Source organism: Notechis scutatus, chromosome 3 (assembly GCF_049901735.1).
Source record: "Notechis scutatus isolate UNSWTSFEM ecotype Mainland chromosome 3, rNotScu1.2, whole genome shotgun sequence".
NCBI classification, from domain to species: domain Eukaryota; kingdom Metazoa; phylum Chordata; class Lepidosauria; order Squamata; family Elapidae; genus Notechis; species Notechis scutatus.
In genome coordinates, this window is record NC_142011.1 from 6,187,096 (window position 1) to 6,238,578 (window position 51,483).

Sequence of the window (51,483 nt, forward strand, 5' to 3'; positions counted from 1 at the left end):
TTTTATGAGGCCACAAAGAGTCCTTCAGCAAAACTGGCGGGAGATCTTCTTCCCATCTAGTATCACAAGAAAAGAGAGAGAGCGAGAGAGAGAGAGAGAGAGAGAGACTACATCTGGGGTAGGTTTTAGGTGGACCTCATGGCTCTCTCAGCAAAGTCCTCAGAGGAGAAATTGCTCACAAAGGGAGGTTGCCCTGGCTAATTATTACCTCTCCCTGACCAAGAGGGCTTTCAAAGGAAATGTCCTCTGCCCTTTGAATGGTACCATCCTCCTTTTGTATAGCACCAGCTGGGTGACCTCAAGATGTTCTAACACAGTTCAGGAGTCACATCCATTTTGGGGCCAAATCCTGAGAAGAAGTTGCTCACTCCCAGTCTTGTGTCCAGACCAGCTTGGTGGCCATTCCTCCTCCTCTCCTGCCAATGTCCTTTCATTTATCTCCACACATTTCAGATGACCTCAACTCAAGAGTTCCGCCATGTGTTTCAAAATGGGGGCCTGCCTGAAGATCAAGGACAGCTATTCCTTCACGAAATGGCCAGTTGAATATTCCTGGGATGAGGACAACAAAAGTAGGAGCAGTGAGAAGAATAACAGCAGTCACAGGAGCACTCTGCCAGGTGTGGCCACAGCTGCCCAGGATGGAGAGGCCAAGAAGGTCAAAATTAGCATCCTCCACCAAATGAAACGGGCGTCTGGCACCTGGATCAGGTACACCTTGGCTCACACCGTCGGCCGCTGGCTGCTTTACCCTGGTTCCGTCTGTCTCTTGAACAAAGTCCCGCTGAAGATGCTGGTGAATGGGAGGACTCGCCTGATGGAGGACTTTCAGGGGAAGCGGGCCAAGCTGGTGGCTTGCGATGGGAACAAGATTGATACCATGTTTGTGGACCGGCGTGGAAGTAGCTCTGGGAAGCTGGGAATGCAGTTGGTGATCACCTGCGAAGGGAACGGCAGCTTTTACGAAGTGGGTTGCTTCATCACTCCGTTGAAGGCGGGGTACTCCGTCCTGGGATGGAACCATCCCGGTTTTGCCAGGAGCTCGGGGAAGCCGTACCCTCAGAATGACATCAATGCCATGGACGTGGTCATCCGGTACGCCATGCACCGTCTGAAATTTAGCCTGGAGGACATTGCTGTCTATGGTTACTCCTTGGGGAGTTACACCGCGACGTGGGCTGCCATGGCTTACCCAGAGTTGGGAGCTCTGGTTCTCGATGCCTCTTTTGATAGCTTGCTCCCTTTGGTCGCCAAGCTGGTAACTGAGCAGGTGAGGAAGCTGGTCCTTCAGACGATCAAGGAGAACTTTAACCTCAATGTGGCAGATATGTTGCACCACTATCGAGGGCCGGTGCTCCTCATCAGAAGGACTTTTGATGAAATCACAACCACCCAGTTCCATCTGGAGAACCACCTTCCCATGATCCAGACCAACCGTGCCAATGAGCTACTCCTGCAGATCTTAAGGTGCCGTTATCCTAACATCATCACTGGGGTGGAAGATGTGGTCAACCAATTTCTCACTGCTGACTGCCGTCGCGTGGAACACTTCATCTACCACCATTTCTACCGGGTGGACGACAACTGGTGTCTCGATCAACTGAAGACCTATCAGTCCATCGTTGGAAGTAAGGCTGAATTCCCGTGGAAAGTCGGGAGTGACTTAACGTCTGCAAGGAAGAAGCACATGGCTTTGTTCCTGGCCAAGAAGCATCTGAAGAACGTGGAGATCACACATGGGAGAACATTACCAGCGGAAGAATTTGAGCTGCCCTGGAAACTCTAACTAGTCTGGCAGATGGTGGGTTTGATAGCAGAGTAAGAGAGAGAAATAAAAGCTAGGATACATCATTGTCTGTGGTTGCCCTGAGATGTTTGTCTAAGGATGAAGAATGTATGACTCCAAGGTGGATAGGAAGCCAACTTTCTGCTTCTCAAAGAGCTGGAGGAATGGACTGGCTGGGTCCACCCACCCAGGAGATTTAACCATGGCAGGTAAAGATCTATTGACTTCATGTGCACCAAACCTAGTTAACTCTAAACTTAGTTGGTTGGGATGATGGTGGTTTTTGCTTTATGGTTCATTATCTCCTCAAGGCTGTGTCCTAAGTCCACTGTTGTTCACCCTGTAAACCCATGTGCTAGGTTTACCACCAATCAGGTCATGAAGTATGTGGACAGTACAACAGCAGTGGGCCTTATTCAAGATGACAAGTGACTCTGGCATTGACTTTGCTTGTCAGAGGGTCACAAAAAGGGATTACGTGACCCCCCCAGAACACTGCAACCATCATAAATATGAGTGGGTTGCCAAGTATTCAAATTTGATCACGTGACCATGGGGATGCTATAAGGGTCATAAGTGTGAATAATAGTCACAAGTTTTCATGCCCCTGTTGGAGTCTGACTCTGAGGGAGAGGAAGACCAGCTGACAGGGAGTGGAAGGTGTGGCTCCGGAGGTTGTGGAGGAGGCTGGGCAGTCAGAGGTAGACCCAGGCCCATCCCCTCTCTATCCTAGGGCATGCAGGGAGGAGAGGATAAGGGAGAGATGTGAATGGTGTGGTGTACGGGGGAGGAAAGGGCCTTGATCCCCTTCATGGGCTGCAGCTGTGAAAACTGGTTAAAAGGACAGACATGCGTATGGGCCAGTGCTGGAAACAAAGCATGAAAATATCTCTAGTCTGTCGTTCCTCTCTGAGTTTGGCGTCCTTCCTGGTGTGCGTTCCAATATCTGTGGATGTCTTCAAGCCCTTTATCTTGCCTGGTTCCCTTAATTGCTTCAATGTGGTTTGTGTTGTTTTTTTCCATTTATAATTTATAGGCATTGTTAGTTTAAATGGCATTTCCTCCTTTTTCGTAACTGCTTGTGGGTGAGTTTTTTGTCTCCAGTCAAGGTTATTTGGAGCTTGGAAGCAAAGTGAAGGAATAAAAGGGGCTTTATTTGTTTATTGTGACTGTGTTTATTTTGTATCACACAAGCCATTTTTTTTTCAGTGCTGCTGTAACTTCAAATAGTCACTGAATGAATTGCTGTAGCTGGTGTGGTGGAAGGTGATCTGGAGCCCTAGGAGGGAGGGGCTGCATTCCGGAGGACCAAGAGATAGTTAGGTTCAGATAGTTTGTTTGGAGGAAGAGGGTCGAGTCAGCTTATCCATAGCAACTCCCTATGCCACCACGGTACACCAGAAGCCGTGGTGGCGCAGTGGTTAGAATGCAGCATTGCAGGCTAACTCACTGCCCACTGCCAGCAGTTTGATTCTCACCAGCTCAAGGTTGATTCAGCCTTCCATCCTTCTGAGGTCGGTAAAATGACGACCCAGATTGTTGAGGGATTGTTGATTTACTCTGTAAATCGCGTAGAGAGGGCTGTAAACAGAGGGGGTATTCAGCCGGTTCCAACCAGTTCTGGTGTACCAGTTGCAAAAATTTTGAGTAGTTCAGAGAACTGGCAAATACCACCTCTGGCTGGCCCCACCCACCTGCCCCGCCCTTTCCTGTCCTATATTCCCTTCTTTTTTAGCTCAGTTGATTTGCGTGACAGAGTGGATTGCCGCACCTCAGCTAGGTGTCAGGACTCTGGCAGTTACTCCAATTAAATCATGAGCCTCGAGCCACACTCCCAAAACTAAAAAGGTAACATTCTACGTCCGGCACTAACCTGGGCATAGCCAACTCTGAGATACATAATTCACTGTCACTCTTGATCCTGCTTCCCCCCACCCACCCAAGAGTCATCAATCATGGTCTTCCAATTAGATTTTTTCGAGGCAGAAGCTTCAGTCATCTAATCGGTCTTTGAAGAAAATATGAATGGAATGTACTTTCGATTCCACACTGCCACCTGCTCTTTGAAACTCCCCCCGCCTTCTTTCTGTTGTCAACTATAAAGCATGTATACAAAATGTTTTATGAGTTGACATTAGGCTAAAAAAACAGCTCACCTCACTAGCGCTGACACAGAGACCGATTTTTGAGTGCTGCACACGCTCCCTCTCACAGAACCAATAGGAAACAAAGGGGACTCCCACCACTGGCTGTAAAGCACTGTGAAGTTGTATGTAAGTCTAAGAGCTATTGCTAATTCTGGGAGGATATTTTTTTTTTGTTATGCAATGATAGGTAGCCCTTGATTTACAACAATTCACTTAGTGGCCATTGAAAGGTACAATGGCACTGACAAAAAAGTGACGGACAACTATTTTTCACACTTCCGATCACTAAGGCATCCCCATGGTCACTGGATCAAAATCAAGCAACTGGTTATATTTATGCCAGTTACAGTGTCCCAAAGTAATGGGATCCCCTTTTGTGACCAGATTCTGGGGAAGCCAGATTAATTTAACAACCATGTTAGTATGTTAACAATAGCAGCAATATTCACTTAACAACTGTGGCAAGAAAGTTCATAAAATTGGACAAAACTCACTTAATGGTCTCTTTGGCAACAGAAATGTTGGGCTCCATTGTGGGCGTATATCAAAGATTACCTGCAGTGTGCTTTAGTTTGGCAAGATTCTGTCTATAAATGAGGAACAATAAAGGAAATTGCTCGGAAAAAAATTCTCTATGTCTTTTATTTTGGTACTCGGGGCCTGACAGCTGGCAACCTACATATTTCCAAAAAGCAACCCATTTTTTCCCCAAGACCTCCTTCCGTTCCACTTAGCTCTTCTTTAGTTTTCCAAACATACAATATCTTTTTTAGCAAGACTTCTGAACCGATTTTTATTGCCAAGGAATTGGGATCGGGGTAAAGCCTGCAGGTCGATCCCCTATGAGTAGGGAACTGGCAGCTCCCCACCAGCCCCTCCAGCCTCATTACTTCAACCCTAGAGATCAATGAGAAGGGTACACCAGGTTGCCATTGGTTTTGCCCAGTGCCAACTCTCCAGGCAGAATAACAGAGTTGGAAGGGACCTTGGAGGTCTTCTAGTCCAACCCCTTGCTCAAGCAGGAAACCCTACACCATTTCAGGCAAATGGTTATCCAGTCTCTTCTTAAAAACGTCCAGCATTGGAGCATTTACAAGTTTTGGAGGCAAGTTGTTCCACTGGTTAATTGTTCTCACTGTCAGAAAATTCCTCCTTAGTTCTAGGTTGCTTCTCTCCTTGATGAGTTTCCAGCCATTGGTTGTTTTGCCTTTTGGTGCTTTGGATAACAGGCTGACTCCATCTCTTCTTTGTGGCAACCCCACAAATATTGGAAGATACTATCATGTCACCCCCAGTCATTCTCTTCATTAAACTAGACATACCTAATTCCAGCAATCGTTCTTTATATGTTTTAGCCTCCAGTCCCCTAATCCTCTTGGTTGCTCTTCTCTGCACTCTTTCCAGAGTCTCAACTTCATTTTTACTTCGTGGCGACCAAAATTGGATGCAGGATTCCAAGTGTGGCCTTACCAGGGCCTTAAAAAGTGGTATTAACTCTTCACGTGGATTCTACCCCTCTGTTCATGCAGCCTAGGACTGTGCTGGCTGTTTTGGCAGCTGCATCACACGGCTGTCTCCTATTTAAGTGATTGTCCACTAGGACCCCGAGATCACTTTGACAGTTGCTACAATTGAGACAGGCGCGAGTCTATTCTATACCCGAAGGACATTCTCCTCCGCCAATCCTCCATCACGGTCCTCTGGACCTCCTGCCCCACAGGGTGGGGCGGGGGGGGGGCCTTCAGCCCTGCTCAGGCAGTGGCCCCTGCCTGATTTGGGAGCTGTCTCAGCTCACAAAGGGGGCTGATGTCACCCATTGTTACGCCGTTCTTGTGGGAGGGGATGCTGAGCCACCAGGAGGCCTGCGTGGACATGGGTTCATCATGGCCACAGAGGTGTCCTTCTAAAGCCAGCGCCATGCAGCTATGAAGGAAGTGGTGCAGCCACGAAGGCCCTACTTCTGAGACATCAGAAATATCCAGGTGGGGGGGGTCCTTGCCTTGCCCTCTCCGTTTTTTTTTTTAAAAAATTACTTTATGCAGCGCCTAGAGAATAAGCATCGTCTCCCTATGTGTCTCTTCTGTTTTCCCAAAGCTCTAGCCCGGGTTTTTAAGGCCTATTTTACGGCCAGTTATCACTTCGATTTTGCTAACTGGCCAGTGGAATTTCGATGGGACGACGCAGGAGGCAGCAGCAGCAGCCTTCCGGCGACTCGTGGCGACCATGGCAAATCCCGTAAGCACCCTCTCCTCAAGGCTGTGCCAGGAGCTTGCCCCCCCGAGCTGGCATTTGAGGCTGGTCCTTGTGGACATCAGAGCAGCCAATGGAACCTGATCAGCCGCCTGAAACAGTTGCCCAGTCGAGTTGCCAGCTACATCATGGCTCACTCCTTAGGACGGTGGCTGTTGTACCCGGGGTCGGTCTTCCTTTTGAACCAAGCCCTGCTCCCCATCCTGGCCAAGGGCCAGACTCGCCTCTTGCAAGAGTATAACGGGAGACGGGCGAAGCTGGTAGCCCGGGACGGGAATAAGATCGACACCATGTTTGTGGATAGAAGAACCAGGCTGAACGTCCCCGGAACTGAACGGGGGAACCGCCTGGTGATCTGCTGCGAGGGGAACGTCAGTTTTTATCAGTGGGGCTGCCTGTTCACCCCCTTGAAGACAGGCTACTCGGTGCTGGGGTGGAACCATCCTGGCTTCGCCGGAAGCACTGGGCAGCCGTACCCGAAGAACGACGCCAACGCGGTGGACGTGGTGATGAGGTATGCCATGCTCCGCCTGGGCTTCCGGGTGGAGGACATTGTGATGTACGGGTGGTCCTTAGGGGGTTACTCGGCCACCTGCGCTGCCGTGTCCTACCCAACGTTGGGCGCGTTGGTCCTGGATGCCACCTTCGATGACCTGCTCCCCTTGGCTCTGAACGTCATGCCCAAGAGTTGGAATAAGCTGGTGGTGCGGACGGTGAAGGAACACTTCAACCTCAACGTAGGGGAACAGCTGTGCAAGTATGGCGGCCCCGTCTTGCTCATTCGCAGGACTAAGGACGAGGTCATCAGCACATGCCCGGTGGGTCTGGAGGACCAGATAGCCAATCTCCGGTGCAACAGGGCCAACGAGCTCCTGACCCAGTTGCTGCAGCACCGTTACCCCTGTGTCATGTCCCAGGAAGGACTGGAAGCTGTCCACGACTGGCTCCGAGCCTTCAACGCCAAGCAGGAAGCTGCCCTTTACCAGCGCTACCAAGTGAACGACGCCTGGTGCCTGAAGGAGCTTCAGAGCTACAAGTCCATCGTGGGGATGAAGGACCGCTTCCCTTGGCAGGTCGGGAAGTACAGCCAGCGGCGAGAGAAGCAACAGTTGGCCGTCTTCTTAGCCAGGAAGCACCTGAAGAACGTGGAAGCCAGCCACTGGTCTCTTCTGAAGCCCGACGACTTCCAAATGCCATGGCGATTGTAGCAGGAAGAGGCGGGAGACGGGCACGGAAGGGAGAAAAGAGGAAGAGACAGACAGACAAAGAGAAGGTCTTGGAGAATCTGATCTCTTGTGTGTCTCTGTGGTCTTTGGGTGATGTGCCCTTTTTCCTAAGTAGGGGTCCTTCAGTGCTGCTGGATCTCCCCCATCCTCTATGGCAGGATGAAAGCTATGAGTGGGATTCCAATTTTTTTTACTACTGGTTCTGTGGGCGTGGCTTGGTGGGCGTGGCAGGGGAAGGATACTGTAAAAATCTCCATTCCATCCCAACTCCTGGGGAAGATTACTGCAAATTCCCCAGTCCCTCCCCACCCCACTAACCTGCTTTCCAGTGCTGTTCTCCTGTGCAGGGCAACCAAAGAAGACCCAGCCAATCAGCTGGAACTCAATGGGAGGCAGAGAATAGATGGGGGTGGGGCCAGTCAGAGGTGGGATCTGCCAGTTAACAGAAACTCAAAATTCTCGCTACCAGTTCTCCAGAACGGGGTCAGAACCGGCTGAATACCACGTCTGCTATTGTGGCTGAGGGCTAATCCTACCTTTATTCAGTTCTTACTGCAGGGAATTTCAAAATGTCCTGTCTTGAATGGATTTCTGCCTGCAGTATTTACTTTGCCTATGAATAGAGCTGTCTAGATACTTGGCTTCTTTCACCATAAGCTCTTTATCTCTTAAGTGCTAACATCTGCTGAGATCTATTAAGAAAAGGTGGGAGCTGCTTTCTTCCTCTAAAAAAACACATTTCTCCATTTTTCATCCAGGGAAATATAATATTTTGCCTTTTTAATATTTCTCAAAATATTTCATTCTTCTAAGAGAGGGGTGGGTGCTAACTTTCTACAGTTGGGAACTACCCAATCATTGTGTGTGGGCTGAGCAGCCATGTGATTTTTAAAAAATGAATAAATAAGTCATTCCCCTCACAAATGTCATTAAAATGTAGCCTGGATATCAAATCTCACTAAATACAGGTTTATTTGGTTAAAGCTTTAACTTCCCAGGCCACTGTGAAATATCTGCACTCTGGAAGCTTTAATAATGTTGCATTTACAATACAGATGCCCCTTTTTATACTTCCAAGAACGGCGGAGGACATTTCTGGAATAGTTAATTGAGGTATCTGTTTTTGTGAAAGTCAAATAACTTTTAATGTAGACATTTGCATATTGCAGAAGTTACAAGCAGCACACGTGTTGTTACATTGCTAATTTTCCACCACCAGAGCTTGGTCTGTTAACGAGAAATTCCGGGATTTAGTTATTTATTTCCATTAATAAGGCTTGCAGGCTGGAAAAAAAAAACTTAAAATTTAAGTGTGCTCTTCTAGAACTGACAACATGGAACGTGATTCTTAGTGCTGTGTGTTCCTACCGCCACTAGAGGCCGCTAACCCAAAGGTACTTTTCAAAGGGCAACTGGACTTTGTTTTGTCTTTGAAAAAGACGGGGGAGGGGGTGAAACTCGCATTGGGTCAAAGAGGAGCTGTCTGACCGACGTCTCACAATACTTCCGATTCCCAAACACAACAGTAATTTTTTTTTTGTATATGTTTTATTTGCAGTTTTATTTTGGACAGTGTAATGACAGTGCTAACCATGATACAATTACATTTACATAGTTTTTTAATCTTCTAACCTTAATATGCTCATTATAATATATATTTTATCTGTCAATATATATAATACTATTTTCCCAATTTCTACTTATTTCTCTCTCCCCTCCCCTTATGGTTCTTCCATATTCACCTCTTTATCTTTAAAGCATACTATTCTCTCTTTATGGTTCTTTATCGCTGTCTCCAAAGATATATTAAAACATCAATTACATTTCTTCATACAATGTATTTATTGATCCCTGTTAGGTCACCAATATTTTAATAGAATAGAATAGAGAATTCTTTATTGGCCAAGTGTGATTGGACACACAAGGAATTTGTCTTTGATGCAAATGCTCTCTTTATACATAAAATAAAAGCTACATTTGTCAAGAGTCAAGAATCATCAGGTACAACACTTAATGATAGTCATAGGGTACAATAAGCAATCAAATCATACTAGGAAACAGTCAATATAAATCGTAAGCTTGGAAGTGACAAAGTTACAGTCATACAGTCACAAGTGGGAGGGGATGGGTGATGAGAAGATTAACAGTAATAGTAGTGCGGACTTTGTAAATAGTTGAACAGTGTTGAGGGAATTATTTGTTTAGAAGAGTGATGGCGTTTGGGAAAAAAACTCTCCTCGTGTCTAGTTGTTCTGCTGTGCAGTGCTCTATAGCGTCGTTTTGAGGGAAGGAGTTAAATATTTTGTCCGGAATGTGAGGGGTCTGTAAATATTTTCACAGCCCTTTTTTTGACTAATGCAGTATAAAAGTTCCTCCATGGAAGGCAGATTGGTAGTAATTGTTTTTTTCTGCAGTCCTAATTACCCCCTGAAGTCTGTGTCTTGTCTTGTTGAGTTGCAGAACGAAACCAGATATTAATAATATCTTAAAATTAAAATTAATAATATTTTAAGTATTACTCAAATTCCACCATATTTCTCAGTTTTCTATAAACACCAATAAAACCAATTATTAATAAAAATTTAATCAGTCCCAGGCGTTGGAATAAAATATCCTTCTGGCTTCACTTCCAAGTGGGGAAAAAGACACTGGAAACACGGAGGCTGTTTGGAAAGACTGGATCTTAATGGGGACAGGATCACATGGAGCTCCCGAGGACTACCGGCACCGCCTTCCCGTCCCCTGCTTCCCACTTCCCAAGAGTCCATGGGGAACCCGAAGTTTGAAACGGCGCCCTGCTCTCCTCCTCGCTCGCGCTCCTTAATCTCTTAGGGCGGGGCGTGGGCCGACGCTTCTTGATGACGTCCGGCAGGCCGGAAGGGAGCGTCGGCGGCGTGTGACGTAGCACCGTCAAGCGAGAAGCTGCCTCGGTGGTTGTTTTGCCCTCCGCCGTAGCCGCGCAACGGTTCCCGGGCCTGGGCGAGATGGAGAGCGCCAGCCAGGGTAGGGGTCGCCGGGAGGAGCCGCGGGGCCTTGCCTGGGGGGCTGCGGGGCTTCAGGCTTTCTCGGGGGGCGGGGGGCGCCTCTAGCCTGACTGGCCGTCCCTGCAAGCAGAAATCCAGCATCTTGGGGTGGGTCTCTAGGGCGGGGGGGGGGCTTGTTCCGAGGGGGGCGGTTAAGTGGTCCAGCGTCTCAGAGGGGAAGGTCACGTGACACCCCCCCAAAGGGGAAGAACGGTGGGAATTGGGGTTGGGGGGCCTGTGGGGGAGAATGAGGACCCTGCAGGAAGTGGGGAAGGGGTCTTTATTATATCATTTTATTATTTTATTTTAATTTTCGTTATTTTTTTATTATTTTGCTCTTTTATTTACTTTTACTTTATTTTTTATTTACTTTTTTATTATTTTACTTTTACTTTGTTTTTTAATTTACTTTTTATTCTTTTACTTTTATTTTAGTATTTAGTATTTATTTGCTTTTCATTCTTTTACGTTTAATCTTATTAATTATTTGCTTTTTATTATTTTATGTTTAATTTTATTCTTTTATTTTATTTACTTTTTATTCTTTTACTTTATTTATTTTATTATTTATTATTTATTCCCTGTTTAGTCTTTTACTTTTGTTTTATTCTTTTATTTTATTTACTTTTACTTTTTTATTTTATTTTATTGTTTAGTTTACTTTATTCTTTCGCTTTTATTGATTTATTGTACTGTTTTATTCTTTATTCTTTTACTTATTCTTTACTTTTTATTCTTTTACTTTTATTTTATTTTATTGTTTAGTTTACTTTATTCTTTCGCTTTTATTGATTTATTGTACAATTTTATTCTTTATTCTTTTACTTTTATTTTCTTTTATTTTATTATTTATTTTATTTTTTAAAATTCTTTTACTTTTATCAATTTATTTTATTCTTTTACTCTGACTTTTTTATTCTTTTATGTTTATTTTGCTTTCTGTAGCCTTTGGGGACAGCCCTTCTCACAGTCCTTTGTGGGAAGATTGTGGGAAGTGAATCCCAGAACTGGGCCCCCAGCTGTTGCAAGAAGAAGTGGGGGGCAGGGCTTGTTTGACCCCTACCCTCCTTCAAAGCCCAGGCATGGAGCACTGGAGAAGCTTCGGGATGGAAACCTAGACCTGGAGGAGGCTTTTGGATTAGGAGCAGCTGGTAGGGCAGGTTTGGCTGGGCCAGGATGGCCTTGGATGCGGGAGGGAGTCTGAACTCAAGGTTTACTAAGGGTTAGGAAGGCCTGCCTGGAAGGAGGGGAAGCTGAGTTTGGTTTGGGGCTGCGGGAGGTTGCAATCCTGGGAGAAGAGTCAATTTCTGCAGCTTTAATCTCTCGGAGGGTCTGTTTTCCCCCCAGTTATTTGCCAGATTAGCTTTGATGGTTTAGAGCTGTCTTTTTTTTCAAACTTGGCAAGTTGAAGATGGTTTGACTTCCAACTCCCAGAATTGCCCAAGCTGCAGAAGTCTGGGAGTTGAAGTCCACCCATCTTAAAGTTGAGAAACACTGTTTTAAGGCACATTCAGCATGGAGATTAAATGACCCCAAAGTGGGTAAAAGTGTTTATTTTACCTATCCGTTACCCAATAGGGATATTCACACTGCTTTAAATCAGAGCTTCTGAACCTTTTTTTAAAAAAAGGAAAGGGTCCAAGCCAAAAACTATGCTACATCCTCTTTCAATTTGTCAATGAAAGTGAAGTGACGCCTGATTCAGACCTCAGTCCTTTTGACAAATCCTATCTGGCTTCACCCAAATTTTGAAGGAACAGTGAGGTACACCTTGCAACCCAGTTCAACTATGCAGTCAGTATCAATATCTCTTCCTCCATATACGCCAAAGGGGGAAACGTCTCCTGTTTTTTTTTTGCTGAATTGCTTCCTTGCTTTATTTCTTTAAAAGTTATTTTTTACTCAAAGAGAACAAGGACAGGGAAGGCAATGTGCTCCTTCTCTTACTAAAAAAAAAAGGAAAAATAATGGATAATTTAGAGCAGTGGTTTTTTTTTTTTCAACCAGTTTAAAATGGATGGACTTCAAATCCCAGAATCTCCCAGCCAGCATCTTCAGACAAGCAAAAAATAATTGGGTGGGGGGACGGGGACAGATTTGTTTAATAGCTGCAGTGATTCCCTTAAAGACAAAGCAAAAAAAGGTTGTAAAATGAGGCACTTAAGAATTGCCTTGCTTAGCAGCACCAATTTTGGGCTCATTTTTGGTCATATGTTGAGGACTATATGTGTGATCCCCTTGAAGTATTCTAGGCCCCCTAGTTAAAGCACACAGTGCGAAATTGCCAGACAATAGGCCTCCGTTTCACATAAGTTTTTGAGTTGTTTTCTAAAGGCCTCCTAAGGTTGACACTTGTCCCCTGTTCCAGCTGCAGCTGTGCTTTTTAGAAGGTGTGTGGGTGTCTCTGTGTTCTTGTGTATCTTGAATGTGCAGCTGTTCTCTGCCCGCCTCTCTATGAAGAGTCTCTATATTAGGGAGATAGTAACCGTCTTGAGAGTCCAGAAGTTTAGAAAAATCTTTTTATTTGCTCTTGATAGTCAGTCAGGCCAGTATTTCTCAACTTTGGCACGTTTAAGGTACATGGGCTTCAACTCCCACAATTCCCCAGCCGGTCATCAATACGAACCAATTGCCAAGCGTCTGAATTTTGATCATGTGACCCAGGGGATTCAGTGGCCGTAAGGGTGGCAAACGGGCATAGGTCACATTTTTCAGCGCTGTTGTAACTTTAAACGGTCACTAAAGAACTGTTGTAAGTGGAGGACTCTGTATATCCTGTTGTACCTTCTTTCATGTCCATGTGTAAGCCTGAATTATGATGCATGGAAAGGCAAACACCTATCAGGCAGGTATAGCCTGGTGTCACTTACTATTCTCTCCAATAGGAAAAATATATATATAAATTTTATTTATTGGGCAGCCAATAAGCTTTACAAAAACATATATATTTGTGCCCCAGGGTTGAACTATCAGGTCTTTGCTGTTCCCTGAGTTGGTTGTTTCCTTGCAAACAAGTTTCACAGCTCAGTTAGGTACCCGGTTCCTGCAGCAAACAATTCTTCAACTAAGGACCTGCAGTACTAGCTCAGATAAGCAATCAAAGAATAGTTTAATTAAGGAAGCACCAAGAACCCTCCCACCAAAACAGGCAGGGCAAACATCTTGTATAGAAACAATAGCGAAACCCCACACCCTTCTAGCACTGATGATGATACCTAGTTTGGTAATGAAACGCCTGCAAGAAAACAAGCTCAGAGAGCACCGCGGACCCCACTCACTACATCTTCCTGACTGGTATACAACCTGGCACTGTGTGTTTTGTTTTGGATTGCTTTTAAACATACACGTGGGTCCAGGCTGTGCTGCGTAGCCCACAGAATAAATCACGACCACAGTCTCGGCTAAAGGAAATCTCTCATCCCCCATGTTGAATAACAGAGTCAGAAGGGACTTTGGAGGTCTTCTAGTCCAACCCCTCCTCCCCCCGGCTAAAGTAGGAAACCCTATACAATTTCAGACAAATGGGTTGTCCAATCTCTTCTTAAAAACCTCCAGTGTTGGAGCACCCACAATTACTGGTGGCAAGCAGTTCCATTGGTCCTCACTGTCAGGAAATTTCAATTCCGGGTTGCTTCTCTCCTTGATTCGTTTCCATCCATTGTTTCTTGCCCTGTGTCCTCTGGGGCTTCCATTCATTGCTTCTGGGGCTTTGGAGAATAGCTTGACAACCTCACCCCACCCAATTCTTTGTAGCAGCCCCATATATATTGGAAGACCGCTATCATGTCACCCCTGGTCCTTCTGTTCCTTAAACTAGACCTGCCCAATTCCTGCAACCGTTCATTGTATGCTTTAGCCTCCGGTCCCCTAATCCTCTTTGTTGCTCTTCTCTGCCCTCTTTCCAGAGTCTCGACCTCTTTTTTTATATTGTGATCAAAACCAGAAGCAGTACTGCGAGTGAGAGGAAATACCCCATCTTTACTGTTGAAGCGGGTTTATGGTGTGTGTGACTTGTGGGTAGCTGCTTGCGAGTCTCTCGAAGGACAGGGGCCCCTGCCGCTAACCTCCTCTCTCTCTCTCCCCTGTATGGGCATCCTCTGCTCGACTAACCCGCTTGCTTTTTCTCTGCCTGTCCGCTCCCTCCCTCCCTTTGCTTCTTGTCCATGACAGACATCAACCTTAACTCTCCCAACAAAGGTCTCCTGTCCGACTCCATGACCGACGTGCCCGTGGACAATCCCAGTGCCGCCGCCATGGCTGCTCCATCAAGGACCTTGCCCTACAACGGTCTCACCGAAGCCGAGGAAGAAGAACTCCGGGCAGAGCTGGCCAAGGTAAAAGAGGGCCTCCCAACCGCTCTTTGGGTGCTTGCGCAATCTCGGGCAATCTTGTTCGATGTGGTTGAGCCAGTTTGGTCTAGTGGTTAAGGTACCTGGCTAGAAACCAGGAAAGAGGGAGTTCTAATCCCGCCTTAGACTTGAAAGCCAGCGAAATGGGCCAATCACCATGATAAGGTCTACTCCTGGATTAGGTATGAAAGCCGGCTGGGTGACTTTGGGCCAATCACCAGGAGACTCTGAGTTCTAGTCCCGCCTTAGGCATGAAATCTGGGCCAATCATTCCCTTTCAACCCAACCCACCTCACAGGGTTGTTGTGAGGAAAACAGGAGAAAGAAAGAGTATTAATGTACGTTTGCCAACCTTTATTATTTGTAAAAGCAATAAAGATGGGATAAAAATATAAGCATTACACTAAACATTTAGGCTTATCTTTTCCACTTTCCTGTGCCCCTAAACAATTTATTTTGTATTTAAGCACTTACATGAGCCGCTTCATAATTAGATAAGATGAGAGTATTTGCACCAAGACAAATTTCTTGTGTGTCCAACAACACTTGGCCAATAAAGAATTCTATCTAAGATAGACCGGTATATCTCAACCTTGCCAGCTTTTGGATATGTGGACTTCAACTCCCAGAATTCTCCAGGCAGAAGGTAAACACTGGGACATAGAGGGATCCGGAGCTCTAATACTGTAAGGCCCAGCTGTCAATCATCTTCCCTGCTTCATTTGTTATACAAGAGGATAGGAAACTGCTATCCTGCAAAACACCCAACATGCAGCATCATTTTTATTTGCAAGATTTGCTTAGGTTAGCTAAAGATTTCCCAAGAGCAGCATGGTGGCTTGGAAGTGAAGACACTCGCCTCCCACTCAGAAGGTTGAGAGTTCAATTCTAGGCAGCCACAGACATTTCTTTGTCAGGGTGCAAAAAGAAAATATTTGCTGTGAACTCCACGTAGGCGTCAGGAAGGGCAGTCAGCAAACACTCAACTCCACTTAATTGTCCTGACCCCACCCTGAAGCAAGGGATTACAGGTTGTAAAAAGAAAAAAAAAATAAAAGATTTCCCAAGTAGGAAATACGGAGAGGGAATTGAGGGAATTTTATTCAATAGGTGTTTTGTGAGTGGCTGCGTCCTTCATGGCAGGTATACAGGTAAGGGATTTTCCCTGGTAGCCCGTTGTGAATGATCTTAGATGTTCAAAACACACCTTACAATGTTTATGGCAGTGTTCTCAACCTTGCTAACTTGAAGACAGGTGGACTTCAACTCCCAGAATTCCCCAGCCAGCATGGCTGGTTGGGGAATTCTGGGAGTTGAAGTCCACCCAATTTTTAAAATCGACACGGTTGAGAAACCCTGCCTAACACATTCGTTGCATTCATATGCAATGTGCCTAACTTCCTGAACAGGTATGCACTATGCCTCAGGTAACTAATTAACCCAAAGAGCTGAATTTGCATTTCAGGTAAACTCTCTTAAAATGACTGAAAATGCTGAACAAGCCCAGGGAGTCCCGCAGCTGAAAGTAGCTGATGCTTTGGTGTTCTTAATGTGCCTATAAAGTCGCCGTATTAAGGTGACGCGTCTCTTGAAGAAAATATGGTATTTAGTCCTTATCATCTATGCCGGACTTTGGTCAGCGTAAACCAGACAGAAAACAAGACTAGATGAGCATATCCTACTGTTATTGTACATTGCATTCATTTAGGGACTGTTCTAGTTTAAAACAACGTTAAAAAATGTGACTTAGGACTGTTTTTCACACGACCCTTCCACGATTCCCCTTGGTCATGTGATCAAAATTCGGGCACTTGGCAACTGGCAAGTATATATATGACTGTTGCCCTGTCCCGGGGTCATGTGATCACCATTTCTGACCTTCCCAGCCAAATTCTGACAGAGTCCTTGAGGAAGCCGCATTAACTTAACTGATTGATTCACTGAACAGCTAACATGAACCACTGCAATGACTTGCTTAACAACCAAGGCCAAAAAAGGTCACGAAATAGGGCAAAACTTAACGACTGCCTTGCTTAGCAATGGAAATTTGAGGCTCCATTGTCATAAGTCGAGGACTACCTGTACCTGTGTGTCTGAAGGTACAGACTTCCCGCTGCCTCTTTTAATAGCTTGATCCATTAGGGTTGGTCCTGCATAAGTTTCTTCCTCTGACCGTTAAGTGACTATGGGCTCCTTCCTCTCTTATTGATTCCTGAGACAGCATCTCTTCCCTTTAGAGTAGAGTAGAATAGAATTAGAATAGAATTAGAATTAGAATAGAATAATACGATAGGATAGAATAAGAATAGAATTAGAATAGAATGAGAATTAGAATAGAATTAGAATAATAGAATAGAATAGAATTAGAGTAGATAGAATAGAATAGAATAGAATAGAATAGAATGAGAATGAGAATAGAATAGAATAGAATAGAATAGAATGAATAGAGTAGAATAGGGATAGAATAGATAGAATTAGAGTAGAATAGAATAATAGAAAGAGAATAGAATAGAATGAGAATAGAATAGAATAGAATGAGAGTAGAATAGGGATAGAATAGAATTAGAGTAGAATAGAATTAGACTAGAATAGAATAGAATGAGAATAGAATAGAATAGAATAGAATAGAATAGAATGAGAGTAGAATAGGGATAGAATAGAATGAGAGTAGAATAGAATTAGACTAGAACAGAATAGAATGAGAATAGAATAGAATGAGAATAGAATAGAATAGAATGAGAGTAGAATAGGGATAGAATAGAATTAGAGTAGAATAGAATTAGAGTAGAATAGAATAGAATGAGAATAGAATAGAATGAGAATAGAATAGAATAGAATGAGAGTAGAATAGGGATAGAATAGAATGAGAGTAGAATAGAATTAGGACTAGACTAGAATAAAATGAGAATACAATAGAATGAGAATTAGAATAGAATAGGAATAGAATTAGAATAGAATGAGAATAGAATAGAATAGAATGAGGATAGAATAGAACAGAATGAGAATAGAATAGGAATAGAATAGAATAGACCTTGTAGGTCATCTAGTCCAACCCCCTGCCCAAGCAGGAGACCCTATACCATTTCTGAGAAATGGCAGTCCAGTCTCTTCTAGAAAGCTTCCAGTGATGAAGCTCCCACAACTTACGAAGGCAACTTGGAGTCACGGCTAGCATCAAGGCAACCTGGGACCTCTGAGGGGGGGGAGAAGGAATGGAATTGTCAGAGAGAGAGAGAGAGAGAGGCAGAGGCAGAGGCAGAGCCTGGGCCATTTGTCAGCCCTCAGATGGAGAGTCAACAGCCCCCAGGTCCGGAGGTGGGTGATGAGGAAGAGCAGGAACAGCTGGGTCCAGTGCCTGAGGTGTGGATGCACAGAATGCAGAGGAGAGGAGAGCTGTGAAATCTATGGGCTGGTCCTTGGGATGGAAGAGCCACTACCGCTAAGCGAAGCCCCAGCCTAGCTCTGGGGATAATGTTGATGGTTCTCACTGTCAGAAAATTTCTCCTTATTTCTGGGTTTGAATCTCTCCTTATTACTTTCCATCCATTATTCCTTGTCTGGCCTTTGGGTGCTTTGGAGAATGGCTGGACCCCTTCCTCCTCTCTTTGGCAGCCCCTCAAGTATTGGAAGACCGCTCTCCTGTCTCCCCTGGTCCTTCTCTTCCGTAGACCAGCCATGACTCCCGTTCCTGTAACCATTGCATTTGTCTTCTACGTGTTCTTGCCTAACTTGGACTTTTTTCGCCCCAAATGTGCAGGTGGAAGATGAGATTGGCACCTTGCGCCAGGTGTTGGCGGCCAAGGAGAGGCACTGCGGAGAGCTGAAAAGGAAGCTGGGCTTGACTCCCTTGGATGACCTGAAGCAAAACCTCTCCAAGAGTTGGCACGATGTCCAAGTCTCTAACGCGTAGGTGTTCCCTCCTTTGTGACCTTGTATGTTGCTGCACGCAGTTGGGAGATAAAAGCACTGAAGACGTAATCTTTTGCAGCTCAGCAAAAAAAATTAGAAGGCATGGGTAGTCCTCGACTTACGACTAGCTGCTTAGCAGTTGTCCAAAGTTGCAACCATCCTACTTTGAGATGACAAGAAGTTCTGGAGTTCTGGACTATAATTGAGCCCAAAATTTATATTGCCAAACGAAACATTTGTTAAGGTAGCTTCGCCCCATTTTACGAATGTTCCTGCCATGGTGGTTAAGTGAATCGTTGAATTTGCTATATTATTCATGTGGTTGTTAAGTGAATCTGGCTTCCCTATTGGTGGGATAACCCAGGGTGGGATACAAAATAAACACAGTCACAAAAACAGGTGAAGCCCCTTTTATTCCTTCACTTTGCTTCAAAGCTCCAAATAGCCTTGACTGGAGACAGAAAACTCCCCCACAAGCAGTTACAAAAAGGAGGAAATGCCATTTAAACTAAAAATGCCTATAAATTATAAAGAGTAAAAACAACACAAACCACACTGAAGCAATTAAGGGAACCAAGCAAGATAAAGCGTCAGACGTCCACAGATATCAGAACATACAATGGGAAGGGCGCTAAACTCAGAGGAGAACAACAGACTAGAGATATTTCCATGCTTTGTTTCCAGCACTGGCCCATACGCATGTCCGTCTTTTTAACCAGTTCTCACAGCTGCAGCCCATGAAGGGGATCAGGGCCCTTTCCTCCCCTCTAGACCACGCCATTCACATTTCTCCCTTAGCCACTCCTCCCTGCGTGCCCTAGGATGAAGAGGGGATGGGCCTGGGTCTTCCTCTGACTGCCCAGCCGGGCTCTGCCCTTCCCTAGTCTCCTCCACACCCTCCGGAGCCACACTTGCACTCCCTGTCGGCAGTTCCTCCTCTCCCTCGGAGTCAGTCTCCAAACGGGGGCATGACAATTGGCTTGTCAGAAGGTCGCAAAAGGACACATGACCCCAGGACACGGCGACCGTCATAAATATGAACAAGTGTCCAAATTTTGATCGTTGTGACCATGGGGATGCTGCAACAGTCATAAGTGTGAAAAAGGGGTCACTTTTTTTTCAATGCTGTTGTAACTTTGACTGGTCGCTAAATGAACGGTTGTAAGTCAAGGACTACTTGTACTTAACAATTCAGTTACAGCAGTTGGAAACACACACACACACACACACCCCACATTCACATGACCAAACTTCAGCCACTCGGCAACCAGGCCACATTTGCGGCCGTTCGCAGCATCCCGTGGTCGCATGATCTCATGACGGTTTCACCGAAAAGTGGCATTTATTTCCCATTTCAGGGAAACGACATCCATAGCAAGTTGTTGGTTCACATAACAACCTCAGCATTTACCTAACTATCACCCCAAAAAAGATTTTATTATTGAGTTGGTCATGTGCTCATTGTACGATCATGACGGGCAGGCTGTGGTTAACGGTCATAAGTTGAGGACTGCCTGTACTTTCCTTCCTTTTGCCTCATGTTGTATCTGTGAAGCCCTCTGCCTCTGCGGTCCTCGGGCAACGGACTTGCATTCCGAGGTGCCCCTGGGTAGGGCTTCCGCTGCTCATTGGGGCAGGCAGGGCCTTGCGCAGCGTGGCTCCCTCCAGGGGCCTTAGAACCACTTGTGGCATCCTGGGAGTTGTAGTCCTAGTGGGTCCCAACTGTGGAAGGCCTGTGTATCTGGGAGAGGATAGTTTCTCTCAGTCACAGGCATCAGTGTTCTAACGGTGACAAAGTTTCAGTAGAAAACCTGGTGATTTTGAGCATTTATTTATTCATTTCTTAAACTTCATTGATTTATTAAATTTCACATATATATTTATTAAATTTCATTTCTTTATTGAGTTTCATTTTTTTTATTGAATTTCATTTATTTTACTTATTTATTGGATTTTATTTATTCAATTTTATATTTTGTTTAAATTTCATTTATATTCAATTTCATTTATTCAATTTCATCTATTGAATTTTTCTTTTTTCAATTTCATCTGTTCAATTTCGTTCAATTTCATCTATTGGATTTCATTTATTAATTTTTATCTATTTATTTAATTTATTAAATTTCATTTATTAAATTTCATTTATTTGTTTATTAAATTTCATTTATTTAATAATTTCATTTATTGAGTCATTAAATTTAATGTATTTATTCATTAAACTTTTATGCTGTCCACCTCTCCCTCACAAAGGACTCTGGGCAGCTCTCAGTGCCATAAATAACAGAACAAGACCACGAGATGATTAAAACATCAGACATTAAAAGGGAAAAGTTAAAAGGAATATGGAAAGAGTTGAAAATGGGGTGGAGGTGAGACCTACGTATTTATCGGTATTGGCCTCATTGAAGCGTGCCACCCAGGGAGCAAACAAAACGGGTTCATTTTTGTATTTTTCATTCGATCCCTAATAAATTGCGGTTTGACTCTGCACAGGTGACAACATGATGTGCAGCTTGCAGTGCTGCATAGCATTTTTCCTCTCAGGAACATAATCCAGATCTATCTTCCCTTCCAGTCATTTTTCTCCTTTTCCTGACAATCAGGAAGATTAATTGTCTCAGAGGTGATTTTCCAAAAGGCAATTGGACTTTCTTAGGGAGAAAGAGATGAGCAGCGAAACGTCTTCAAGATTAAAAACCAAGGAGGTCCAATTGCCTTTTGGGAAAGTACTTTTGGGACAACCATGACATGGATGACCGAGAATCTCCACAAACATCCATCCCTGGAGTTTTTTTACGAAGAGTTTGGACATCCATCTGTCTGCAGTGGTATCAGGCTATCTGCCTGATCTGGGGGGTTTGGACTAGAAGACCTCCAAGGTCCCTTCCAACTCTGCTATTCTGTTGTTCTGTTGGAGACTTCATGGATAATACATCCACCTGGTCTTCTTGACCACCAAGATCGACATCATCTTCATCCAAGATGGCATTTCTCAACCATAGCAATTTTAAGAAGTGTGGACTTCAACTCCCAGAATTCCCCAGCCCAACACCTCTCTATGGTTCATTAAAGGCCCCCCCTTTTTTCCAGGATCCTGGATGAGCTGAGAGATCATGATGATGATGATGATGATGATGATTATTATTATTATTTTCGGGACACCCTATGGCAGGCAGCTTCAAAGCAGCGTTTCTCAATCTCAGCCACTTGCTGGCTGGCTAGGGAATTCTGGGAGTTGAAGTCCACACATCTTAGAATTGCCAAGGTTGAGAAACACTCACCTAGGATCCTTTCCGCTTCTGTTCTTCTGATTTTTTTTTCCTCTTGGGATTGTTTTTCTCCCTCTCCCCAAGTTCCTAGTCCCCATTTTTTTCAAGAATAAGTGTGATTGACCCCCGGGTTTTCCTCCCCCCCAGCTATATGAAAACCTCTGAGAAACTCGGAGAGTGGAATGAAAAGGTCACGCAGTCGGATTTGTGAGTTCCTTCTACCTTGCACACACTGCCTTCTTCTTCCTGGCTCTGTCGCCTTCCTGGCCCTGCGCCCTGTTATTTGGTGGGCAGAGGCTGCTTGCACGCTTGGGATATGGCAGATTCCCGCCGGGGCCTTTCGCTTCTTAACTTTCAAGACTTATTCTTCACTGGGAAGTGCGTTTCTTGGCCGTGTTGGACACTAAATATCTTGCGGGCTTCCCTGAAGGCCCAGGCCCACCCCCTCTTCATCCTAGGGCACGCAGGGAGGAGCGGATAAGGGAGAAACATGAGTGGCGTGGTCTATGGGGAGGAAAGGGCCCTGATCCCCTTCATGGGCTGCAGCTGGGAGGACTGTTTAAAAGGACAAACTGTGTATGGCAAAGTGGCTGGAAGCAAAGCGTGCATTCTTGTCGAAGCTAATTTGGGTTTTGGCTTCCTCCCAACTGTGGTTGCTGCGTTATCTGGTGGAAGTCTGCAATTTATCATCCTGGCCTACTGTATTAATTATTTCAGTGTGGTTTGTGTTGGTTTTTTTATTTTAATTATTTTTACTTTGGGTTGGACTGCATTTACTCCCTCCGTAGACTGTTTTTTTAAAGAGTTTGATATCCAGCTGAGAATAATTGGACATTGGGGCCAAGTTGGAGGCCTTAAAGGGAATTTATTCTATTTTTGTGACTTTGTTATTTTTGTTTCACGCCCTGGGTCATCACAACCGCGTTACTAATCAGCTGTAGTGATTCGCTTAACAACCGAGGCAAGAAAGGTCGTAAAATGGGGCCAATTTCACTTCTCAAATGTTTCACTTGACAATATAAATTTGGGGCTCAATTGGTTGTAAGTCGAGGACGACCTGTGTTTTTTAAAAAATAATGTCTCCTTTAAGACTTAAATATTTGGCTTAAATCTTTGACACTATTCCATGGTGAAATTCTTCTAAGCTGGTTATATTCAGTCTGGCCGCCTTCCAGGCTCTTTTCCCAGAATCCTTAGCTACACCTAGAGAGAGCTCCAGGTAGGTGAAGGTGGGTTTAAGTTTGCTTTTAAAGATTTTTTTTTTAATTGAAGTAGACCAGCGGTCTTCAAACTCAATGGCTTCAAGACTTGTGGACTTCAACTCCCAGAATTCCTCCTCCAGTCATGTTAGCTCAGGAATTCTGGGAGTTGAAGTCCACAAGTCTTAAACTTGCCAAGATTGAAGACCCTTGCTCTATTCTATCTATCTATCTATCTATCTATCTATCTATCTATCTATCTATCTATCTATCTATCTCTCTTTATCTATTCCAGGGGTCTTCAAACTTGACAGCTTTAAGACTTGTGGACTTCAACTCCCAGAATTCCTCCTCCAGTCATGTTAGCTCAGAAATTCTGGGAGTTGAAGTCTACAAGTCTGAAACTTGCCAAGTTTGAAGACCCCTTGCTCTATTCTTTCTTTCTGGGGGGATCATGTGACACACACACACCCCCGGGGACACTGCGACCATCATAAATACAAGTCAGTTTGCCAAGCGGCTGAATTTTGATCCCGTGACCACCAGGATGCTGCAACGGTCGTAAATGTTAAAAACAGTCCTAAGTCACCTTTATCACGTGCCTTTGTAACTTCGAACGAATAGTTGTTAAGTCGAGGACTCCCTTTAATTGAAGAAATTAGGAGTCGTTGACTTTGGGTGTCACCTTTGCAATTTCCTACGGTGCCATTTTCATTTCCACCCTTAGCCTGGTATGGTCGGTAGGTACGTTTTTATAGTTCTGCTATTGTGGTATGCTGCTCGCAGGCAGAGATCCAACAGGGAATGTTTATGAAACGTTGTGCTTTGGGTGTGAATCTGTCCCTTCCTGAGCATGAAGCAGGATGCTTTAAGCGTGAAGTCCCAAAGGAGCTTTTTTTCAGGAGGCAATTGGACTACGTTTTTTTCTTTTGAAGACGTTTCGCTTCTCATCCAAGAAGCTTCTTCAGCTCTGACTGGAAGGTTGGGAATGGAAGGATTGATACTCCTTGCAGACAGCTGGTCATTTGCATCCTTTTAGAGGGTCGTTGAGGCCACTTGGAGGTTTGTCTTTGTCCTCAGAGTCACCTGAGTGGTGCAAATGGGTGGGGAGCTGCCGAAAGGACTGTATTGTAGAGAGGAGATAAATGATGTTGTATCCCACCCCCTCTGTTGACAGAGGGCTGTTCAGTTTTGGCATAGATGGCCTCTTTGACCCCCTCTTTCAAACCAGCGGTCCCCTCTGACCAAAATGTGGACTTCGGCCTGTCCAGGTGGCCTCAACGACTCTCTAAAAAAGGATGCAAATAACCAGCTGTCTGCAAAGGAGTATCAATCCTCCCCTTCCCCAACATCCAGCCAGAGCCGAAGAAGCATCTTGGATGAGAAGAGAAACGTCTTCAGAAGAAAAAAGCAAGAAAGTCCAGTAGGGAAAAAAAACAAAAAACCATTTTTGGGACAGCCATGATCTGGACGATGGAGAATCTCCACAGACATTTAAGCACAAAGCATTTCTCAAACTGCTTAGAGCAGCAGCCTGTTGGCAAAGCCGGTTTCATACGCGTGCATAAAATTCCACCCTCAAAATGGAGGATTTGTACAGAGGCCACCGGTAAAATCTTGGTATTGCAGGTAAACCTCCCATTCCCTTAAAGCTGGTCCTTGTCCAACCTTTAAACCCAACGCCACCATGGGTTGGACTAGAAGACCTCCAAGGTCCCTTCCAACCTCGTCATTGTGTTATTCCATCCATCAAACAACCCATCAATGCACACCCTCCCGTTTGAGCCTCTGCAGCCGCAGGGCAGTGAATGCTGGGAAATACGCCAGGGGGGAAAAGAGACCACCTGGTTACAGGGAGATATGCTCTTTGACTTAGAAGGGATGGGGGGAGGTCTGAGTGATGTTGGCTAGACGGGGTTGGACTAGACTAGAAGATCTCTGAGGTCTTGAAACCTGGCGAAACTTTTGTGGACTTCAACTCCCAGAATTCCTCAGCCAGCTAGGCTGGCTGAGGAATTCTGGGAGTTGAAGTCCACAAGTCTTAAAAGTTGCCCAGTTTTGAGAGCCCCGTTCTAGGAGAGAAGGGGGGGGGAAAAAGGCGTATTATTTCCTCCTAATAGACGGCCCTGAGTAAATTGTATGAACAAATGAAAGAGGTATTTCTCTAATCTGTTGCATTTGTAGATATGTTTCGGCCAGCAATACTCTGGAGGACTGGAATGACAAATTAACACAGTCAGAAGCGTGAGTCTTGTAACCTTCTGCATCAAACGTGCACGCCTTCTGCGCAAGAGCACCACTAACCCTTCCTTCCTTGCACTAATCCCTCTTCTGCTCGGTCCCTTGGCTGTAAACGCTTCCCAGGTGCTGGGGGTGAGATAAGGCAAAATCGGGACAAAGGGTCAAGAAACGGCACCCTGAACTTTTCTTAAAGAGTTTCGGGGTGTTTTTTTGCTGATGCTTTTCCCCGGGGGAGGTTGATCGTAAGGTGGGTTCACTTATCCTACTAGCAATCACTACTAGCACTGATGATGTTGCCTAGTTGGGTCATGAAAAGTTTGCAAGGAAACAACCAAGGTCAGAGAGCATCATGGAACCTACAATCCTCCTCCTCCATCTCCTCCTCCTCCTCCTCCTCCTCCTCCTCCTCTCTGCAAACCCCCTTCCCTTCTAGCACTGATGTTGTTACCTAGTTGGGTCATGAAACGTCTTCAAGGAAACAACCAAGCTCAGAGAGCATCATGGAACTTACAATCCTCCTCCATCTCCTTCATCTCTTCCTCCTCCTCCTCCTCCTCCTCCTCCTCCTCCTCCTCTCTGCAAACCCTCTTCCCTTCTAGCCCTGACTATGTTACCTAGTTGGGTCATGAAACGTCTTCAAGGAAACAACCAAGCTCAGAGAGCATCATGGAACCTACAATCCTCCTCCATCTCCTTCATCTCTTCCTCCTCCTCCTTCTCCTCCTCCTCCTCCTCCTCTCTGCAAACCCTCTTCCCTTCTAACACTGATGTTGTTACCTAGTTGGGTCATGAAACGTCTTCAAGGAAACAACCAAGCTCAGAGAGCATCATGGAACCTACAATCCTCCTCCATCTCCTTCATCTCTTCCTCCTCCTCCTTCTCCTCCTCCTCCTCCTCTCTGCAAACCCTCTTCCCTTCTAGCACTGATGTTGTTACCTAGTTGGGTCATGAAACGTCTTCAAGGAAACAACCAAGCTCAGAGAGCATCATGGAACCTACAATCCTCCTCCTCCTCCTCCTCCTCCTCCTCCCCTCCTCCTCCTCCTCCTCCTCCTCCTCCTCCTCCTCCTCCTCCTCCTCCTCCTCCTCCTCCTCCTCCTCCTCCTCCTCCTCTCTCTGCAAACCCCTTCCCTTCTAGCACTGATGTTGTTACTTAGTTGGGTCATGAAATGTCTTCAAGGAAACAACCAAGCTCAGAGAGCATCATGGAACCTACAATCCTCCTCCATCTCCTTCATCTCTTCCTCCTCCTCCTCCTCCTCCTCCTCTCTGCAAACTCTCTTCCCTTCTAGCCCTGACTATGTTACCTAGTTGGGTCATGAAACGTCTTCAAGGAAACAACCAAGCTCAGAGAGCATCATGGAACCTACAATCCTCCTCCATCTCCTTCATCTCTTCCTCCTCCTCCTCCTCCTCCTCTCTGCAAACCCCCTTCCCTTCTAGCCCTGACTATGTTACCTAGTTGGGTCATGAAACGTCTGCAAGCAAACAACCAAGCTCAGAGAGCACCTAGAACCCCTCATTTCAACCCGAGCTACAAATATTCTCCTATACAGGTAGTCCTCAACTGACAACAATTCATTTAGTGACTGTTCAAAGTTACAACGGTGTTAAGGGGGGGACTTGTGACCATTTTTCACACTTACGACCATTGCAGCATCCTCATGATCATGTGATCAAAATTCAGACGCTTGGCAACCGACTCATATTTATGACGGTTGCAGTGTCACGAGGTCAGGTGATCCCCTTTTGTGACCTTCCGACAAGCTAACGGGGAAGCCAGATTCGCTTAACAACCACGTGACTCACGAAACAGCTGCAGTGATTCACTTAACAACTGTGGCAAGACAGGTCATAAAATGGGGCAAAACTCAAATGTCTCACTTAGCAGCAGAAATGTTGGGCTCAGTTGTGGTCGTAAGTTGAGGACTACCTGTAGTGGCAGTGAAGAAAGACCAGAATCTATGGGTCTTGCGTCTTTGAGCAAGGGGTGTGTCGGCCACCTCCCAAGAACGCCATGGGGTTTCTTCTGCTGAGGAAACCTTCCCAGCTGTTTTGGATCAACATTAGAGCTATCTCCAACCTTCCTTTGTTTGCTGGGAAATCTTGTGGAGAAAATGGCAGCCCTAAACTTGCAAAGATCGATCGATCAATCAGAATAAAGCTGGAAGGGATCTTGGAGGTCATCCATTCCAGCCCCCTGCTCAAGCAAGAGACCCTATCCCAGCGGTGGCTAACCTTTTTGGGCTCCTGTGCCAAAAATTGTGCGCACGCTTGCACGCTCGTACTCGCGTGCCAGCACCGAGAAGACAATGCGCGCCCCTTCCATACTCCCTACGCATGCACACGTAATCCCCACCCACCCACCCCCGCCATTTCCTTACCTGCACTGCATCTCACAGCTGATTTTGGGCCAGTTTGAGGCCTTTCTTGGCTTCCCAAAACCTTGAAGAAGGCTTCTGCAGGCTTTGCAGGCCGAAAACGAGGCCCGTTTCGTCACTTCCGGTACTTTCGGGAAAACAGGAAGTGATGAAATGGGGCTAGTTTTTGGCCTGAAAAGCCTGCAGAAGCCTTAAGCCTTTGGGAGGCCGAAAAAGGCCTCAAACCGGCCGAAAATCAGCTGTGAGGCACGCGCATGAGCTGTGAGGTAAGTTTGCCTGCAGCTCACGTGCCGGCACAAATTGCTCTGCGTGCCATAGGTTTCATCATCACGGCCCTATCCTATACCATTTCAGACAAATGGTTGTCCAGCATCATCTTAAAGATCTGTAGTGATAAAAGCACTCACCACTTCTGACGGCAACCCCTTCCACTGAAGGAGTCCTAGAGCAGAGGTCTCCAACCTTGGCAACTTTTAAGATTTGTGGACTTCAACTCCCAGATTTCTTCAGCCAGCCATGTCGGCTGAGGAATTCTGGGAGTTGAAGTCCATACGTCTTAAAATTGCCAAAGTTGGACACCCCTGTCCTAGAGTAAACCAATGAGTGGAGCCATTGAGTGTCAGGCCACCGTTGAATGTCAGGCCAGAATCTGCCTTGGTTGTGCGTGAACAGTGGGAGCATCAGGTTTAGGGAAGAAGTTCAACCATCTTGGTCTTCCTTGATTTCTCACTGACTTTTAACCCCACTAACCGTGGTCTCTTTCTGGAGTGCCTCCACAGGATTGGGAGGATTGTGGGTCTCCTTCCTGAGTGGGTGGCCGCTTGGTGATGGTGGTGGCGGGAAAGGAGAGATTTGGGGCTGATTTATGGTCCCATTTAGACTTTTAATATAATATAAAAAAAATTTTTTTAATAAAAAGGGATGCGGTGGCTCAGTGGCTGAGACGCTGAGCTTGTCGATCAGAAAGGTCGGCAGTTTGGCGGTTCGAATCCCCAGCACTGCGTAACGGAGTGAGCTCCTGTTACTTGTCCCAGCTTCTGCCAATCTAGCAGTTCAAAAGCACGTAAAAAAATGCAAGTAGGAAAATAGGGACCCCTTTGGTGGGAAGGGAACAGCGTTCCATGCGTCTTCAAAGGCGTTTAGTCATGCTGACCACATGACCACGGAGACGTCTTCGGACAGCGCTGGCTCTTTGGCGTTGTAACGGAGATGAGCACTGGCGCCCCCTAGAGCTGGAAACGACTAGCACATAGGTGCGAGGGGAACCTTTACCTTTTAGACTTTTAAGGTTCTATATAACTCCAGATGAATAACTTGTTTTCTCTCATTAATTCATCAAGGTAAGATCCACCCCCCCGTCACCTCTGCCTGTCCAGTCAGCTTGAATAGGTCCTGTCCCTCCAGGTCTAGTCTGAATACAGGTAGAGTTCGGCTTACGACCACAATCAAGCCCAAAATTTCTGTTGCTAAGTGAGAAATTCAGCAAATTTTGCCCCATTTTATGACCTTTCTTGCCACCGTTGTTAAGTGAATCACTGCAGTTGTTACGTTAGTAGCACGGTCGTTAAGTGAATCTGGCCTTCCCATTGACTTTGCTGGTCACTAAAGGGGATCACATGAGACCCTGCGACCGTCATAAATAGGAGCCAGTTGCCAAGGGCCTGAATTTAGATCACTGGACTGTGATGATCGTGTCATAAAATGTTCATCGGTCCCTTTTTTTCAGTGCTGTTGTAACTTTGAGTGGTCACGAAACGAACTGTCGTAAGTCGAGGCCTACCTGTAATGCGGGGGAAGCCGCCATTAAAAATCACTATTCCCTTAGTCTGGAATTCCTTCCTTGTGGGGGATTTGCTATGCATTTCTCTCTCTTGGGTTTTAGAAATATGGTAAACTTCTACAGCTAGGCCTTGACTTACAGCCATTCGTTTTGTGGCCGTTCAACCATTACAGCGGCACTGAAAAAAAGCAACTGGCAGCTGCTTTTCACACTTACGACCGTCGCAGCGTCCCTGTGGTCACGTGATCAAAATTCAGGCGCTTGGCAACTGACTCATATTTGTGGCGGTTGCCATGTCCCTGGGGATTCCCACGAACCCCTTTTGCGACCTTCCGACAAGCAAAGTCCATGGGGGATGCCACATTCACTTCACAGCCGTGTGACAAACTTAACGACTGCAGCGATCCACTTAACAACCATGGCCAGAAAGGTCGTAAAATGGGGCAAAAACTCACTTAAAAGTGTCTTGCCTACTAACAAAAATTTTGGCCTAACCAAAAAAAAAAAATGGCTTGCCCTCGGAAGTTGTGGGAGCGCTACCGCTTGAGACTTTCAAGAAGAGACTGGACTGCCATTTGTCAGAAATGGTGTAGGGGGTTGGACTAGATGACCTACAGGGTCCCTTCCAACTCTGATTACCTGTTATCTGCTAAAGGGGGCTTTGCAGGGTGCCTTGTTTTCTGGGTTTTTATCTTAAATCTTTTTGAATTACTCATATGTAGCCTGTTTTTCTGAAAATAAGACCTATCACAAAAATAAGCCCTAGCATGTTTTTTTTTACATATGTGCCTAATATAAGCCCTACCCCCCAAATAAGCTCTACTTAAGAGCCTGCACGGCTGGACAGCTACCCATTCTCTCAGGTTCCTCGCGGTGCCAGCGGGGTGGTGGTGGAGCTGCCCAATGCGCCCCACACCGGCTTACCTCAGGGCCCCCTCAGACAGGCCATCCACGCCCCGACACCTGTCTCGCAGTGGCAGCACCATGCTGGTCCCACTCCTTCTGCTTTCTCGCAGCCACAACGGAGCAGATGTCAGGGTGCCAAGTAATGAACCCATAGCAAACAAGAAGTCCGAGGCAGGTAGATTCCTCAAAGGATGGTTTTATTGGACCTATCATATTGGCACCGTTCTGGTGGAAACTGACTCTGCCCTTTTCACCTAATTAGAAGTAAAACGTTTTTCTCCTTCCCTAAACCAGGGGTGTCCAACCTTGGCAACTTTAAGACTTGTGGACTTCAACTCCCAGAATTCCTCAGCCAGCAAAGCTGGCTGAGGAATTCTGGGAGTTGAAGTCCACAAGTCTTAAAGTTGCCAAGGTTGGACACCCCTGCCCTAAACAATCATATGGTCCAATCACAGTGCCAACTGGTTGCCTGGTAACGTCGCTCCTCCTCTCTCGGACCTGGTGTGAGAATGTCCTTGGTTCCCAGGAGAAAGTATTTTGTTTTGGCTACACAACCCCAGCTACCTCTACTCCCAACTTCCCAACCCTCCTCTCCATTTTGGCAACCATGGGTTCGGCCCGGTTCTATAGAACTGGTATCTCTGAAGAGCAGCGGACACGAAACTGGTTTGGTGTCGTCTGCTCTGTTTAGCCCACCCATTTGCCTGGGTTCATACCTGTCCTTTATTTCCTGATTTTTCAACCTCAGTTGCTTTGCGCGGCTGAGCTGAGGTTGAAAAGCAGGAAAGAAGAAGAGTTTGAAACGCTATGCCACCCGCGCGCAGTGCTTATCAGCTGTCCGGGCAGCACAGCTGAGGTTTTTTTGGAAATGGTCTACACACGCGCGCGCAAAATGCACTCTCACCAGGGGTGGGATTCTACCTGCCAGAGAACTGGCAAATCGCGCCACTGGCTGGCCCCACCCCGCCCCACCCACCCACTCACTCACCTGGCTTGCCTGCCATCAAACTTGCCTTCTAAGTTGCTATTTTCCCTTTGTTTCCCCTCGACCCTCAGCTGTTCCGCTGTGCAGGAGATTTAGATTAGCTAGAAAGTAGGAAATCGATGCATTTCTTGCTTTCTAGCTAATCTAAAAGCAGAGCTGAACCTTCCTTAGGACCGAAGCTTCTATTTTTCAATGCAGACTCAGGGAGCCGATGACAGATAGATAGATCTCTAACTCTAAGTGAATCTGTGATTCTGTGAGCAACTCAATCTGCCTGCCTGCTTTGCCTGATTTGAGGTAAAAGTTGCTCTTTTTTTAATAGAAAATTCAATATTTACATGCATGATGTGTTGTGAGTTAATTTTGTGAGTTTGCTTACAAGCAAATTTTATGTGATAGACTCAGGTAGCTGATGGCAGAAAGATGGATCTCTGAATCTGTGATTCTGTGAGCAACTCAATCTGCCTGCCTAATTTGCCTGATTTGGGGTAAAAGTTGCTCTTTTTTTTATAAAAAATTAAATATTTACATAAATATTTATAATATTTACATACAAGCCATGCCCAGCCAGTCACATGACCTCCAAGCTACACCCACAAATTAGGCCATACCCACAGAACCAGTTGTTAAGAAATTTGAATCCCACCCCTGGTGGCAACCCTGGACCCTCAAAATGGCCTCCGTCAGGCCAGCTCCAGAGTTGACAGCAGGAGGCTGAGCGGTGTGTTGGTGCCGCAGCTGCGAGGGGAGGCAGGTGTCAGGGCGTGGATGGCCTGGTTGCAGGGGCCCTGAGGTAAGCAGAGCGGGAAGTGTGGGGCAGCTCCATTCCCCCCCCACCTTCGCCTCATGGCAGCAGCACCAGCGCATCAGTCCGCCTCCTGCTCCATTGCGGCTGCAAGCAAGCAGAAGTGGGCCAGCGGCCATGCAAGACCCTGCTGGACGGGGCTGCTGATGCTAAACTGTCACGGTGGAGGACAATTTATATTCTGCGAATCGGAAATACATTCTGTCTTCGGGTTGCTGAAGTCATTTCTGTAAATCTGTGTTCCTCAATCTTGGCCTCTCCAAGGTGGGTGGACTTCAAGTCCCAGAATTCCCTAGCCAGCTGCCTGGGGGATTCTGGGAGTTGAAGTCCACCCATCCTCAAGTGGCCAAAGTTGAGGAACCCTGCTACAAATAAATGGTGGACCAGAGCTGGATTGCTGCTTTCAGACAGGAGAAAAGAACTAATATAATAACTTCGCTTCTTCATGATTCCCTGCAGGAAAGGGACGGTGTGATTTCTGTTTGCAGACTGCTTTCCCAAGGGTCCCTTGGTGATTTATTTATAATCATTTAATTGTCAGAATTACAGCTTGCCTTTTTTCCAGATGCTCCCAATGATTTATTTATTTGTGTGTGTGTGTGTGTGTGTGTGTGCACACACACAAACCCAGTTCCTGCAACCGTTCTCCATATGTTTTAGTCTCCAGGCCTTTAATCATCCTAGTTGCTCTTCTCTGCACTTTTTTTAAAGTCTCAACATCTTTTTTGTAGTTTCAACATTTTTTTGTTTACTCATGAAAACTAATACATATATATGTGTGTGTATATGTGTATATGTGTGTATATACATACACATACATATACATATATATTAGTTTTAATGAGTAAACATTTATCTATCTATCTATCTATCTATCTATCTATCTATCTATATCATCTATCATCGTCTGTCTGTCTGTCTATCTATCTATCTATCTATCTATCTATCATCTATCTATCTATCTATCTATCTATCTATCTATCTATCTATCTATCTATCTATCTATGTCATCTGTATTAGGAAGGCATATACAGTATATAATTCCTTGTATTTTTTTGTCTCCATAACAAGATGGTAGTTGGGCTGAGAGAATAGGATTGGCCAAAAGGCAAAACCCCTCACCATTAGTTTTCATAAGGGAACAAAAAACATGTTGAAACTACAAAAAAGATGTTGTGACTTTGGAATAAGTGCAGAGAAGAGCAACTAGGGTGATTAAAGGCCTGGAGACTAAAACATAGGGAGAATAGTTGTAGGAATTGGATAGGTCTAGTCTAATGAAAAGAAAGACCAGGGAGGACATGATAGCATCTTCCAATATTTGAGGGTCTGTCACAAAGAGGGGCGGGGGGTGGGTGGGTTTCAACCTATGCTCCAAAGCATCCAAAGGCAGGACAAGAAGCAACAGATGGAAACTATTCAAGGATAGAAGCAATCTGGAATCGAGAGGAAACTACCTAACAGGGAGGACCAGTGGAACTGCTTGCCTCCAGAAGTTGTGGGCGCTCCAACTCTGGAGTTTTTTTAAAAAAGAAAAGATGGAACAACCACCTATCCGAAATGATGTAGGACAGTGATGGCTAACCTTTTCAGCTTGGTGTGTCGAAAATCGGGAAAAAGTGTAGCCTTCCTCGGGTCGTGTGTCACTTCAAAAAATATCAATAATTTGGTTTATGACGGACTGGGCTGGGGTGATCACACAGGGCTGTGAAACTCGTCTCCCTGGTCTCAGGGCTGCAGGTGCAGGATGTGGGGATCGGAAGGCCACCTTACAGGGCTGTGAACCTCATGGATCTCCTTTCCTCCTGTAGCTTCCTGAGGTAATGAAACTGACAAACCTCAGTTTATGGCGGTTAAAACTGGTTCTCTGCTGCAAAGATCTCGCGGAGCGGTGACACCACGCCCACGCAACAAGCAAGGAGCACGGATTGGAGCAGAGCACAGGCAGCCTCTAAATGTGCAGGTTTTCCCCACACCAACAGGCGTGTCAGTCAAAGTGCCTCGGCGTGTCATAGGTTAGCCATCACTGATGTAGGATAACCTTGAGCCAGGGGTTGGACTAGATGACCTCCCAAGTCTCTTCCAGCTCTATTCTGTTCTGATTGAGATTGGAACCCAGGCCTGTCTATTTCTACAACCCCGTTTCTTCATCCGGGCATTTTCATTTTTGCTTCCTCAGCTGGATTTCCTGCATAACTCATAATTATGGGCTCCATTATGGCTGTAAGTTGAGGACTACTCGCAGTAGCCTTTTCAGATTGATCAACTGCACTGCAGTTGCAATTCATGGTTATTTTGGAGAACCCCAAGTCGCCGTTTCAGTCTTTCTCTGCAAAATACCAAGCGGTCTATGGAGATTTCACGGTATCCGGCTTTCGGGGCAGCTGAGTTTTGTGCTGACAAAGGACTGTGGATGTGAGCGACTTCCTCCGTTTATTTTTGAAATCTTGTGATCCAGAGGGGAAAAGAGTAGAGCCAAGAAGATTACAACCTTGGTTAGCTCCCAATTGTTGGAGAAATCTCAAAAATGGGCAGTTCAGGCCTTAAAAAGAAAACAGGCTACTTGCCCTGTTTAAAATGGCAATTTTTGATGGCCTTTCCCTTCCTGACCATGATTCTGCTCGTTTCTCTTTTGGATTAATGCCTGATATAGACTTTTTTTTTAAGTTAAACATTTAATGCTGTTCATGCATTAAACCAGGGGTGTCCAACCTTGGCAACTTTAAGACTTGTGGACTTCAACTCCCAGAATTCCTCAGCCAGCAAAGCTGGCTGAGGAATTCTGGGAGTTGAAGTCCACAAGTCTTAAAGTTGCCAAGGTTGGACACCCTTGCATTAAACGCTCAATACTCAAAAGAGTTTTGGAATTTCTTGAACATCTGCTTTGGTTTATTGTTGATGCTGCAAAGGAAAATGATCAAGTCACAATAGCAGTGTTCCAATATTTTTTTTTGGGGGGGGGAGCTGTGACAGAGAAGAGCGGGTCAAGCTATTCTCCAAAGCACCTGAAGGCAGGACAAGAAGCAACAGATGGATGGAAACTAATCCAGGAGGGAAGCAACCTAGAACTAAGGAAATTTTCTTGACAGTTGAGAGCAATCCACCAGTGGAACAGAAATTTGCCTTCAGAAGTTGTGGGAGCTTCATCCCTGGAGGCTTTCAAGAAGAGATTGGACTGCCACCTGTCAGAAACGCTGTAGGGTCTCCTGCTTGGGCGGGGGGTTGGACTAGATGACCTCCAAGGTCCCTTCCAACTCTGTTAATCTGTTAAATCTGTTCAATACATTTCCTGAGAACAATTAATCAATAGAACAGCTTGCCTAGAGGAGTTGTGGGTGTTCCATCACTGGAGGTTTTAAAGAAGCAATTGGACAACCATTTTGTCTGAAATTTATTATTTATCGTATTAGGGTCTCCTGCTTGAGCAGGGGGTTCGACTAGAAGACCTCTAAGGTCCCTTCCAACTCTTGTTATTCTTTTATTCTGAGCGATAGAAGGGACAAAGGCCACAAGATCTCCTCCACGGGGAGTCAAAGAGAGACCACCTAGAAGTGGTTTGGATTTTTGGTAGTTAATTTGAAAGGCGTGTGGACGATAAGCTATTCCTTTCCTGAGCAGATAGGCAGATACCAATCCTGTTAATATGTGCTTTTTGCCCCCTTCGTTCTGATGTCCTTGGACAATGCAAAAAAAAAAAGAAGAAATATTTGAAATAACAGCAGATAAAGTAGAATAAAAAGTGTTAATCCTCCTTAATTATGAGGAACCAGACAGAGAACATACAACAGTGCTGAAGTCCAGGTAGTACTTGACTTACGAGCATTCGTTTAGGGACTGTTTGATGTTAACAGCGGCGCTGAAAAAAGTGACTTGCAGCCGTTCTTCGCACTTATGACCATCACAGCATTCCCCACAGTCACGTTATCAAAATTCAGGCGCTTAGTAACAGGCCTATATTTTCAACAGTTGCAGCCTTCCAGTGTTGTGTGATCGCTGTTAGCGACCCCCAGCTGCTTCTAACAGGTTGGGGGGCTGATTTGCTTAATGATATATGGTTCGCTTAACAACCGCAGTGATTTGCTTAACCGTGGTGTGTTTTTTTTAATAAAAGTCATAAAATTGGCTGTGACTCAACTTTTAACAAGCCTCCTTGCTTCACAAGGGAAATTCTGATCTCTTGGTCGTAAGGTGGGGACTGCCTGTATCTTGAGCCTCTCTCAAAAATCCTGCCCCAACCAGGCGCGTCTTCAGAAGTGACGCATCCTTGCTTAAACCCGTTTGCTAGCCTGTTTCCACCCTCTGCCGCAGTTGTAAAGCTTTGCAAACCCTCCAGTGTGCACACGGAATACGTACACACACACCTGCCTTTCCCACCTCCTGTTGTTTTAAGCTCCAGCTGTGTCTTCCTTTGCTCCTTAGAGACCATTCTCAATTAACGACGGCCTCCCTTCCCTGTCCTTGTTTTTCTCTAGCTATAAGAAGACCCAGGAAACGCTGTATCAAGCCAGCCAGAAGACCTCAGCTGCTCTGTCCAATGTGGGTTCTGCAATCAGCCGGAAGCTTGGAGATATGAGGTAAGGGCTTGAGTCTTTTTTTTTCTTCTTCTTTCTTTTTGACCGAATTCTTCCAAGGAATTATTGTCCGGCACAAAAGACCTGGCCCACGAATGAAAAGGTCCAACTAAACTGACTTATTGCTAAAATGCCCATGCGCAAGAATCTTTTTTACTCATGACCAGCACCTACTTGGAGTTCAATAAGGGCCAATGGCATTCAAGGGAGTCACTTGTGGTCACTTGTGGCTACGTAGAGATTCTAGGCTCATGTCTGTTCTGACACTGCCACTCCTTCCCAGACAGATCGCGATGATAGTGTCATGCTCCTGTTGGAATCTGATTCCGAGGGGGAGGCCGAGCAGCTGGCAGGGAGTGGGAGTGTGGCTCTAGTGGCTGTGGAGGAAACTGGGGAAAGGCACAGTCCGGCTGGGCAGAGCAGGAAAGAGGTAGAACAAGGGAGAGGGAGTTCAAAGGAAGACCCAGGCCCACCCCTTCTTCATCCTAGGGCACACAGGGAGGAATGGAGAAGGGAGCAATGTGAGTTGCGTGGCTTACGGGGGAGAAAAGGGCCCTGATTCCCTTCATTAGCTGCAGCTGGTAAAACAGTGTTTAAAAAGGGAAGTTGCACACAGCAAAGTTGCTGGAAGCAGACTGCGAGTTATCTTTGTTTGTCAAGGCTTCCCAACTGTGTGTGCTTTGTTGGTCTTTGAAGTCTGCAATTCCTTCTCCTGCCCTGTCCAGTTAATTGCCGCAGCGTGGTTTGTGTGGATTTTTATTTACAGTTTGTACGTACTTTGTTTTCGGACTGAATTTCCTCCACTTAAAGGCTGTTCTTGGGAGAGTTTTTTTCTCCAGCCGAAGGTAACCTGGACATTGGGGCCAAAGTTGGAGGTATTAAAGGGACTTTCCTTACTTATGTGACTGTGTTGCCTTTGTGCCACGCCCCTTTGGGTCGTCACAGATAAGAGTCCGGTGCAGTGGTGCTATTCCACTGCTTCGGCCCGGTTCTGGCGCCAAAGATCAGCGGAGACCAAACCAATTCCCTCTCTGAAGGAGCTGCTGTTGGGCCTGCCTGCCTGCCATACTCACCTTTATTCACTGCTTTTGCTGCGCGGCAGCTGCTGAAGCAACAGGGAGAGTGCAGGATTGCAGGAGGTGCACCAGGAAAGCCTCTGTCCCTGCCCACCAAGCCACGCCCACTGAACCCGGTGGTAACCTACTTTGCAACCCAACCACTGGTCAGGGGGGGGAAGACCAGGTCCAAATGTGAAGGTCCAATTGAGCTGGTTTACTGCTAATCAGCCAGCGCACAAAGAATCTTTTCAACTCATGGTTAGCCCCTGCTGGGGGGTTAGATAAGGGTCCCTGGGGTGGGGTTGGACATTTTATGATTGTTAATGTGTTCAGAACTTCCCTTCCTTGTCTAGTTACACCTTCCCCGTTGCGAGCACTTCAGACTTTGGAGTTTTCTAACATGATTCTGATGATGTAGAACAGAGGTCTCCAAACTTGGCAACTTTAAGACTTGTGGACTTCAACTCCCAAAATTCTCCAGCCGGCTATGTTATCCACAAGTCTTAAAGTTGCCAAGTTTGGGGAGCCCCGATGTAGGATGTTCTACTTGGATGGAGCTGCTAGCTTGGGAAGGGATTCAACTCCCACGTCGGAATTACTGTCCTTAAACGCTGCAAGCGATCCAGAAGTTCCGGGGAAATCACTTCTGGAAAGATATTGGACAGTTAGGATGCAGAAATGCATCTCTTTTATATGCTTTGGGCTTGAAAAAACCTGCAGAGTTGAGGTTTCCTTTGAGTGGAGAGAAGGAAGGTAGCCAAATTCTAGCATTGGGATTTCCCACATATATATATGAAATTTAGGTGCGTTTCCCTTCTTTCCCACCTTGGGGGTTTTCTTATTAATGAGATTCGCCCGTTTGATTTAGTGGTTAAGGCACCAGGAGATAAACTAGGACATGGTGAATTCTAGTCCTGCCTTAGGCATGAAAGCTGACTGGGTGACTTTGGGCCAATCACTAGGAGACTGTGAGTTCTAGTCCCACTTTAGACATGAAAGCTGACTGTGTGACTTTGGGCCAAGCACCGGGAGACAGTGAGTTCTAGTCCTGCCTTAGTCATAAAAGTCGGCTGGGTGACTTTGGGCCAATCACCAGGAGACTGTGAGTTCTAGTTCTACTTTAGATATGAAAACTGACTGTGTGACTTTGGGCCAATCACTAGGAGACAGTGAGTTCTAATTCCACTTTAGGCATAAAAGTCGTCTGGGTGACTTTGGGCCAATCACTAGGAGACTGTGAGTTCTAGTCCTACTTTAGATATGAAACATGTGTGAAAGCACTGAGACAGTGAGTTCTAATTCCACTTTAGGCATGTGGCTGGGTGACTTTAATCACAGGGCCAAGTTCTAGTTCTACTTTAGATATGAAAACACTTGTGAGTTCCAATCAGTCCTGCCTTTAGGCATAAAAGTCGCCTGGGTGACTTTGGGCCAATCACTAGGAGACAGTGAGTTCTAGTCCCGCCTTGGGCACGACGGTTGGCTGAGTGACCTTGGGCCAGTCCCTCTCTCTCAGCCCAGCCCATCTCGCAGGCTTTCTTGCTATGGGGAAAATAGGGGGAGGAAGGAGCATTGTGTCTGTTTACCACTTTGAGTGGTTTATAAAAAAATAATAATGGCGGGCTATAACCAGATAAAATAAAATTAACGCATAGGTAGAGCAGCTGTCTTATGTGTTGTGACGGTATTGTGATCCACCGAAGAAGAACGTTTCACTCACCACGACAACCCTGGTTTTTCAGGAACTCTCCTTTCCCCATCTGGCTGGGATTATCTGGGTGGTAAGCGCATGCGATATACTCTGATCACATAAATATAAAACTTAAATGCCATTTTGAGGTCTGCGTGCACTTCTACAATTCCGTGTGTCGATAGGGCACTTTTCCCAAATGCACACTTTTGCTCAAACACGGTTAAAGAATTAGGCGCTGGCCTTTAACCTCTCCACATTTCTTCTGCAAACCGATATTGTTTGTTCTCGGAAAGTGGTTTGGGAAGCGTGAGGACTGTAAGTGTTGACATCCACAGTGCTAATAGCAGTGTGTCATTCATGCAAAGGGTGGAACACTTAAATTAATTTTATTTATATATATATATATATATATATATATATATATATATATATATATATATATATACACACACACACACACACACACACACACACACACACACACACATTGGTTTGATTACATTACTAAACCCACAAAGGCCAAACTGGATTCTGTGCATCACACAATTATTATGAATTGTGAAACAGAACAGAATTAAAACCCTGATAATAATTAAGCTGTTGGGGAGATGAGGAGCAATTAAAATACTCTGTGCCACTTTATACAGTGTCCACGAGTTGGTGGTCTTGGCTGACTTTTGAGTGGACTCTGTCCACCCTTAATCTTAGCAGAGGAAGGCCTTAGAACTGGGTCTTTCATCCTTGCAAGAATTCTGGGAGTTGGAAGTCCACACCTCTTAAAGTTGTCATGGTTGAGAAACACTGCTTTAAAACGTAAGAACAGACCTTGATTTGACCACAGTCCCTCCTTATTTACTGTATTGGTTTCTCCTTATGGCCAACCAGATCTCAGTAGGGTGTTGACAAGCAGCAGATGGAGACCGTCCCCTCTCCTGCCATTCCTCCCCTGTAAATGGTTTTTGAAGACCTGTTAGGCTCCCCAGGAGCTCATGTTGAGCCTCAACAGAAAAGAATATCTGTAGCTCAGAATAGAACTGTTGAGGGCCTTGGTGCTCTCTGAGCTTGGTTGTTTTCTTGCAGACATTTCACAACCCAACTAGGTAACATCATCAGTGCTAAAAACTAGTGAGGTTTGTTCCCTGTTTTATATACAGCAGCTTGCTCTGGCACTGTTGGCGGGGTGGCGTTTTCTCCTTAGTGCTTCTCGATTATGGTACTGTTTTCTGTTTGATTGTTTGTCTGGGGTGAATCCCTGCTTATCTGAGCATTGGTTGGTAGAGAGGATGTGTAAAACTAATAGCAAACCCCACGCTCGCTAGCATTGATGATGTTACATCATTGGGTCACGAAATGTCTGTAAAAAACAACAACTGTTAAGCCTGGATTCCCCAACGGGTGTTAAGGAAAACAAACTAAACAGAACGTGCGAAGTCAGATAGGAAGACAGGTAAATGTGTGAGATAAGTTTTCTAGTTAACACGCAGTAAAAATACAGATACGCTTGTGCTATCAAAAATATAGTTTATTCCATTTAAGAATTATAGCATAGTCAAAATAAACGGTCCATTAGTCATATATCAATTTCAGTCAAGTCTTGTCGGGGATACTCTATTTGCAAAGTCCGTGTTGAATAGCCAATGTCAGTTCACTTACAATAAATCAGTCCAATCTTTATCTTCTCCCCGTTCCAGCAAGAACGCAGTCATCAATCCATCCAGTAATTAGGGATCAGTAAGCCAGAGAGAGCTAGCTGCATTTGCCTCGCTTCTTATATAGTGCTTTTACAACCACACCCTTAATTACATTCTTGTAGTTAAAGTTACACACACTTTAACTAACAAAACATGATACCATATTTATTATTTTTACCCAAACCAGTTAGGGTAAACAATGTTATCCCTAACAACAACAACCCACCAACTCAGCACCAAGTCCTCTTCCTCCTCCCCTCCTCTCCGCAAACCCCACTCCCTCCTAGCACGGATAACGTTTCCTAGTTGGGTGATAAAATGTCTGCAAGAAAACCACCAAGCTCAGTGTCAGGTGAGGCTCCATTCAAAATCCAAGAAAGAAAACCTTAGACTCCGTTGTTATAGAGAAAAGGACTTTTACTGAAAATTGAACTGGTATCATCAGAGGAATAGAAGATCTGAGGCAATAGGCACAAAAATCACATATATAGAAAGTTATCCCATGTTTTCATGCCCAATAGTTCAAACTGGCCGTCCAATCTGAGGTAGGTATAACGTCATTTGAGGCCTTTTCGGGTGGTGTTTCAGACATCTGGTATGCCAAGACAGTTGACCTCGGCCTATACAGATTAAGAGGCTACATCTGCAGGGTAAGCAAGTAAGCGTAGTCAGGAAAACATCCCAGCTTCTATATTTCACCAACTTAAGCCTCCAGCACTCTTCCCTCCACGAAGCCCAATAATTCTTCCCTCCCCCCAGTTTCCATGGCAGCCGGAAAGACAAGCAGAAGGAGGATACTCGGAGGCTGACATTCAGAGAGCATCAAGAAGACCCCGCAGCCCTCTTCTTCCTCCCCTCCCCTCCGCAAAACCCACTCCCTTCTAGTGCTGATAATATTTCCTAGTTGGGTGATAAAACGCCTGCAAGAAAACCACCAAGCTCAGAGAGCACCAAGGATCCCACAGCGTTGAGTCTTCCAAATTGATAATATTTAACCGGCCATGAGTAACGGTCAAGATTAAAGCTAGGAGAACGAAGAAAACACAACTGTTTTGTCAAAGGAAACACCTTCTCTTCTTCTTAATCTTCGCAACTTAAGATGCGCGGAGTTGAATTCCCAGATTTTCCCAGCTTAGCCTGCGTGGTCTTTGATGCCCAGAATGCTCCATACCACATGCTAGCTAGGGGATTCTGGGAGCTGAAGTCCTCATTTACATTACCATGGTTGAGAAAGATAGCCATGGGATGATGCTATTGGATCTCTTCAATGGGGGGCAAATTTAGGCTTCTCTTGCAGCCCCAGATCCTCCCACCAAAACGCCTCCAGATTTCGTGGTGCAGAAAAGACTCCAAATGATTAAACCGGTCCCGTTTTTTCGAGTTTATCTTATGTGATCAGAGGCTAAGTGTTGTGGTGATCCTTTTCTTTGAAGGGCAGGAGTCGTCCCTGCTCAGCTTGCCTTTATTGTGTGGTCTTTCCCCCACCAAATTGTGTGTGCTCCTTTACTTTCCTGGCGTGCCTGCGGTGTGATCCTGAGGTTTGGCTACTTAAAACGGGTGAACAGTTCTGGAGGTCACTCCGAATTGGGGAAACCAGGAAAAGCCTGGCAAATCTAAACGGCTTTGGTGTGTAAGTCACCTGGTAGAAAAGGCCTTTAAGAGCTCAATATCATTTCTAAACCAGGTTATTCCAGTTCAGTCCAATTTAGATGTGTTGGATTATTCCCGTCTCCCCCTCTCAGCTTGTCCAATGTGGCTCTCCTGACTGGGGATGATGGGAGAAACCAGCTGGTCTACATCCAAAACATCAAAAGTGCAGCTAAATTGATTGGGTTCGATTCCAATGGGAGTTAGTTGTAGAATGAACTTCCTTTGGATTCAGGCAAGAATCCGTTTGGTCCCTTGGTTAAGGCAGCAGGCCAGAAACCAGGAGAGTGTGAGTTCTAGTCCTGCTTCGGTATGGAAGCCAAAATGGGTGACTTTGGGCCAGTCACCAGGAGAGTGTGAGTTCTAGTTCTGCCTTAGGTATGAAAGCCGGCTGGGTGACTTTGGGCCAGTCACCAGGAGACGGTGAGTTCTAGTCCTGCCTTAGGCATGAAAGCCGGCTGGGTGACTTTGGGCCAATCACTCTCATCTCACAGGGCGTTCGTTCTCGTAGGGAGGAAGAAGGAGTACTAAATACATTCACTGCCTTGAGATGTTTCTAGAAAGAATAATAATAATAAAGGTGGAAAATAAACAAACAAATGAATAAAATAAATAAAATAAATAACCCCACTGCTAATTGCTCTTCTCATTCCTCCAGTGACGAACAAGAGGAACAGTTTAAAAAAAACAAAACTATTTTATTAAGTTTGCACTAAAACTACCTGAAATGATGGTGGCCTTGGTTAAAGTTTCCCAGGTTTCTTTGCTAATGTCTCTCTTGGAAAACTGGTTTTCCCAGTTGCTGCTTCCTTGCCACATGGCCGTATCCTCTAGGCTTCTCGTACCAGAAGATGCCGTCTCACATTGTTACCTTGAGCAGCGTGTCGGTGATGCCTGGAGCAAAAGGCCAGGGCGTTCCTTCATTGTACATTCAGGCATAATTTTAGTCTTGGAGGGGAGGAATCTTCTATAATTCACAATTAAACGAGCCCAAAGGTGCTGTTCAAAACACAACCAGACTTGGGAAGCATTTCGCTTCTCATCCAAGGAGCTTCTTGAAGAAGCTTCTTGGATGAGAAGCGAAATGTCTTCAAGCAAAAAGAAAGTCCAGTTGCCTTTTGGGGAAAAAAACACCATGGCCTGGAAATCTCTATAGACAAAAGGTAGACAGCTACAGCTTGACAAGTGGAATTGGCTGCGAATCGAAAAGAAACAGCCATTAGTCTTTGGAAGTTCTCAATCGTCTTACGTTATGGTTGTGCCAGAGCTTTCTTTCAAAGAGCAACTTGAGTTTCTTTGGTTTTTTTTTTCCTTGAAAGCATTTTGCTTCTCATCCAGGAAGCTTCCTCAGTTTCTGACTGAATGGTGGAGGATGGAAGGATTTATATTCCTTGCAGTCCTCTGGTCGTTAGCACTCCTTCTGAGAGTGATTGTTGAGGCCGCTGGGAGTTTATCTGTGCCCTCGGTCACCTGAATCCAGAACGGAAGAAGCTTCTCGCATGAGAAGCGAAATGTCTTCTAGCAAAACAAGGAACTCCAGTTGCCTTTTGAAAAAGCCCCCTTGGGACAGCCATGACCCTGGATGATTGAGCATCTCCACAGACAATTGAACGAGCCCTTTCTGATCCGCAGCCCGGCGTGAAGACGGCCTACAGGCCACCTAGCAGAAGTTGGTGGACCTGTTGGTGTAGTTGGGTGGGCAGCCAAAGTTCTCCAGCATCCTTGTCTGAACTCATCAGAGCTGTTTGAGATTTGCCAGGGACGTTCAGAGGGGTCAGTGACTTCATTGACGGAAGCAAACTTTACTTTCCCTTTGTGGCATGGACACTAACTACGACAGATATTCTCCTTCCCCATTTAAATTCCTCTCTTGGTGGGTTGTTTGAGGCCCGAGTATCGGGTATAGAAGAGGTGGGTCTTGCAATGTGCCCCTAACTTTTCTCTCTTTCCTTGTTCTTCATTTCTGCTTCCATTGGACTCTGCCAGGGCCCATCCGTTCTCCCATTCTTTTAGGTAAGGCTTGGTCATCTGTACGGGGACTCCGGTTCAGCCAGGTCTTTATTCTGGAATGCAGGTCCTCCTCCACTTACGACCACAATTAAGCTGAAAATCTCTGTTGCTCAGCAAGACTGTAGAGCCGTGATGGCGAACCTGTGGCACGCAGAGCCATTTGTGCTAGCATGTGAGCTGCAGGCAAACTTACCTCACTGCTCACGCGCGTGCCTCGCAGCTGATTTTCGGTGGGTTTGAGGCCTTTTTCGGGCTCCCAAAGGCTTGAGGAAGGCTTCTGCAGGCTTCTGCAGGCCGAAAACTAGCCCCATTTCATCACTTCCTGTTTTTCCGAAAATACAGAAAGTGACGAAACGGGGCTAGTTTTCGGCCTGCAGGAGCCTGCAGCAGCCTTCCTCAAGCCTTTGGGAGGCTGAAAAAGGCCTCAAACCCACCGAAAATCAGCTGTTAGGCGCAGTGCAGCTAAGGGGGCGGCGGGGGAGGGTGGGTGGTTACGCGCACATGCGTCGGTGGGCGCGCATTGACTTCTGGGTGCTGGCACATGAGTGTGAGCATGCAAGCGTGCGCACAGGAGCCCAAAAGGGTTAGCCACCACTGCTGTAGAGCAGTGGTCCCCAACCTTTTATGCCGCGCCCGGTACCAGCATCAGCTGGCGCCGCCATCTTGTTTTGATGAAAAAGTGCTTCCGGTGAGCTTTCTACCCGGAAAAGCTCACCGGAAGCACTTTTTCATCAAAACAAGATGGCGGCGCCCAGCAAACCAGCGGCCCGGTAGGACTTGTTCCACGGACCGGTACCGGTCCGTGGACCGGTGGTTGGGGACCCCTGCTGTAGAGTTTTGCCCCTATTTTATGACCTTTCCTTGCCACAGTTGCGAAGGGAATCCCTGCAATGGTTAAATTTAGTAACAGGGTTGTTAAATGAACCCAGCTTTCCCCGTTGACTTTGCTGGTCAGAAGGTCACAAAAGGGACACAGTCATAAATATGAACCAGGTGCCGAGTATCTGGATTTTGATCATGTGACCACGGGGAGGCTGCAGCGGTCGTAAGTGTGAAGAAACTGCCCTAAGTTGCTTTTTTCCGTGCCGTTGTAACTTTGAACGGTCACTAAATGAATGGTTGTAAGTGGAGGACTTGCCTACAGTTCTCCTGATCCTCTGCTGAGACGGTCCCAGAGTGTGTTGCAACTCACAACTTGCACCCTGTGAGGGTGGCAATGCGCAGGGTGTGTCGCTATCCGTGGTTTAATGCTTCTAATGTTTCCTTCCTTTCCCCTTAATGCCTCCGAGTAGCAGTTACTCCATCCGTCATTCGATAAGTATGCCAGCAATGAGGTAACGTAGCAAACGCTCCATTTGTCTTCCCAAAACCGTGTTGGCGAGGGGCATTTGGGTGGGTACGATTGGTTGGAGGCCTTTTAAGTGCTCAGAGCTGCACGGAGCATTAATAGTCATTTGTGTAGCCTACCACTTCATCTTCCAGAAGGTCCTCAAGGGATCTGCTGAAGAAATATTAATGTATTTATTATACCTGTAGTTCTGTACCTTGGCAAGTTTAAGATATGTGGACTTCAACTCCCAGAATCCCCCCAGTTGGGGAATTCTGGGAGTTGAAGTCCGCAATATTTTACACTTGCCAAACTTGAAAAATACGGTTTTGGCACCTCTTCCTTGTTGATTCCACGTTCAGTTTGGTGAAATAGCAATCGTTTAAACACCTAAAGTCATTGAAAATGAGTGGGCGGCCATACAAATTTTCTAAATAAATAAATAATAAATCGTGGGAAAGCATGTTTGTCAACAGGAAAATAAACTTCTGGAGTCCCAGGTCTTGAGCATTTAGTGGTGACCAAGTTTTGTTCGTCCTATTGAAACTGGAGGGTTTTGACTCTGTTGTATCTTATAATTTATGATGGTGGTATTTTATGATTGTGGTCATGATTTATCACTTGTTGCTTGTATGTACACTAAGAGCTTATGCACCGGAGACAAATTCCTTGTGTGTCCAACCACATTTGGCCAATAAAGAATTCTATTCTATTCTATTCTATTCTATTCTATTCTATTCTATTCTATTCTATTCTATTCTATTCTATTCCATTCCATTCCTTTTCTTTTCTTTTCTTTTCTTTTCTGTTCTGTTCTGTTCTGTTCTGTTCTGTTCTATTTCTGTTCTTTTCCTGTTCTTTTTCTGTTCTGTTCTGTTCTATTCCTATTCCTATTCTATTCTATTCTATTCTATTCTATTCTATTCTATTTCTGTTCTATTTCTGTTCTTTTCCTGTTCTTTTTCTGTTCTGTTCTATTCCTATTCCTATTCTATTCTATCCTTATTCTATTCTATTCTATTCTATTCTATTCTATTCTATTCTATTCTATTCTATTCTATTCTATTCTATTCCAGCTTTTGAACTGCTTTCTAGGAAAGTTTGAACCTAAAATTTCTGAACTATCTATAATTCGTTTTTGTTTTTTTAAACGAGCCTCCCTAGAAGTTGTAAAGACATTATTCTCTTTCTGGAAAAAAAAAGTGTTTGTGTTTCTCATTCAACTGAGAATGATGGCTTTTAAGAATGCTTTTGTGTAGCTTCCCTTAGTTTTCCAGATCATAATTATCCAGAGTTCAGCAAATTGTGAAGATGATCAATTGTGAGAAGTGGGTTCTGGAGTGCTCTCCAGATATCGCAGCACGCCCCTGGATGACCTGCCTGAACAAAGAATGCAAACTTGTAGTATTCTCTTCCTTTTTTAAAAAAAAAACAACGTATCTCTTTTTTCTTTTGCAAGAAATTCTGCAACTTTCAAGTCTTTCGAAGACAGAGTTGGAACCATAAAGGTAATTTTCCTTCCATACATCTTCTTCCTCCTCCTCCTCCTCCTCCTCCTCCTCCTCCTCCTCCTCCTCCAGTTAGTAGTTAAGGCACCAGGCTAGAAAATGGGAGACCGTGAATTGTAATCTCGCTTCAGGCATGAAAGCCAGCTGGGTGACCCTGGGCCAATCACCAGAAGACAATGAGTTCTAGTCCCACCTTAGCCATGAAATCCAAGTGAGTGACTTTGGGCCAATCACCAGGAGATGGTGAATTCTAGTCCCACGTCAGGCATGGAAGCCAGCTGGGTGACTTTGGACCAATCACTAAAAGACTTGAAGTTTTAATCCTGCCTTAGTCACGAAACCCAAGTGGGTGATTATGAGCCAGATGACCAGCTAGGTGACTTTGGGCCAAGTCACACTCTCTCAGCCCAATCCACCTCACAGGTGGGTATTGTGGCAGGGAAACTAGGAGGAAGGAGTATCAGTATATTGAGTTGTTTATAAGAAGACTTGCTCGATACCCGTGCTTTGCTACGAAACTATGTGATCAGGCTTAGTTTTGGGGGAGGAAAATAAGGGGAAAAATTCTACTTCTGCCTACCAACATCCATCAGTATTCATCTGGCTAGCGTCCTGTCAGTGTGTGAGAGAGTTGAGGGCTGTTTGGAAACTGAAACAGTTTTTGCTGTGTGAGCAAGGAGACAGCAAGGAGCCTGGGCGTGGCTTAGCTCAACTGTTCTGTCCTAAAGCTGCTTGGTGCTCTGAAACTGAAGCTGAACCTCCTCTCTGCTTGTGTTTTGCACTTGGAAGAGATTTCTTTTCGGGTGGGGAGGGGGAGTAGAACTCCTTAGCATCAGAGCGCGTTAATAATAATAATATAGGAAATATTAATGCTCTGATGGTCATTTTGAAAAATCCTTTCTTAGTGAGCCCCTAGAAGCCAAGAAGAACATATGTGCCAAATTTCAAGGTTGTAGGCTTTACAATTCTGGAGATGTTGTGATGATGCATGAGCAGTATTCCGCTTTTATTTATATATATATATATATATATATATATATATATATATATAGATAGATAGATAGATAGATAGATAGATAGATAGATAGATAGATAGATAGATAGATAGATAGATATAGATATAGATATAGATATAGATTAGATATAGATATAGATATAGATATAGATATAGATATAGATATAGATATAGATATAGATTAGATATAGATAATAGATGATATAGATATAGATATAGATATAGATAGATAGATAGATAGATATAGATATAGATATAGATATAGATAGATATAGATAGATAGATATAGATATAAAGGTCAGATACAGATTTTGAAAAATGCACTTAAATGGGCGGAAAACCCAGGGGAGACGTCGATCCGCTTAGCTCTTTTATTAACCCCTCTTTCCTCTCTCGTTCAGTCCAAAGTCGTGGGTGGCAAAGATAACGACGGCGCCAACCAGCTCCATTCGCCGACGGCCGCTGGTGACAAGCCGCCCCAGGACAACGCACCTTTCTAAGTCCTACTGCCGCGTGGCGGTGCATGGCTGCCAGTGCCCCACCCTTTGCCTCTTCCCAACACGCAAGATGGAAAAAAAAAAAAGGAAAAAAAAAAAAAAAAAGAAGAAGAATCGCGGTCCCAACTCGGAAGAGAGACACATCCATACTTCCCTCTTCGCTGCTGGAATCTTCAGGTCCAATAAAGTGAACAGACAGCTTTTTGTACACTTATACCTATTTTACACGAAAGGCTTCTCAGAAAGAGCCCTGCGCTGCGCTTCCTTTTGGAAGGGGGCCATCAGCGGAGAGGGGAGGATTCTGCCGTTTGAGCCTAAAAAGATGACCTCCCCTCTTCTTTCAGGCTTCGGAGGGTTGTAGACACTGCCCGCTCCTTGCTCCTCCAGTGGCAAGTGGAAAAAATCGATTTTTTTTTAATGCAATACGGGGGGGGAAAAGGGTCGTTTTAGGAGGCATTTAGCTGCACGCCAAACAGCCCAGCGCTCCATATTATACCCTTATATCTTCTTGGTCTATAACTAGCTAGCTAGCTTTCAGTTATTCAAGCTCGTTTCCTTTCTGGGCAATTAATAGAGTGCCTATGGCTGCTTTGGAAACCTTGCCATCTCTTGTTTAGACCGATAAACCATCAAAATCAAGTGGGGGGAGGGTTAAAGATATTCCCCCTTCTTTCTCCCCCCACTCTCTCTTTTGGGATTCCCAGAAAGGAATCTCTTCTCAGCCCCAGCCGAGTTTACCACCCGGGCTTCTCTTAAGCTTTAATCAATCTCAGAAAGTTTATTTTTTGCGGGAGGCATTTGCGGGGGGACGACACATTTCCACAGCGCATCAGCTTTTTCGCATCGCGATTTAGCCCCCCTTTGTCTCTCGGACGCGGGAGCTGAAACACGAGCCTTACGTCACCACCTGCTTTAATCGTTTATAATCTTTTTATATCTCGAGAAGCATGAAGAAGGTTGCGGGTGAGGAAGGGAAGGAAAAGAAAGGACAAACAGGTTGAGGCATCTTAACCGTAGAAACTGCATGTGGCTCTTTAAACATTCATTTCGGCGTGTTGCATACATACTCGCTTGCACGCATGTTCTCTCTCTCTCTCTCTCTCTCTCTCTCTCTCTCTCCCTTGGAATGTATGGAATTTGCTTTTCTGTCCTCTGGATTTGGGTCTTGCCTTAGAAAGTCCCGGAGGCGGCGAGGGAAACCACCGGGATTATCGGGGCACACCCCACAATTCCCTTCTGCCGGGTTTTTCTTTCTTCGTTGCTTCTTCCCGGAACTTTCCGTCCGATGTTTTCGAGATCCTGATGGCGGGAATCTTGTTCACGGCTTCTGCAACCCATGGTGGTCGTGGGTGGCACTGTGCCTTGTGGCAGCCCTTGGCGATTCTGCCTGGAAACACTAATACTTTGAGGGAAGGGCGAGAAGGCGGCGTTCTCCCGGCCTCGTAGCTTGAAGGCAGAGGCGCCCCGAAGCGATCCAGACTTTTCTGTGCCTTAGAGGCTCAGTGGGATGGGAAGCCGTGCGCCCCACAAGAGATGCCAACAGTGACACTTAGCACCCAGAAAGGAGGATTGGGTGACCCTTCCTCTTGTCTCTCCAGTCGCCCGAGAAGCAAGTTTTGAGACTCAAAAACGCGGACGGTGACCTTCTTCCTGCGTCCTTCTGTTGCTGTTGGCCGAATACTTTCCTGGGTCAGAACCTGGCTCAAGAGAGTCAGGAGATGCACAGAGATTAAGATGGCAAGGGGGGGGGGGCTATTGTAGTTTCTGAAGGGGGAGGTTAGCCCACCCGCGTTTGGAAAAAGAAAAAAAAAGGGAGAATTGGTGTGGATGTGACCGGGTGCTGCAGGACGAGGCTTAAGTTGTTTCTCCTGTAATGGGTCTGGGGGAAATTTGTCAATAAAATGTTCCTTTTGGAAAAGCAGAGCGCTTCGTCTGTCCTGTTATATTTTGGATCCACAAATCCTGGTTGCAGGGAAACGACCCCTGGCTGGAGGTGTATCAGCGTTCCAAGTCCATAACCCCATAGAAATCAGAACTCTTGAGGCAGATGGATTCCTCAAAGAACAGTTTTATTGGAGGTATCGTATTGGCACAGTGGGGGAAAACCAACTCTGAAAGTTCCTGCAGTTTCCACCTAATTAAAAGTGAAAGTCCCGCCCCCCCCCCGTTCCCCAAACAGTCACATGGTCCAATCAAAGTGCTGATCTGT

At 45.5% G+C, this 51,483-nt stretch overlaps 3 protein-coding genes and 1 long non-coding RNA gene across 13 annotated transcripts; 3 read left to right on the top strand and 1 right to left on the bottom strand.

Annotated features, from left to right (window-relative positions):
- The first annotated feature begins 478 nt into the window (after positions 1-478).
- LOC113426248 (ABHD16B-like) lies at positions 479-1,786 on the top strand. The gene has a single exon (XM_026688610.2). It carries the CDS (start codon positions 479-481, stop codon positions 1,784-1,786), a length of 1,308 nt encoding a protein of 435 aa, XP_026544395.2.
- A 4,216-nt stretch (positions 1,787-6,002) lies between these two features.
- Positions 6,003-7,391, top strand: LOC113426250 (ABHD16B). The gene has a single exon (XM_026688611.2). The coding sequence runs from the start codon at positions 6,003-6,005 to the stop codon at positions 7,389-7,391; it is 1,389 nt and encodes a 462-aa protein (XP_026544396.1).
- A 2,899-nt stretch (positions 7,392-10,290) lies between these two features.
- Positions 10,291-51,195, top strand: TPD52L2 (TPD52 like 2). Of its 10 annotated transcripts, none has more exons than XM_087962387.1 (10): positions 10,291-10,412; positions 14,603-14,766; positions 18,539-18,687; positions 22,107-22,166; positions 25,343-25,402; positions 36,730-36,831; positions 44,904-44,930; positions 46,220-46,261; positions 47,714-47,762; positions 49,179-51,195. In XM_087962387.1, the coding sequence occupies exons 1-10, from the start codon at positions 10,394-10,396 to the stop codon at positions 49,275-49,277; spliced, it is 771 nt and encodes a 256-aa protein (XP_087818513.1). In that variant the 5' UTR covers positions 10,291-10,393; the 3' UTR covers positions 49,278-51,195. The 10 variants fall into 10 exon arrangements, with proteins under 10 accessions (XP_087818513.1, XP_087818514.1, XP_087818516.1 ...); XM_087962388.1 differs by having other exon boundaries at positions 14,630-14,766; XM_087962390.1 differs by lacking the exon at positions 25,343-25,402.
- Positions 40,886-43,569, bottom strand: LOC148131069 (uncharacterized). Its single transcript, XR_015749091.1, has 3 exons — positions 41,605-43,569; positions 41,487-41,546; positions 40,886-40,949 (listed from the first exon to the last, which is right to left on the bottom strand). It is a non-coding gene; the product is annotated as an uncharacterized LOC148131069 (long non-coding RNA).
- Positions 51,196-51,483: the final 288 nt, after the last annotated feature.

Excerpts from the sequence above, each read along its gene's own strand:
- LOC113426248 (XM_026688610.2), top strand. The coding sequence starts at position 479 with ATGTGTTTCAAAATGGGGGCCTGCCTGAAGATCAAGGACAGCTATTCC.
- TPD52L2 (XM_087962387.1), top strand. Across the intron at positions 18,688-22,106 it reads GATGTCCAAGTCTCTAACGC|CTATATGAAAACCTCTGAGA; the intron begins GTAGGTGTTCCC and ends CCTCCCCCCCAG. Across the intron at positions 47,763-49,178 it reads ACAGAGTTGGAACCATAAAG|TCCAAAGTCGTGGGTGGCAA; the intron begins GTAATTTTCCTT and ends TCTCTCGTTCAG.
- LOC113426250 (XM_026688611.2), top strand. The coding sequence starts at position 6,003 with ATGTGTCTCTTCTGTTTTCCCAAAGCTCTAGCCCGGGTTTTTAAGGCC.